Raw genomic sequence first — 72089 nt, forward strand, 5'->3', positions numbered from 1 at the left:
GCTGAAGTGTGTATGTCATCTAAATAACATATTACCCCTTCAATGACTTGCAAAATCTGGTTCATCACCCCTTGGAATATGGCAGGGGCAGAAGACACTCCAAATGGTAGCCTATTAAACTGATATAGGCCTAGATGAGTATTTATAGTCAAGCATGACTTGGACTCCTCATCTAGTTCAAGTTGCAAGTGAACATTTGTGAGATTTAACTTTGAGAAGATCTGACCACCTGTCAGCATTGTGAACAAATATTCCACACTTGGCAATGTATTGGGTGGATTATCCTCTCGAAGCTGGTTTACGGTTACTTTATAATCACCACACTACCTTATCTTACCATCTGACTTAGGTACAGCAGCAATGGGTGTAGCCCAATTACTTAGATCAACCTTAGAGATAATGTTCTCAGTCACTAGTCTTTTAAGTTCTTGCTCAACTTTCTCCTTGAGTGCGTATGATATGGGACGTGGCTTGTAGTAAACCGGTCTAGCGTCCTTCTGTACCCTGACACTCGCCTTGAAGCCTTGGATCAGACTGCCTGTTTCACGGAACACCTTTGGATACTGCTTGATGACATCATCGTTCGATGCAAATCTCGTTTCAACACAAAAAATCTCATTCCAATTCAGCTTCAGTGATCCCAACCAATTCTACCTATTAAGGCAGGCTTGTCTCATGACACAACTCTAAAAGAAGCAAGCTCTGAAACTGATCCTTGTATTTCACCAGTACAGTGATATGTCCTACCACAGGGATTTGCTCTCCAGAGTAGTCTCGCAGCTCTATCTTCGACTTCTCCAATGGAAAATCACTCAACTTGTCAAGATATAGTGATTCCGGTACAACGCTCACGGATGCACCAGTGTCGATTTCCATGGGTACCCCGGTGCCTGCAATGTCTACTTGGATGATGATACTTTGCGAATCGTTGTTAGATACCCTTGTGCTCCTGATGACATGTATCTCCAGAACCTCCTCGTCCTGTTGCTTCTCTTCAATGCTATGTAGTGTCTGGCTATTTTACTTATAGCATTGAAAGTTTGTTTAATCTTCAGTCGGCACGCCTTCGCAAGATGCCAAGTTTCCTTGCAGTAGAAACATTCTGCCTTCACATATGGACAACTTTGAGCAATATGTTGTCCCAGACACTGCTAGCACAACTTCACTGATCTGTTACCTTGGCCAGTTGCTGAGGCTTTGGGCCCAACTGCCTTTTACTTCTAATTGCAGGCAATTCATCTCAGTTGTCTGATGACTGGAAATGGTGCAAAATTCTCAGGAGTATTGGTCGGCCATAACCATCAACATAGCTGTCTGACAATCTAAATCAAAAATCAACTTATGGGTTGTCAACAATTTTCTTCTGATTACTTCATTTTTTATTCCACAAACAAAGCGGTCACACAATGCTCGATTCTGAATGTTTCCAAAATGACAGTGAATGGATAGGCTTTTTAAAGTTACAATGTACTCACTGATACTCTCTTCAATGAATTGATGACGTATTCCAAAATGCTAACTTTCAGCAATTTCCAGGGGCTCGGGACTGTAGTGCTTTTGTTAGAATCTCCGTCAGTGGCGTGACCATCGGCTTGACAGGAACAAGCACATTTTTCAGAGTTTCATACTCGTCGGGGCCTGCTTCAGTCAAGAAAACAGACCATATCTTTCTAAAACCATCTGGTTATGGTGTTCATCATTGGGGACTTCAACAATACTATTTGCAGTGAAAAACATTTCCAGCTGTTCCACATATGCTCCAAATGTCTCTCGGTCAAGATGGAACTCACCCAAGCACCATATTATTCCCATAGATGTGGCCATCTGGATTCTGGCAATGTCAACAGTGTGCTTGAATTTTACATTGGATTTTTAGCTGTGCTGCAAAACAAAGAACCTCTCAAATTCTCTCTGTTGGTTGGCAGTAACATCCACCAACAAAAATTTCAATTACGAAATCCAGAAATCCTATCCTACATTACTAATGTGATATATTCTTTGCGACATCACTGACAAACATACCTTACAAGGTGGCTCCAATACATCATGTGACTTTATTGTTATACATCAGTAGTTGCATTATCACAGTAGTCCATTAGGTGGAGCAACAGTCCAGTAGAGCGAGCTCTATATTACAATTATCAGGCCTTAACTACACCAAGGGCTAGAACCCCACTTTTTGGCTTATTGCCCAAAAATGGGCGTTATTTCCGGCGTGGGCAGTAAAAAAGGGTTTTCAGATCGCCGGCTTCTCGCCCTTTCTCAAAACACCTAGTTTCCATTTTTGAAAATGGGCGTTACCGTGAGCGATATCAAATGAGCGGCAGCATTAAATTTTTCTGACTTTCTGCCGTAAAGTGTGGGCGTCCTTAGCAACGGCATGGCAACGCTCAATTCCCGCGATTCATGAGGTCATCATGACATGCGCAGAAGAGGAGACAGAGAGAGAGGGAGCTCAGAGGCACTGAACGTGTATGTGGCTGTGATGTGTGCTTGTCTGGCTGTTGTGGGAGGTACGATGGAGATTCAGCAGCAGCAAAAAGTCCACTAAGCACCAAGAACATAGTTGATATCGAGCTTTTGTCCAACAAATAACATATAAAATGGAAGGGATGGAGGAGACCCTGGAGCCAGGAACATTGGTGGCAGAGGGCTCCCAGTGGTCCCAGATCACCGCAATGCACCCCAAGGTGATGCACCCCCATTGCCAGCCACATATGAGAGCCAGCAGCAACATCTTGCTTATGGCTCAGAGCACGCTCCCACCTCGGGACCATCCTCTCCCGTATCCGTCCAAGCAGCGCTTTGGCCGCCAGCTACCGCCCCCCAACAATGAAGCATCGCCTGAGGAGCAGCTCGACCAGGCGGCTTGGAGTCAGGAGGGGAAGGGGAAGGGGAATGGGTAGAGGTGGGGAGGAGAAGGGCAGGGGGAAGAGTTGGTTTACACAGAAGTACTGATGATTTCAGACTAATGTTCGATTTAAATGTTTTTTATTTAACAAAACCTTGCAGCACATTGGCTCAGATAGCTGCACCATTACACGCTGGTGATTCCTTAACATCAAAGGGTATAATTACAATTAACTTCAATCAACTTAAACGTTAACTGTCACCAAGGTGATATGCACCATTGATGTATGGCCTGCACACCCAGCAGTGTGTCAGCCTTAGAAATAACACCAACGTTCTTTCAGGCAAAGCGAACATTGATGAGCTCCTGTCGTGCGGCTCTTGCAGCTATCATGCCACCATGGGCCCATTCATGCAGTCTACAGGGGGGCGGAGCATGGCTTCAGCGTCATCCTGATTGTCTGGGCCGATGTCAGGGTTCGCCTCCTCGCCCTCCTCTTCCTCGCTGGTGAGGTGGACTGTCAGACTCATCAGGCAATTCTTGTCCCCTACTGATGGTGCAGCATGGAGCTCACCACTACGAGTCGAGCTACCTGCTCAGGGTGGTATTGGAGCTCGCCTCCTGAATGGTCCAGGCATCTGAAGTGCTGCTTCAGCACTACAATGGTTTTCTCCATGATATTGCAATTTGTTCTGTGGCTCTCATTGTATCGCCCCTCGGCCTCGGTGTGGGTGTCATGCAGAGGGATCATCAGCCAGATGGTGAGGCTATATCCTTTGTCCCCAAGCATTGACCTTGTGGCTCATTGTTAAACAAGTCAGATACAGCGCTCTCACGTAGGATGTAAGCATCGTGGATGCTGCCTGGAAATTGAGCATTCACTGCCAGTATAATTTGCTGGTGGTTGACAACCAGTTGGACATTCAGGGAGTGGAATCCCTTGCGGTTCCTGAAAACCTCAGCATCCTGAAAAGGTGCCCACATCGCAATGTGCGTACTGTCTATTGCTCCCTGTACCTTGGGGATGTTTGCAATTCTGGAGAAACCTAGAGCCCTCTCACTCTGTGCCTCCCTGGTCATAGGGAATCTCATCAAGTCCCTCCTGCATGCGTACAGGGCTTCAGTAACTTGTCTAATGCAGCGATGTGTGGCATGCTGAGAAAGTCTGCAAATGTCGCCAGCTATGGCCTGAAAAAGCCCGAGGCATAGAACGACAGTGCCGCAGTGACTTTGATCTCGACAGACAGGGCAGTACTGATGGTGATGGCAGGCTGTAGGCCTGCACTTATCAGCTGGCATACCTCAGTGATAATCTCTTTATGGAAGCACAGTCTCTGAAGGCAGGTGGTTTCAGGCAAGTCGAGGTAAGATTGCTTCTCCTTGTACTTGCGGGGGGTGTAACGTCTGGTCCTCCTCATCTGTCTGTCACTTCGTACATTGGGTACATAATGCAGTGCAGCATTCCTTCGGCGATGTCGAGTCTGCTGCATGTATTTGGCCACCGAGAGGGTGAGAAAGGATAGGCCCTATTGCAGCAGCTCCCTATTTGCCACCGATTGCACACAAACAAGGAACGTCCCGATGAGCACACCTCTTCAATTCCAATTGGTCACAGTGTGATTAAGATGTTTTCAGAGATGTGCACGTCAACTCCAACAACCTGCAGAGTACATCCGAACCCCGCCGAGGTTGAAACACAGCAGCCTTTTAAAGGAGGCGCCATGTGATCTACAACCTGGCGCCCATAATGCTGTGATTCGTCCCGGTTAGTTCCACTTCTTGTGGGCGGTTTTTTGAGCGAGCGATATTGTGAGCGACATGTATGCGAAATGGTAAAATTGATGATGGCCGATCTCCATGGCCGCTAGTTTGGGTAAAATGCTCTTTACGACAAGAAACAGTTATCAGGCGCTAATATTGAATCTCAGCGTTATTTCTGTGCGGAAAGTAACGCTAGGCGATATTATGGGCGTTGAATTTGTCCATCCTGCTGATTCCACCCAAAAAAGGGGCGGGCGGTAATATTTTTTTCTCGCCGTTAAGCCCATTGTGAAAATAACGCTCGGCGATAAGTCTCCTAAAAAAGCCCTTCACTTTCCATTTTGTGCTGAAATGGGCGATATCTGGGTGTTATACATCATTTCAGCAGTAAAATGGACATTAAATGAGCATTAAGCAGACAAAAAAAGTGGAGGTTCTAGCCCCAAGTCTCTGTGCCTGCAGCAGAACAAATATTGGACAGCTCTGTTGAAGTCTTTCTCATCCTCATCACCTATCAGCTTCACTCTTTAAGTTTACTGCACTGTACAGCCTTCAAGACTTTGTTGTTGTTTTTGTATCTTCACATTCTTCCCTTGGAGAATTCTGTGAAGAAGTGGAAGTATTCGCAGTTTGACAGATCCATGTGAACATTTTTTCTATGCTCATCTTTATACCAGCTGCTAAAGTGGTTGCTTCCAAGGGTTTTATGGACTTTCCACAAGCCATGTAATGAAGGGAGGCCATGCACACCCACCGGACATCAGTATCCTGCTGGCTGTCAACCATTACTGCCGCTCTCCACTCACCGACACTGTCGAGAGAGAGTTTCAAACCTTGCATCTTCTGACTCAGAAACAGAACTGCTGCCACTAAGCCGAAGGTTTCTTCTACCAGCTCTTGGTGAATGTAACAATTAAAAAAGCTCATGTCCTGGCAAACAGTTATATTCTCTTACCAACAATTCTGGGAAATACTCTGACTGAGATTACAGCAAACCAGCTCTCTTTTCCACCATGCTGAACAAATGTCAAAAGAATGGAATGTTCCAGATATACATGAACTAATTATGTGGTTTAGCTTGTGCTCTCCATGTATGGAAAAAAGTGGTTGTAATCCCAGCGTCCATTTAAAGAAAGAAGGAAAATAGCCATTTGCTGAGCATAAGAACATAAGAAATAGGAGCATGATTAGACCACCTGGCCCCTCGAGCCTGCTCCACCGTTTAATAAGATCATGGCTGATCTGATCATGGACTTAGCTCCAATTCCCTGCCCGCTTCCCATAACGCTTTATTCCCCTATTGTTCAAAAATCTGTCTATCTCCGTCTTAAATATATTTAATGACCCAGCCTCCACAGCTCTCTGGGGCAGAGAATTCCACAGATTTACAACCCTCTACGAGAAGAAATTTCTCCTCATCTCAGTTTTAAATGAGCGGCCCCTTATTCTGAGAATATGCCCCCTAGTTCTCATTTTCCCTATGAGTGGACATATCCTCTCTGCATCCACCTTGTCGAGATCCCTCATTATCTTATATGTTTCAACAAGATCACCTCTCATTCTTCTGAACTCCAATGAGTACTGGCCCAACCTACTCAACCTATCTTCATAAGTCATGAATCTCCGGAATCAACCCAGTGAACCTTCTCTGAAATGCCTCCAATGCAAATATATCCTTCCTTAAATATGAAGACCAAAACTGTACGCAGTACTCTAGGTGTAGTCTCCCCAATACCCGGTACAGTTCTAGCAGGACTTCTCTGCTTTTATACTCTATCCCCCTTACAAGAAAGGCCAACATTCCATTTGCCTTCCGGATTATTTGTTGTACCTGCATACTAACTTTTTGTGTTTCATGCACAAGGACCCCCAGGTCCCTCTGTACTGCAGCACTTGGCAATTTTTCTCCATTTAAATAGTCATTTGCTTTTCTATTTTTTCTGTCAAAGTGGATAATTTCACATTTTCCCATATTTTACTCCATCTGCCATTTTTTTGCCCACTCACTTAGCCTGTCTATATCCCTTTGCAGATTTCTTGTGTCCTCCTCACAATTTGTTTTCCCATCTATCTTTTTGTATCATCAGCAAATTTGGCTACATTACACTCGGTCCCGTCATTCTAGTCATTAAAATAGATTGTAAATAGTTGAGGCCCCCGCACTGATCCCTGTGGCACCCCATTAGTTACTGATTGCCAACCGGAAAATGACCCATTTAATCCGACTCTCTGTTTTCTGTTGGTTAGCCAATCCTCTATCCATGCTACATTGTCCACAACTCCGTGAACTTTTATCTTGTGCAGTAACCTTTTATGTGGCACCTTATCGAATGCCTTCTGAAAATCCAAATACACCACATCCACTGGTCCCCCCTTATCTACCCTGCTCGTTACATCCTCAAAGAACTCCAGCACATTTGCCAAACATGATTTCCTTTTCATAAAACCATGCTGACTCTGCTTGACTGAATTATGCTTTTCCAAATATCCTGCTACTGCTTCCTTAATAATGGACTCCAGCATTTTACCAATGACAGATGTTAGACTAACTGGTCTAAAGTTCCCTGCTTTCTGTCTGCCTCCTTTTTTAAATAGGAGCATTACATTTGCAGTTTTCCAATCCGCTGGGACTTCCCCAGAATGCAGGGAATTTTAGTAGATTACAACCAATGCAAGCACTATCTCTGCAGCCACTTCTTTTATGACCCTAGGATGTAAGCCTCAGGTCCAGGGGACTTGTTTGCCTTTAGTCCCATTATTTTACCGAGTACTATATCTTTAGTGATAGTGATTGTATTAAGTTCCTCCTTCCCTATAGCCCCTTGATTATCCGCTATTGGGATGTTTTTAGTATCTTCTACCATGAAGACCGATACAAACTATTTGTTCAAAGTCTCTGCCATTTCCCTGTTCCCCATTATTAATTCCTCAGCCTCATCCTCTAAGGGACCAACATTTACTTTAGCCATTCTAATCCTTTTTGTGTACCTGTAGAAGCTCTTACTTTCTGTTTTTATATTTCATGTAATTTACTTTCATAATCTATCTTCCTCCTCTTTATTATTTGAATGCCTCATCTCTTCATGTAAATGCTCATAATCATCCTGTTGGTGATATTACAATCTAGTTACCACTTTAAGCTGCGTGGTTATTTTGCTTGTAAACTTACATTTGGCATAATTGCTATAAATTCTAATTTGGTGCACTGAATTAAACAGTCAAAATTAGATTACTGCACTAAAACAAACTGTTAATTAACAGACAGACCTGAATGAAATAAGTAGCATTATTCTTTGAGTGCAGTGCTAAATGTGACACTTTTGCAACATGATGTAATACTACTACTCTGTTAGAGTAACGATTAATTACAAATCACCCGTGTTATGTATGAAATTGCTGTAAGAATACTCAGGACATTCTGGATATGGTGGAAATATATGTAATATGGATAATTTAAAACTGACCTATAGCAATTAGGCTGTGTCATCGCACCAATGCTCTTCTTAATCTTCCTCGCTGCAATGCTTCACCTCACCTATAACAAGCTCCCGTTGGAGTGGAGCAAATCTACAGGACAAATGGGAAAAATTGTTCAACCTCTGTCGTCTCCAGTCCAGACCCAAGGTTGTTCCATCCTCTGTCATTGTATTACAGTATGCAGACGATGCTTGTTTTGTGCACCCTCGGAGGCCGAATTCCAAAACATTGTTGACACCTTCACCGAAGCGTATGAGAATCCCGTGAACTTTTATCTTGTGCAGTAACCTTTTATGTGGCACCTTATCGAATGCCTTCTGAAAATCCATATCCACTGGTTCCCCCTTATCCACCCTGCTCGTTACATCCTCAAAGATCGCCAGCAAATTTGTCAAATATGATTTCCTTTTTATAAAACCATGCTGACTCTGCTTGACTGAATAATGCTTTTCCAAATATCCTGCTACTGCTTCCTTAATAATGGACTCCAACATTTTCCCAATGACAGATGTTAGGCTAACTGGTCTATAGTTTCCTGATTTCTGTCCTTACGTTAAAAATCCGTAAGACAAAGGTTCTCTGCCAACCTGTCCCCAGCACACAGCATTGTCCTAGATTATCAAGATCCATGACGAGACCTTGGACAATGTGGACCACTTCCCATACCTCGGGAGCCTACTGAAGGCAAGCGCAGACATCGATGACAAAGTCCAACACCACCTTCAGTGTGCCAGCGTAGCCTTCGGTCGCCTGAGGAAAAGAGTGTTCGAAGACCAGGATCTCAAACCCAGCTCCAAGCTCATGGTCTATAGAGCAGTAGTGATATCCGCCCTCCTATATGCTTCAGAGACATGGACTATATACAGTAGGCACCTCAAAGCACTGGAGAAATACCACCAATGCTGCCTCCGCAAAATCCTGCAAATCCATTGGCAGGATAGGCACACCAATATCAGTGTTCTCTCCCAGGCCAACATCCCCAGCATCGAGGCATTGACCACGCTCAATCAGGTCTGATGGACCGACCACATTGTCTGCATGCCCGATACTAGACTCCCGAAACAAGTACTCTATTCTGAGCTCTGTCACAGCCAGCGAGTCCCAGGAGGGCAGAGAAAATGCTTCAAGGAAAGCGTCCTTGAAAAAAGGTAACAGCCCCACTGACTCATGGGAATCCCTGGCCCAAAACCGCTCAAAGTGGAGAAGCATCCAAGAAGGCGGGGAACACGTCGAGTCTCTTCGTTGGCAGCATACGGAAGCCAAGTACAGACAGTGGAAGGAGCGTATGACAAACCAAGCACCCCACCCACTGGAGTTCAGTAGCACTGTAGTGTATGCAATAACTCAATAGACTGAATACTGTAAACTCCGAACAGGTACAAACCTGGCTCTACTTTATTAGGGCCCAAAGTGCTTACATTACAAGATGGCTGGCCTTTTATACCTGGGCCGCACACATGTGCGCACAGCCCAATGACCTCTAACAGTGGCGTCACCTGGTGGCTAGTAAACATACATGACAATATCCCCCTTTAAGATATTAGTAACGGACTTTTTACAAATTGAGATGGTCCGGGGCTTTCCACTCTCGAGTTGAACGTCTCAGTTCAACTCCAGCCTTGGGCAAGCGTTCTGAGTCTGTTATGACTGGGGGCTGGGTAGCCAATCTGATGGGAGTGGCAATGACCATGTCAGGGATTGAAAGTCCAGATTTATTGACCATGTCAGTGATTGAAAGTCCAGATTCATTGATGACAGTGGAGTCCTCTGAAGACTGAGGGTTGGTTGGTTGGTCACTGATTGTGTCTTCCTCAGACTGTTCCGGTTCATCCGTGTGCCATAGCTTTATCTGATCGACATGTTTTCTGAATGTCTGCTCATTCTTGAGCTTGACAATAAACACTCTGTTATCCTCCTTGGCCATAACAGTACCGGTGATCCACTTAGGACCTTGACCATAATTCAGGACATACACAGGATCATTGATAGAAATATTGCGTGACACAGTAGCGCGATCATGATACCCTTGCTGACTTTGATGTCTATATACAACACGCTTATTCAAGTCAGGGTGGACAAGAGAGAGTCTGGTCTTGAGACCTCTCTTCATCAATAGTTCAGCAGGGGAGACCCCAGTAAGCGTATGGGGTCTTGTCCTGTAACTAAGCAATATGCGTGACAAGCGAGTTTGCAGTGAACCTTGAGTTACACGTTTCATACTCTGCTTGATGGTTTCGATCGCACACTCTGTTTGTCCATTGGATGTGGGTTTGAATGGTGCTGACCTCACATGTTTGATATCATTGAGTTTCATGAAGTCTTGAAACTCCATACTGATGAAGCAAGATCCATTGTCGCTTACAACGATGTCAGGCAGACCATGCGTAGCAAACATGACATGAAGGCTCTCAATGGTAGCTGTAGATGTGCTGGATGACATGATTGTACACTCTATCCACTTGGAATAAATATCCACCACAACTAAGAAATCTTTCCCAGGTAGGGACCTGCAAAGTTGATGCGGATCCTGGATCATGGTTTAGCTGGCCACGACCACAGACTCAGTGGCGATTCCGCTGGTGCTTTACTTAGCTGCATGCAAGTGTTGCACTGATGCACACATGATTCCAGATCAGAGTTAATTCCAGGCCACCATACATGAGACCTGGCAATGGCTTTCTTCGTGACAATACCGGGATGCGTGCTATGTAGATCATGCACAAATTTCTCTTTGCCTTTCTTGGGCACAACAACACTGTCAGAGAAAAATTTGGCATTAGGGGCACCAGCGGGACAAGGGTTAAAGTGCTGGTTGTGGCACTGATTCATAAGGAGGCAAAAGGTCTTTCTTCTTGGCCTTGTACATTCCAGTACCAAGGCTCCAGAAGGTACTGTTATGGGTTGGGATACCAGATAGTAGTCCAACAAGAAATGTCAATATGAGAGAACCTAAACAGACTGCTGATAAGGCCTTGTGAAGAGTCCCGAGATAGACTTCAAGGCACCAAAGGAAATGTATAACAAATTCCAACCTAATGATACCATTCTGGGTACGGTCTAAGATGGTCACGAGATCATGGCCTGTCAATCCGAGCTCATGGACTGTCAATCCGAAGTAGTACCTATAAGGTAGTCCAATTAGAGAAGTAGCACTGATAAGGAAGTCCAATTAGAAATCTAGGGATGTCTTGCACGGGAATGGAGGGATTTTTGAAATGTATAACAGTTGTATGATTGTGCTGTTTGTGGAGCATCTCCACTCACAGGCGGCTGTGATGAGAGGTGTTCCCGGATGTTCGTAATAAAAAATCGTTATACTTTGCCATCCGTCTCTGTCTGCTAACTTCGAGAATTGCTACATGGGCTGGGGCGAGCATCAAACCTCCATCAGTGGGCCCACTCATGGGAAAAGAAGCCTTCCCGTTCTCCCCTCTACATTTGGCGCTGCGAGCAGGGTACGGACTTCCTGAACGGAACAATGACCCAGCTGTTGGGGTGAGTATGTTTTAATTTACCACCTTCAAGTTAGAGCTGTGGCATTGTAAACCGCAAGGGAAGGATATCCGTACAAAAGAACCATCTGTAGTGAGTCCCGGAGGGACGGAGACGGAGGACAAGGACGATCTAGGGGTGGAAGGGGGTCAAAGGTATATCCTAAGACGCGCGCGTGTAGGTAGCGCGGCAGTGCGAGGGTGCAACGCAAGGGAAGATATTGGGGAAGGTCTATTGACCTGTACGAGCGCACGGTGCAGGGACGAGAGAGTGAGGACATGGAGACGACATCCCGGCAGTGATGTGATATATTGACCCAAAGCATGGCAGTACGAGTGTACGGCACCAAGGGAAGACATATAGATATAAATAACGTCCTGCATACCTAACATGAATTAAAGGGAGTACCCAAGACCATCATAGCCCTGAAGAAGATGGGTAACTCGGCAAGTAAAAGGACAAATGGAGCTGGTGAGGGAACGGGGACCCAGGCCATTAAACAAGGGAAGAAGGGAGAGTGTAACCGAGGACCCGAGGGGTCTCTATTAGAATTACTAAGTAACAAATACGCAACCTTAATGAAAGGAATGAAGCGGAGAGGGTGGCAGCCCACGGATGCCCCTGATAGGCAGAAAAAATGGTGGGATAGTCAGACCAAAAACAAGGTTAGAATGGCTCAGGCAATTATCCTCACCTGCTACTGGGAACTAGTAAAGGAAATAGATACCCATGTTGAGTTGATTCAGAGATTAAACACAAAAATAGCAACCTTAGAAAGGGCTGTAAAGGAGAACGGTAAGCCCCTACAGTGTGCACCAGCAATATCCAACCCAAGGGTCGCCCCGATAACCGCTCCAATGTATCCCTCCCTGGAGAAAATACCAGTAGGAGAGCCTCCAGATGATGGAACACAGAGAGAGCCCCCGGCATATAATGAATACATACAGGCAGCTCACGTACGCACGACTACCACCCCTGCATATGGGCAGCAACCCGCTCACGTCACTATACAAGAAGTTCCCCTTACCCCGCATGAGAGACAGATACTGCTAAAGGATCTACCCACACCCAAACCCAATAGCAGAAATACAGAGTTCTGGCAAAAGGTTGAGGAAATGTTCGATGCACATAACTTAACCTTAGGTGACATACACAGTTTAGTAAAGGCCAAAACCAGTAGTGTAAATTGGCAGAGGGCTACCCAAGGCGTGCAACATGGTGACTGGATGACGATAGGGAACCGGACCAAGCCACAGCGGTTACTACACCTAAAACACGGGATGGATGGATGTTGGGGACATATAAGAACTAACTGGAGCAGAATATTAAAGATAACCCAGAAGCCAAACGAAATTGTAGTAGAGTATGGGGAGCGGAAATGGTTCCAGTACAAGGACCACTCCGGTGCTAATGACCCCGAGAAAGTAGACGAGGTATCCATAACCAACCTAGACCTCCCCCTTACCCAGACCACGGTCAATATCCAAGGGATAGGGGGGGATTTTAAAAAGCAACATTAGTGAAGTAGTACCTCTAGAGATACAGGGCCTAATGATACCCACCCAATTCTGGTGCTGCCCTAACCCAGAAGGCACCATACAAGGGATAGACACTTTGAGGAAAGTAGGAGCACTTATAGACCCCCAGTGTAATCGGATTATATGGGGAGAAAAACATCAGACCGAACAGAAGTTCGATTGTCCAGGGCATCCGCAGCAGCGAGTGGCAAGGATAGTCCCAATACAGCCCGAATGGGAAACGAAGGGAGTGTGGGGCAGTGTCTGCCGACTATACCCGACACTGTGGGCACGGCACAAACAGGACTGTGGGCTGGCCCGGATGAACACGGTCAATATTCCTGGACCAGAGCATAAGGCCTATAAACAATACCCTTTTAAACCCGAGGCTGATGCAGCAGTCCACCAAATAGTCCAAGAGTTAGAAGCGCAAGGGGTGGTGAAGCCAGTAACAGCCACCACTAATTCACCGGTGTGGCCTGTGAAGAAACCCGACGGGACTTATAGGTTCACCGTTGATTATACCGCCCTGAACAAAGTCATCCCAAGGGAATACCCGATTGTGGCGAGCCCTTCTACTGTGTTCAACGGCCTGAGCCCAGAACATAAAATCTTCACGGTACTTGACATAGCAAACGGGTTCTGGGCCATACCTTTAGAGGAGGAGTCACAGAAGAAGTTTGCCTTCACTATAAAGGGGAGACAATATATGTGGACCAGGGTGCCCCAGGGGTTTCACAATAGCCCGGGAATATTTCATCGGGCATTGTCAGGGATCCTGGAACCCCTGGATGTCGGGGAAGGAAGCACTGTACTACAGTACGTGGACAATATTCTTATCGCTTCAGGTACTGAGCAACAACACATGTTGGCCCTAACTACAGGATTAGGGGCATTACAGCGCTCGGGGTTGAAGGCTAACCCTAGGAAAGCCCAGGTCGGAAGAAGGGAGGTTACATATTTGGGATATGTAGTATCCCAAGGTAATAGACAGATGCCCGCTGATAGGAAGGAGGCTATTAGAACTATGCCTAGACCAGGGACAGTGAGAGGGGTCCGACAGATATTGGGGCTATTTAATTATTGCCGGAACTTTATCACAGAATATGCAGAAATGGCCCAGCCGATACAGGATCTAGTGAAAGGAGGTAAACCATCCCAGGAGCCTGTAGACTGGGGCCGCCCCCAGGAGGCGGCATTCACACAGCTTAAACACGCCCTTATGAGCGCACCCGCCTTGGGGTTGCCGGATCAGAATAGGCCCTTCCACCTGTATATGTACAATAGTGAGACCCAGTACAATGCAGTGGTAACCCAGGAACACGGGGATAGACAGAGACCTGTCGCATACTACTCCACGAAACAAGGAGCGGTAGCCGCAGGGCTATCTCGATGTGTCGCAGCCCTTGATTGTGCGGCATGGGCCATGAGGGCTAGCGAGCCTATCGTAATGACCGGGCAAATTATCCTGCATACACCGCATACCCTTGTGGAGTTGCTTAACACCAGGAGGCTAAGGACGATATCCGACGCACGACGCGCCAAATGGGAAGCAATGCTTTTGCCCCCAAATAGCACCTTGACTATAATAAAGGATAGCGGGAATAATCCCGCAGGCTGGATAGTCACCGAAGTCAAAGAGCACCAGTGTGACCCCACAGGAAGCGAGGGAGAAGGGAGCCAGATTAGGGAAACCCCACTCGAAAGGGCAGATATGGATCTTTATGTAGATGGATCCCGTCGATATGTAAACGGAACTCCCCGGACAGGGTGGGCAGTCGTGGACAGCAACGGGCAAGACAGGGGAAAGGGTGCCCTAGAGGGAAATCTATCGGCTCAGGTAGGAGAATTAGTAGCCCTCACCAAAGCACTGAGACTAGCAGCAGGAAAAAGGGTCAACATATACACAGATAGCCAGTACGCCTTCGGAGTGGTGCACGATTACATGACTGCTTGGAAGAGGCGGGGATACGTGACTTCGGGAGGGGGACCCATTAGGCATGAAGAGATAGTCAAGGAATTGGTCGAAGCTTCCCTCCTCCCTCAGGAATGTGCAGTAATAAAAATTAAAGCGCACTCAAAAATCACAGACAGGCACCAGCAGGGAAATGCCTGGGCAGGCGAAGCTGCCAGACAGGCAGCTGAAGTAGATATGGCCAGTAACACCCCGATTAGCTCATGTACCAAACAGAAGAAATAAACATACTCAAGGTACAGGGAGAATCCACCCCGCAAGAAATAGAAGGGTGGGAACAGAATGGAGCAAGAAAGGGGGCGGATGGAGTGTGGAGGAGAGATGACAACGTGGTGGCCCCGGAATGTCTCCGATAGAATCTATTGGGTCTCTACCATGGGTACACCCACACCGGTAGGACTGGCATGATAAACTCCATGTCACGATGTTGGTAGTGGGAAGGAATGGGGAGAGACATAGAAAACTATTGTAGGAGGTGTATAACATGTGCAAAACACAATCCGGGAAACAAGATAAAGGTCCGACTGGGACACCAACCTCGCCCAAAGGGACCCTGGGAAGCCCTACAAATAGATTTTACCGGGCCACTGCCCAGCCAGAGGGGAAAAATGTACTGCCTGGTAGTAATAGATCAATTTACAAAGTGGGTAGAAGCCTTTGCTACCAGGAATTGCACCGCCGATACAGTGGCTAAAATCCTGGCTGGGGAAATAATACCCAGGTGGGGGATGCCACTGCAGTTGGACTCAGATCAAGGTATCCATTTTACAGGGAATTTCATGAAACAAGCCTGTGCCCTGCTAGGGATTAAACAAAAATTCCACATCCCGTACCATCCGGAATCTTCCGGATTAGTAGAGCGGATGAATAGGACCCTAAAAACCGCATTAGCCAAGGCAATCGAGGAGACCGGGAAGGGGTGGGTGGAGTTACTTCCACGAATCCTAATGAAATTAAGAGCTATCCCGAGTCGAACTACCGGACTGACCCCCTTTGAGCTAATGACAGGAAGAGCCATGAGCTTGCCAGAAGTATTAGTATCTGGAAGTGAGGACGTTGGACCTTCCAAGGACAAGATACGGAGGTTCGTCATGGAGTTATGTAAACAGCTGCATGGATTACAAGCGCAAGTTAGGGACCAACAAACCATTAAAGATTTAGAAAGGGATACGAAGGAACAAAGGGTTCAGGTACCCACCATAGGGAGCCAGGTCATGGTGTGATTGAATCCCGAGAGGCCCGGATTCTCACCAAAATGGACCGGACCCCACCAAGTGATCATGATCAGCGACACATGCGCTTGCATAGATATGGGGGGTATTGGTAGATGGAAGCACTGGACCCAGTTGAAACGATTTGGATCTTAACCGACCGGTGAACACCGGAAACGTTGTGTTTTACAGGATCCTATTCCTCCTTGGAGCCGGGACATCCTCCGATGAAGGAAGCTACAGACCCCAAGGCCTATACTATAGAACATCTGAAACCATTAACTGTGATTCGAGAGCCTTAGTGGTGGTAGCCGGTACAACAGTAGATTTAAATTGTAACATTGGACTAACGGGCATAACTCAACTCAATACGGATTTTAATCGACACTGGGGGTGGACCAATAACCAGGGCATAACAGTAGTGGTTAAACAAGACCGCAGTGTGCTTCATGCTAGAGAAGAAACGGGGAAGTTGCATTTATAGGGAGGGGGCACAAATAAGGTGCACACCTGTCTTTGCCCAATTCTCAGGAAGACCTCAACTAAGGGATACCAAGTGGAGAATATGCCCGGCCTCCCCGTGTGTGGGTACAGATCAGTGGTGTTGGGACATTTGGGTCCAGAATAGATCCAACACCGTTGCTCCAACAACCACTCTGGGAACAACAACTCTTTATAGTACCACCACACATCCCCCTCCCACATGCCCGTCCATAAAGACGGGAGTCACAGGGGGACTAGTAATAAAGGAATCTAAGAAAAGGATACATTTTGGGGTGCGGCAACGGCTACTTACGATGGTCCTAAACCTCACGGATTTCATCCTTCCTAGCTTCTGTGGGAATGAGACTATAAGTCTGTACCAGAAGCTGACTCAGCGAATACTTGAAGGCCCGGAATCCACAACCATGAGATTCAATATCAGAAAGGGGATAAAACGAGGTTGAACAAAAAGGAACTTACTGGAAATGCTGGGCACAGGTTACGCTGCGGGCCTTGCAACAGTGAATACCATAGACCTGAATGCAATAGATGACAGGGTCAATACCTTGACGCAAATCTTAAGGGGTTTATTGGGGAGGGACATAAATAACCAAGCCCTGCAAGCGCGGTTGGGAGATGGCACGGAAGGGGAACTGTTACAGGTGGCCCATACATTACAGAAACATGCCAAGACAATAAATTTGATCCACGCAATGGGGAACGATATAAGTAAACGATTACAAGCTGAGATAGTTTGCTCCGGGTATGGGGCCTGGATATTAAGTGAAGTACAACATAACTTGGAGCAACTCCAGAATGGGGCATACCAGATTGGATCCCGAACAGCATACTTAACAATTGGACTCTTGATAAAAAAATGAATAACACATGCGAGGTACGAAGGAATAGTCACGCATGGGTGCCAAAATTCAGATGTATTACTGGGCGGGTGAATATGATCGGATTTGTGTTGTCCATACCACAGTATGATGTAACAAAGGGAGACCCCTTATACCAGATCGATAATATCGCTGAAGTGAGAAACCAAACTCGGTTACATTACCATCAGCCTGCCAGATGGGTGATTAAAGTTAACAATGGTACCAAAGGCATTGGCATAACCGACTGCTATAAAAATAACCAAGTGGTTTTATGTCGAGGTATGCCACGAATGACAAATGATGATTGCGGATTCCACCAGATAAATGGATGTATGCTGAGTATCACTCCTCTTGAACACGATCTTCAGACCAACCCCGCAAGGAAACGGAGAGTGGTGGGTGAGCACAGGGGCAGCCAACCTAACGATTAAGACCAGGGGAGGAGTCACCCCCTGTGTCCTTAATTAGTCTGAATTTCTGTTTCAGACCCAAGAGAGAAATGGACATAAACGGATATCACATACATCCCGAGATAACGGAAGTCATCCATGGAACAGTCACGGATACCCTCCAAGGCGGGTACAAGGAGATGGTATGGGAACTGCAAGGCAAACAGATACCGGAATTAAATGAGGAACAATTACGTTTGGTGCAAGGAATCCAGAATCAAAGACAACAGTATATCCGGCTGATGGAAGAAATAGACAACTTACAGAGAGACACTAACGCAATGCTGGCTGATCAGCTCTGGTACTCAAAGCTGTGGGACATTGGACTTAATATTCAAATTCACCCATGGATAAGAATAATATCTCATGTACCTGTAGTAATACAGGACCTGGTTCTGATGATCATGATGGGATTAACATGTGCACGAATTAACCAGGCCAAATGACACGGTAGAGCACGCGCTATGATTAAGACTATAAGGGATGAAAATTTAAGCAGTCCTACAGGAAAGACTTACCTTATATAACTCTGGAGATCCCGAAGCTTGGGAGATGGCCACCCAGGTGAACGGACCTATCTGGAACTTGCCTATAGGGAGATAGTTATCGGGAAATATGGCCAGCTTGGTGTATAGCCAAGGGCCAAAAGGGGGGAAATGTAAGAGAAAAATTTGGCATTAGGGGCACCAGCGGGACAAGGGTTAAAGTGCTGTTCCTGCACTGACCCATAAGGAGGTAAAAGGTCTTTCTTCCTGGCCTTGTACATTCCAGTACCAAGGCTCCAGAAGGTACTGTTATGGGTTGGGATACCAGAAAGTATTCCAACCAAGAAATGTCAATAGGAGAGAACCTAAACAGACCGCTGATAAGGCTGTGTGAAGAGGCCTGAGATAGACTTCATGGCACCAAAGGAAACGTATAACAAATTCCAACCTAATGATACCATTCTGGGTACAGTCTAAGATGGTCACGAGATCATGGCCTGTCAATCCGAAGTAGTACCGATAAGGCAGTCCAATTAAAGAAGTTTCACTGATAAGGTAGTCCAATTAGAAATCTAGGGAGGTCTTGCCCGGGAACGGAGGGATTTTTGAAATGTATAAGAGTTGTATGATTGTGCTGTTCGGGGAGCATCTCCACTCCCAGGTGGCTGTGATGAGAGGTGTTCCCGGACGTTCGTAATAAAAGATCGTTATACTTTGCCATCCGTCTCTGTCTGCTAACTTCGAGAATTGCTACATGGGCTGGGGCGAGCGTCGACCCTCTATATCAGTGGGAAAAGAAGCTTTCCCGTTCTCCCCTCTACAAACACGATTACCCGACAGTATACAATCTGATTGAATGGATAGTTCGTCTTTGCGACGGATGTAAGATTTGGTCTCCTCACACATTTGCTTGGGTATGGCAGACCAATCACCACTAAGGATACAACGTTTCCAAACCGATAATATCGGGTCCTGGCTGATCCAGGTCTTAACTTGTTGGGCCGTGATAGGGGGTCCTTCACGTTCAAAAGCATTAATGACTAACAGTAGGTCTGTCGGTTGTGGCGTTTCCACCTCCGGTGTGGGCAACGGCAGATGGCTCAATGAATCAGTACAATTCTCTGTGCCAGGTCTATGGCGAATGACATAATCATAGGCAGATAATGTCAGCGCCCACCTCTGGATGCGGGACGATGCATTGATATTATACCTTTGTTTTCCAAAAACAATGAAATGAGTGGCTTGTGATCTGTTTCCAGTTCAAACCGAAGACAAACAGGTAACAGGTACTGATGCATCTTTTTAACCCCATACACACAGGCTAGTGCTTTTTTCTCTTCCATGCTGTAGGCTCTTTCCACCTTTGACAAACTTTTTGAAGCATATGCAACAGGTTGTAATTTGCCCGATATATTAGCTTGTTGGAGCATGCAACCAAATCCATATGACGAAGCATCACAGGCCAATACTAGACGCTTACATGGATCATAATGTACCAGCAGCTTGTAGAGCAAAGCAGATAAGCAGCTTTCTCAAAAGCTCTATCTTGAGACACACCCCAAACCCAGTTGTCGTCTTTTCTTAGCAGCATGTGCAATGGCTCTAATAAGGTGCTCAATCTAGATAAGAAATCCCCAGGAATTCGACTTCTGGTGCCATGAAAACACACTTTGAGCATTTCAGTCTGAGTCCCACTTTGTCCAGACGATGTAGAACCTCTTCCAGGTTGTTCAGATGTTCGGCGGAGTCATGAGCTGTGATCAGTATGTCATCTTGGAACACGACGGTTCTGGGGACGGACTTCAGTAGTCTCTCCAATATCCCCTGAAATATGGTTGCAGCCGAGCGAATTCCAAAAGGGCACCTGTTGTAGGTAAACAGTCCTTTATGAGTGTTGATGCACGTAAGTTTTTTCGACATGTCGACCAGTTCCTGTGTCATGTAGGCCGACGTCAGATCCAGTTTTGTGAATGACTTCCCCCCCGGCTAGCTATGATGGATGCGTCTTGCATCCAAGTACACGTGGATCTGCACCTTGGCTCCCGTGCAATTGCTGATGCCTGCTTCAAACAGCGAGGGGAACTTGCTCAGCACTTGAGCACATGGAATATCCAACGACGACGACAACGCTTTGATCTCGTTCCAGTTCCATTTGATTTTTTCCAACCAGTTCCTGCCGAACAGCATTGGACCATTGCCTGGAACAATCCATAAAGGTAAATCGTGATCCGCACCATCATACAACACCTTGATTACTGCACTGTCAATCACCGTTATGAGTTCTTTACTGTACGTACGCAACTTGGCATTGACTGGACTCAGCTCAGGCCTCACAGCCTTAGTATCCCACAGCCTGTCGAATGTCCTCTGGCTTATTATTGATTGACTCGCACCCGTGTCCAATTCTATCGATACCGGCACACAATTAAGTTTTACATTACTCATTGTCAGTTGGCTCTTTGTTAGGAACGAATACAGTCCATACACTTCCTCCTCTGGTATCTCAGATTGCATATCCGGATCTGCGCTAGACTGGTCATTATCCTCCACGTGGTGTGTCGCAGCATTCTTGCTCAGTTGTGGACACACACGCTGGCAAAGCCCCACTCTCGAACAGCCTTTACAAATATATTGTTTAAACCAACACTGATGAGGCCGATGATTTCCCCCACAAAGCCAACATGGTGATATCGGATTCATTCCCGTTGGTGGACTTTGAGCAGCCATAGTTTTGCGTACGTAGTTGGGTAGGACCTGCCATATGCAGCTCTGCCAAACGACGATACTATCCTGTTTACAGTACTTGCCGAGTTCTGATTTTTCAATGATATCTGCTTTAAGCTTTTGTCCGTCGCCATGTATGATTGGGCAATTGTGATGGCCTTGCTCAAATCCAGCGTCTCCACTGCCAGTAGCTTATGCAGGATCACCTCGTGGTTGATTCGGATTACAAAGAAGTCCCGCGGCATGTCTGCCAACGCAGTTTTAAACTTACACGGTCCAGCTCGACGTTTTAGGTCGGCAACGAATTCTGATACATCCTGGCCCTCAAAATGAATGTGCGTATAGAATCGATATCTTGAGATGATGATGCCTTCTCTGGTTTAAGATGGTCACATACCAGAGCACACAATGTTTCATAGTCCTTGTTCATTGGACTTAAGGGCAAGAGGAGATTCTTTATGAGTAAATAGATTTTCAGATCGCAAACCGTGAGGAGGACCACCTGGCGCCGAACTACGTCTGCCTCTTTCTCCATTTTATTGGCCACGAAGTACTGGTTCAAGTGGGCTACAAAATCTGCCCAATCCTCTCCCTTCACGAATCGCTGCAGAATTCCAATTGTGCTAATTTTTGCATGTGAAGGTTCTTTTTACCTCGTCACCAAATGTTGTCTATGCAATAACTCAATATACTTAATACTGTTAACTCCAAACAGGTACAAACCTGACTCTACTATATTAGGGCCCAAAGTGCTTACATTACAATATGGCTGGCTTTTTCTACCTGGGCCGCACACACTTGCTCACAGCCCGATGTCCTCCGACAGTGGTGCCACCTGGTGGCTAATAAGCCCAAGCATACATACATGACAAGCACAGAGTGGGAAACTTGAGAGTTTGGTAAGTGTAAGAGTTTGGTGAAATAGGGGCAGGGGGTGTTTCTTTGCCTTATTTTTCCTAACTTCTTTCACAGAGCGGCATTGTCCTGAGCGGGAGCAGACCGAGGTCTGAGACTGGGAATAAAAGTCGCATCAGACCTGCAACTTCAAAGAATCGAATACGCCAGTGTGATCTCCTGGACTAGTTTTGATCACCTGGTTGGGTCGGAGAGGAATTTTCCCAGATTTTTTTCCCCAATTGGCCTGGGTTTTTATCTGTTTTTTGCCTCTCCCAGGAAATCACACGGCTCCGGGTGGAGAGAACCCTGCTATTTGACATCACAGGTAAGGCAGGGAAGTGATTGGTAGTGACTGTGGGCTAGGTTTTTCTTTTAAGTTCACATATCGCATATAACTAAATTCTAAAAACAAATCTTTATTTATTTAACTAATTTAATAAACTATATACGGTAAATACTTTGATTAACAGGCTCGTCAGGATGGCCTATTCCTGCACCTATTTTCTATGTTTCCATGTAACACAAAATGAATTAATTATATAAAATAATGGGAGAACAGGAGATGTGTTGCTGCTGCAATATGTGGGAGCTTCTGGACATTTTGGACAAGGGCGACTACACCTGCGGTAAGTGTCTGCGGCTCGACAAACTTCGGCTCCGAGTTGAAAGGATATTGGCTCAGAAAATCAAGATGCAGATTTAGTCTGAGTGGAGCTAAGGAGCAGCAAGGGGCAGAAAACATTGGTGGGAGTTGTCTACAGGCCTCCAAACAGTAGTGGTAATGTAGGGGACGGCATCAAACAGGAAATTAGAGATGCATGTAACAAGGGTACTACATAATCGAAGGTGACTTTAATCTACATATGAACTGGCCAAACCAAATTAGTAATAATACTGTGGAGGATGAACTCCTGGAGTGTGCACAAGATGTTTTTTTAGACCAATATGTTGAGGAGCCTACTTGGGAATAGGTTATCCTAGATTGGGTATTGTGCAATGAAAAGGGTTAAATTAATAGTCTTGTTGTGTTGGGTTCCTTTAGGGAAGAGTAACCATAACATGATTGAATTCTTTATTAAGATGGAAAGTGAAGTAGTCCAATCCAAAACTAGGGTACTAAATCTAAACAAAGGAAACTATGAAGGTATGAGGAATAAATTGGCTTTGATAGATTGGGAAGATTCATTAAAAGGCATGACAGTGGATAGTCAATGGCTAATATTTAAGGAATGAATGCATGAATTGCAACGGTTATACATTCCTTTCTGGTGCAAAAACACAAAAAGAAAAGTGGCCCAACCATGCCTAACAAAAGAAATTAAGGATAGTATTAGATCCAAAGAGGAGTTATACAAAGTTGCCAGAAAAAGTAGCAAGCCTGAGGATTGGGAGCAGTTTAGAATTCAGCAAAAAAGGACCAAGAGATTGATTAAAAGGGGAAAAACAGAGTATGAGAGTAAACTTGCAAGGAACATAAGAAATGACAGCAAAAGTTTTTACAAGTATGTAAAAAGAAAAAGATTAGTGAAGACAAATGTAGGTCCTTAACAGTCAGAAATGAGAGAATTTATAATGGGGAACAAGGAAATGGCAGAACAATTAAATAAATATTTTGGTTCTGTCTTCACGGAAAACAACACAAATAACGTTTCAGAAATGCTGGGAAACCAAGGGTCTAGTGAGCAAGAGGAATGAAAGGAAATGATTATTAGTAAGAAAATAGTGCTGGAGAAACTAATGAGACTGAGGACTGATAAATCGGCAGGGCCTGATGATCTGCATCCCAGAGTACTAAAATAGGTAGCCATGGAAATAGTGGATGCATTGGTTATCATCTTCCAAAATTTTATAGGTTATGGAACAGTTCCTGCAGATTGGAGGGTGACAAGGGTAACCCCACTATTTAAAAAAAGATAGAGAGAGAAAACAGAGAACTACAAACCGGTTAGCCTAACATCAGTAGTAGTGAAAATGCTAGAGTCTATTATAAATTATCTGATAAGGGGACACTTAGAAAATATCAACAGGATTAGACAAAGTCAACATGAATTTATGAAAGGAAAATCATGTTTGACAAACCTACTGGAGTTTTTGAGGATGTAACTGATAGAATAGGTAAGGGAGAACCAGTGGATGTAGTGTACTTGGATTTTCAGAAGGCCTTTGATATAGTCCCACATAAGAGGTTACTGTGCAAAATTAAAGCACGTAGGATTGGCAGTAATATATTGGCATGGATTGAAAATTGGTTAACTGACAGGAAACAGAGAGTAGGAATAAACAGGTCTTTTTAGGGGTGGTGGGCAGTGACTAGTGGGGTACCACAGGGATCTGTGCTTGGGCCCCATCTATTCACAATATATATATAAATGATTTGGATGAGGGAACCAAATGTAATATTTCCAAGTTTGCTGACAACACAAAACTAGGTGGGATTGTGAGTTGTGAGGAGGATGCAAAGACGCTGCAAGACGATTTAGATAGATTGAGTGAGTGGGCAAACACATGGCAGATGCAGTATAACATGTTTAAATGTGAAATTATCCACTTTGGTCGGAAAAACATAAAGACAAAGATTATTTAAATGGAGATAGCTTGGGAAATTTTGATGCATGACGGTACCTGGGTGTCCTTGTACACCTGTCATTGAAAGCAAACATGCAGGTGCAGCAAGCAGTTAGGAAGGCAAATGATATGTTGGCCTTCATTGCAAGAGGATTTGAGTACAGGAGCAAGGATGTCTTACTACACTTGGTGAGACCACACCTGGAGTATTATGTGCATTTTGGTTTCCTTACCTAAGAAAGGATATACTTGCCATAGAGGGAGTGCAGTGAAGGTTCACCAGACTGATTCCTGGGATGGCAGGACTGTCATGTGAGGAGAGATTGGGTCCAGTAGGCCTGTATTCACTAGAGTTTAGAAGAATGAGAGGGGATCTCATTGAAACGTATAAAAATTCTGACGGGGCTGGACAGACTGGATGCAGGGAGGATATTTCCCCTGGCTGGGAAGTCTAGAACAAGGGGTCACAGTCTCAGGATATGAGGTAGGAAATTTAGGACTGAGATGAGGTGGGAGAGCTTTAGTTTCCTGAGGCATTGGGACCGCTTCTGGGGAAGATGGGACCTGTACAAGCCAGACGGGTTGCACCTCAACAGAGCCGGGATCAATATCCTCGCGGTGGAGTTTGCCAGTGCTGCTGGGAAGGGGGGATGGGAACCTGAAAATAGATTCAGTAGGGAGGGGAGAAAAGCAGCTATTAGAAAGCAAAAATAAAGAAAGTGTGATTGAAAGAGCGAGAAAACAAACAAGAAAAAAGGGTAAAAAAACAAATTTAAAGGCACTTTGTCGAAATGCACATAGCATTTGTAACAAAATAGATGAGTTGACGGCACAAATAGATACAAACGGGTATGATCTGATAGGCATTACAGAGATGTGGTTGCAGGGTGACCAGGACTGGGAATTAAATATTCAGGGGTTTTTGACAATCCGGAAGGACAGACAGAAAGGAAACGGAGGTGCGGTAGCTCTATTGATAAAGGATGGAATCACTACAATAGTGAGAAATTATATTGGCTCAAATGATAAGGATGTTGAAACAGTTTGGGTGGAGATAAGGAAAAATAAGGGGAAAAAGTCACTGGTGGCCGTAGTCTATAGGCCGCCTAAGAGTAGCAACTCTGTTGGATGGAGCATAAACCAAGAAATAGTGAAGGTTTGTAAAAAGGAAACAGCAATAATCATGGGTGATTTTAACCTCCATATTGATTGGACAAATCAAACTGGTCAGTGTAGCCCTCATAGAGTTCAAAAGGGATGGGTTCCACGAGCATTATGGAACGGAATCAACTAGGGGGCAGGCTATCTTGGATCTGGACCTGTGTAATGAGAAAACAATCTCCTAGTAAAGGATCCGCTTGGAATGAGTTGAATTTTAAATTCAGATGGCGGGTCAGAAAGTTGGATCTCAAACCAGCGTACTAAGCTTAAATAAGGGCGACTATAAAGGTATGAGGGCAGAGTTGGATAAAGTGGACTGGGAAAATAGATTAAAGTGTAGGACGGTTGATGAACAGTGGCATACATTTAGGGAGATATTTCACCACTCTCAAGAAAAATATATTCTAGTGAGGAGGAAAGGGCGTAAAAGAAACATAGCTATCATGGCTAACGAAAGAAATAAAAGACAGTATCCAATTAAAAACAAGGGCATACAAAGTGGCCAAAACTAGTGGGAGGACAGAAACATAGAAACATAGAAAATAGGTGCAGGAGCAGGCCATTCGGCCCTTTGAGCCTTCACCACCATTCAATATGATCATGGTTGATCATGCAACTTTAGTACCCCACTCCTGCCTTCTCTCCATACTCCCTGATCCCTTTAGCTGTAAGGGCCACATCTAACTCCCTTTTGAATATATCCAACGAATTGGACTCAACAGCTTTCTGTGGTAGAGAATACCATAGGTTCACAATTCTCTGGATGAGAAAGTTTCTCCTCATCTCGGTCCTGTATGGCTTACCCCTTATCCTTAGACTGTGACCCCTGGTTCTGGACGACCCCAACATCGGGAACATTCTTCTTGCATCTAACCTTTCCATCCCGTCATAATTTTATATGCTTCTATGAGATCCACTCTGATTCTTCTAAATTACCATGAATATAAGCCTAGTCGATCCAGTCTTTCTTCATATGTCAGTCCTGACAAGCCGGGAATCAGTTTGGTGAACCTTTGCTGCACTCCCTCAATAGCAAGAATGTCCTTCCTCAGATTAGGAGACCAAAACTGCATACAATATTCAAGGTGTGGTCTCACCAAAGCCCTGTACAACTGCAGCAAGACCTCCTTACTCCAATACTCAAATCCTCTCGCTATGAAGGCCAACATGCCATTTGCTTTTTCAATTGCCTACTTTCAATGACAGCCAGGTCTCGTTGCACCTCCCCTTTTATTAATCTGTGACCATTCAGATAATAATCTGCCTTCCTGTTTTTGCCACCAAAGTGGATAACCTCACACTTATCCCATATTATACTGCATCTGCCAGGTATTTGCCCACGCACCTAACCTGTCCAACTCACCCTACAGCCTCACAGCTCACACTGCCATCCAGCTTAGTGTCATCTGCAAAAATGGAGATATTACATTCAATTCCTTTGTCTAAATCATTAATATATATTGTAAATAGCTGGGGTCCCAGCACTGAACCTTGCGGTACCCCACTAGTCACTGCCTGCCACTGACTGCGGTTTATTCTCACTCTTTGCTTCCTGTCGGCCAACCAGTTCTCTATCCACGTCAATACATTACCCCCAATCCCATGTGCCTTAATTTTGCACACTAATCTCTTGTGTGGGACCTTGTCAAAAGCCTTTTGAAAGTCCAAATACACCACATCCGCTGGTTCTCCCTTGTCCACTCTGCTCGTCACATCCTCAAAAAATTCCAGAAGATTCGTCAAGCATGATTTCCCCTTCATAAATCCATGCTGACTTGGACCGATCCTGTCACTGCTTTCCAAATGTGCTGCTATTACATCTTTAATAATTGATTCCAGCATTTTCCCCACTACCGATGTCAGGCTAACCAGTCTATAATTCCCTATTTTATCTCTCCATCCTTTTTTTAAAGTGGGGTTACATTCGCTACCCTCCAGTCCATAGGAACTGATCCAGAGTCGATAGACTGTTGGAAAATGATCATTAATGCATCCACTATTTCTAGGGCCACTTCCTTAAGTACTCTGGGATGCAGACTATCAGGCTCTGGGGATTTATCGGCCTTCAATTTCCCTAACACCATTTCCTGATTAATAACGACAGATGATTGGGAAGCTTTTAAAAGCCAGCAAAGAACGACTAAAAAAACGATTAAGAAAGGGAATTAGACTATGAAAGTAAACTAGCACAAAATATAAAAACAGATAGCAAGTGTTTCTAGAGGTATATAAAAAGGAAAAGAGTGGCTAAAGTAAATGTTGGTCCCTTAGAGGACAAGACGGGGAATTAGTAATGGGGAACATGGAGATGGCAGAAACTCTGAACAAATATTTTTTGTCAGTCTTTATGGTAGAGGATACGAACAACATCCCAACAGTGTATAGTCAACGGGCTATAGGGGGGAAGGAACTTAACACAATCACAATTACTAAGGAGGTGGTACTCAGTATGATAATGGGATTAAAGGCGGATAAATCCCCTGGACCTGATGGCTTGCATCCCAGGGTCTTAAGAGAAGTAGCGGCAGGGATAGTGGATACATTATCAAAATTCCCTGGATTCTGGGGAGGTCCCAGCAGATTGGAAAACTGCAAATGTAATGCCCCTATTTAAAAAAGGGAGGCAGACAAAATGCAGGAAAATATAGACTAGTTAGCCTAACAACTGTGGTTGGGAAAATGTTGGAGTCCATTATTAAAGAAGCATTCGCAGGTCATTTGGAAAAGCATAATTCAGTCAGACAGAGTCAACATTGATTTATGAAGGGGAAGTCATGTTTGACAAATTTTCTGGAATTCTCAGAGGATGTAACGAACAGGGTGGATAAAGGGGAATCAGTGAATGTGAATCAGGTTCTGTGCTGGGGCCCCAGCTGTTTACACTGTACATTAATGATTTAGACGAGGGGATTAAATGTAGTATCTCCAAATTTGCGGATGACACTAAGTTGGGTGGCAGTGTGAGCTGCGAGGAGGATGCTATGAGGCTGCAGAGTGACTTGGATAGGTTAGGTGAGTGGGCAAATGCGTGGCAGATGAAGTATAATGTGGATAAATGTGAGGTTATCCACTTTGGTGGTATAAACAGAGAGACAGACTATTATCTGAATGGTGACAGATTAGGAAAAGGGGAGGTGCAAAGAGACCTGGGTGTCATGGTACATCAGTCATTGAAGGTTGGCATGCAGGTACAGCAGGCGGTTAAGAAAGCAAATGGCATGTTGGCCTTCATAGCAAGGGGATTTGAGTACAGGGGCAGGGAGGTGTTGCTACAGTTGTACAGGGCCTTGGTGAGGCCACACCTGGAGTATTGTGTACAGTTTTGGTCTCCTAACTTGAGGAAGGACATTCTTGCTATTGAGGGAGTGCAGCGAAGGTTCACCAGACTGATTCCTGGGATGGTGGGACTGACCTATAAAAAAAGACTGGATCAACTGGGCTTGTATTCACTGGAGTTCAGAAGAATGAGAGGGGACCTCATAGAAACGTTTAAAATTCTAACGGGGTTAGACAGGTTAGATGCAGGAAGAATGTTCCCAATGTTGAGGAAGTCCAGAACCAGGGGACACAGTCTAAGGATAAGGGGTAAGCCATTTAGGACCGAGATGAGGAGGAATTTCTTCACCCAGAGAGTGGTGAACCTGTGGAATTCTCTACCACAGAAAGTTGTTGAGGCCAATTCACGAAATATATTCAAAAAGGAGTTAGATGAAGTCCTTACTACTAGGGGGATCAAGGGGTATGGCGAGAAAGCAGGAATGGGGTAATGAAGTTGCATGTTCAGCCATGAACTCATTGAATGGCGGTGCAGGCTAGAAGGGCCGAATGGCCTACTCCTGCACCTATTTTCTATGTTTCTATGTTTCTATGTGGTATATTTGGTCTTCCAGAAGGCATTTGAAAAGGTGCCACATAAAAGGTTACTGCACAAGATAAAAGTTCACGGGGTTGGGGGTAATATATTAGCATGGATAGAGGATTGGCTAACTAGCAGAAAACAGAGAGTCATGATAAATGGTTCATTCTCGAGTTGGCAATCAGTAACTAGTGGGGTGCTGCAGGGATCAGTGCTGCGACCCCAACTATTTCCAATCTATATTAACAACTTGGAAGAAGGGACTGAGTGTAACGTAGCTAAGTTTGCTGATGGTACTAAGATGGGAGGAAAAGCAATGTGTGAAGAGGACTCAAAAATCTGCAAAAGGACATAGACAGGCTAAGTGAGTGGGCAAAACTTTGGCAGATGGAGTAAAAGGTGGAAAGTGTGAGGTCATGTACTTTGGCAGAAAAAAATCAAAGAGCAAGTTATTATTTAAATGGAGAAAAATTGCAAAGTGTTGCAGTACAGCGGCACCTGGGGTACTTGTGCATGAAACACAAAAGGATAGTATGCAGGTACCGCAAGTGATCAGGAAGGCCAATGGAATCTTGGCTTTTATTGCAAAGGGGATGGAGTATAAAAGCAGGGAAGTCTTGCTACAGTTATACAGGGTATTGGTGAGGCCACACCTGGAATACTGCGTGTAGTTTTGGTTTCTATATTTACGAAAGGATATACTTACTTTGGAGGCAGTTCAGAGAAGGTTCACTCGATTGATTCTGGAGATGAGGGGTTTGACTTATGAGGAAAGGTTGAGTAGGTTGGGCCTCTACTCATTAGAATTCAGAAGAATGAGAGATGATCTTATCGAAATGTATAAGATCATGAGGGGGCTTGACAAGGTGGATGCAGAGAGGATGTTTCCACTGATAGGGGAGACTAGAACTAGGGGGCAAAATCTTAGAATAAGGGGCCGTCCATTTAAAACTGAGATGTTGAGAAATTTCTTCTCTCAGAGGGTTATAAATCTATGTAATTTGCTGCCTCATAGAGCTGTGGAAGCTGGGACATTGAATACATTTAAGACAGAGATCGACAGTTTCTCAACCGATAAGAGATTAAGGGGTTATGGGGAGCTGGCAGGAAAGTGGACCTGAGTCCATGATCGGATCAGCCATGATCGTATTAAATGGCCGAGTAGGCTTGAGGGGCCATATGGCCTATTCCTGCTCATATTTCTTATGTTGTTATGTTGTAATGAGGAGAAATTTCTTCTCTTAGAGAGTGGTGAGCCTGTGGAATTCTCTACCACAAAAGGCTATGGAGGCCAAGTCACTGAATATATTTAAGAAGGAGATAGATATATTTCTAGACACAAAAGGCATCAAGAGGTATGGGGAGAAAGTGGGAATATGATGTTGTGATAGAAGATCAGCCATGATCATATTGAATGGTGGTGCAGGCTCGAAGACCCGAATGGCCTACTACTGCTCCTATTTTCTATGCTTCTATGTTTCTATGGGCTAGAGTTTCCATCAGTTTTGCCTCGCTACCGCCCACTTACCGTCCATTTAAATGCTGAGTTGAAGTATAACGCCCATTTATCAGCCATTTTCCCAAAAAATGGAAACTAACGTCCATTTATCGCCCATATATTGCCAGCGTTAGTTTAGTATCAAGTTAACGCCGAAAATTAGTTAGACCGCCCACTCATATTGTTAAGACGTCAACAATAGTGCACCGCCCAGAATACAGTTTTAAAAGGAAACTAAAGCCCAGAAACTGCTCAGAATATCGCTGAGTGTTACTTTTGACATCTCGCCCATATATCACTGAAAAGATCTCACGCCCAAAAAAAACACTGAAAAAAAGCTTCACTTACCTGACCTTAACCCAGCGGTATGGAATCCATTTTGTAATTCAAAAGACTTTTCATATAAAAAAAGGCTGCTTCAAGTTCTGGGGAGTTTTGATTTAATCTGTGAGTTATTTTAAGGTGAATATAAAATCTGCAGAAACATCTTATCAGATTGTGGACAAATTGAATTTCTTTCATGAGTTTTAGGAGGAAAATGTATTATTTCTGAAGAATACATATATTAGTAATTGTAATGGGGCCTGTAATTTCTCAGCCAGTATTGATGACTACTCACATGCTGCAGACTAGAGATGGGAGAAGGTATATTGAAGAGCATTATGTGCCCAATCAAAGAGGTGGCAGACTGAAGAGGAGGAGTAGAACTTACACCCAATGCACTTACAGGGAGAAGCAGTCTTACCTGAACTTGTCCAAGAACACATGCCTTAGGTGACTGCACTTCCGAAAGGAGGTCATCAGTGAGATATGCCAGCTCATATAGGGAGATCTGCAGCCGAACAGTACCATCAGGACCGCAATGCCCATTGAAGTCAAGGTTACTACAGCACTTTCCTTCTATGCATCGGGCTCCTTTCAGGCCTCAGCTGGCAACATTTGGGCTATCTCTCAGCATGCCACACATTGCTGCAGTCGACAGGTGACTTTACGCTCGGAGGATGGACTTTATAAGCTTCCCTATGACCAGGGAGGCACAGAGTGAGAGGGTTCGAGGTTTCTCGAGAAAGCAAACTTTGCCAAGGTGCAGGGATCATTACACTGCACACACATCGCCATGCGAGCACCTTGTCAGGATGCAGAGTTGTTTCGGAAGCAAAAGGGATTCCACTCCCTGAATGTGCAACTCGTTGTCGACCACAAGCAAATAATCATGGCAGTAAATGCAAAATTTCCAGGCAGCATCCATGATGCGCACATCTTGCGTGAGAGCGCTGTATCTGACCTGTTGAAGAATCAGCCACAAGTACACAGTTGGATGCTGGGTGATAAAGGATATGGCCTTGCCATCTGGCTGTTAACCCCCCTGCGTAAGTCCCAGACAGAAGCCAAGAAGCGATACAATGATACAATGAAAGCCACATAGCCACAAGCAATATCGTCGAAAAGACAATTGGAGTGCTTAAGCAGTGCTCCATTGCCTGTGTAGTGTATATAGGCACCTTTAGTAATGACTCCACAAGGCAGGGTATGATACTTAAACTGTGTAGACCTGTAGTCCTTTATTTACAGCTCCTGAGTGAGGACAACAAGCTGTGAGTTCCTTTTTATACTGGGTTACCTGCCGTGTGCAGGTAACCCTTAGGTCTCTAGCATCAGCACCCTCTCGTGTACAGGTAAAGTGTGTACACTATAAGGGTACATTCAGTGTGGAATAACAGTGTTACAGACATCTCACAGTAAACAAGTGTGCATTCACAACAATACTCACCCCCAAGCATTTTTCATATCCTTCTTGTCATGACCAGGGGAGGTGATCAGTGGTGGGCTATGGGAGGTTGTGGTGAGGGTTGTGTGGTTGCCAGGTGTGACCCCTGTGCTTGAGGCTGGCCTCGTACGTTTCCCCTCCCTCACACACAGACCAAGTAGCTGTCACTGTTGTGGGGTGGTGGGCAGGGCCACAAGACTGGGTGGGCTCCTTGTCCACCAATGGGGATGAGGGTCAGGTCATCCCAGGGTTTGCCAGGGAAGCTGGAGGGTATTGGCCTCATGCTCCTGGTGTTGGCCCTGGTGGCCAGGGGTTGTAGGGATGGTCTGGTGCAGGTTGCCATTGGTGGTGGCTGGGCTACCCATTGACCACTGTCCCTGTAGTGGGTCTGCTCCCACTGGGTAAGTATGTGTCCTGCAAGGGGCATCACATTCATTCCGAAGGTCCAGGCTACATGGTCAGGTAGCCTACTGGACCTGGGGGTCTCCCACAGGGGGATTCCATTGGCATCAGCATGGTCCCTTAGGACCCAATGTCCTTTGGCAGTGTCCTACCGGTCGGAATACATGACACCTTGGCTCTGATCACACATAGTCAAGCCTGCATTACACATTCTAGCATTTGCATCACTTTTGGGTGTCCTGGTTTCAACAGACATGGTTACATTAGATATTTCACAATCTCTATCATTATTGTTAAGCACAATAAACTTGTTCTTAACCTTACTGACACCTGCATTCATATCATTAGTCACATTAGTTAAACCAGCATCACAATTCATGATTACATTGCATACATTTTCATACTTGCATCCTTTAATTGCACCTTTAGCTTTAAAGTCTGTGTACTCAAATAGTTGAAACTTCCCCTTTAAATTTTTTTGGTTACCGGTCTCCTTTAAGGGAGCCTTCAAAGCCGATTGGCCACTCGGTGTCACGTGATGCTCCGCCATGCTCACTCTTGGTATGGCCGCGGCCATTTTGATTACAAGTTTTCCTCCTCGTGGTGCTGGTGCTGCAGCCATTTTCTGGCTTTCCTGCAGGTGGGCTGTGGTAGTCTTTTCTTCCACAGGGCCACTTCGCCTGATGTGGACCTGCTTCATCCAATTCCTGCCCAGCAGCATGTGGTTGTCGCCAACTACATTCCACAGGGGGAGTTTGTTGAACACGCCGCCCTGGGGGACCTGGACGTCTACGCTGCCAACGATTTGGATTTTATCTTTGGTATAGGTGAGGAGCTGCACCTGGACAGGAGACAGTTTTGGTCGATTGGCAGGATTTATCCACATTTTTTCAAAGGTCGTTCGGCTCAACACAGACTGGTTCACCCCTGTGTCGCTCTCCATAGAAACTGGGACCCCGTCAACGTCTACTTTCATCGTCCATGGAGAACTTTCGGTGGAGCAGGTATGAGTTCCATACTCTTCTTCCAGAGGTTGAGCAACTTCACCTTCATCTGTGTCGGAGCCCTGGTGATCAGCCAACTCATCAGAGACGCAGTGAGTAAAGCTTTTTCAGCACATCCTTTGAAGGTGCCTTTTCTCTTTGCATGCATAGTCTATGTAGCGGCACTGGTGGGCCCTTTGGTTTCCTCCGCAGCGCCAGCACGAGGCTAGCCGGTTTGCCCCATGTGGCGGACTCAGGGTTGTGAGACTCGGGGCAGCATTTCTGCCCTTAGAAATATCCATGCGGTGCATTGCTCTCGTTGGTTTAGAGTCCCTTAGTGCTTCATTTAGGTGGTCGCCAAAGTCGCACGGTGCAGCCAGTCTCCTCAAGTGTTCCAATCTTTCTACAAAAGCGTCCCAATCTTTCCCTTTGGTAAATTGCTGAAAGATGCTGAGATTCGACATGCTGAGCGTGTGGTTCGTGACCTCGTATCCCATCCTCGTCGCCAGTTGTAGTTTATGTAGGCACCTTTAGTAATGACTCCACGAGGCAGGGTATGAAACTAAAACTGTGTAGACCTGTAGTCCTTTATTTGCAGCTCCTGAGTGAGGTAACCCTTAGGTCTCCAGCAGCAGCACCCTCTGGTGTACAGGTAAGGTGTGTACAGTATAAGGGTACATTCAGTGTGGCATAACAGTATTACAGACATCACACAATAAACAGGCATGCATACACAACAGCCTGGACCACTCAGGAGGCGAATTACAATACCACCCTGAACAGGTCGCTCAATTCATTGTGGTGTGCTGCATGCTACATAACTTGGCTATCAAGAGGGGACAAGAATTACCAGATGGGATTGCCGGTCCACCTCAGGAGAGAGGAGAAGCGGAAGAGGAAGAAGATGAGGTGGACGATGACCTCGTGGCAGACAATCAAGGCTGACGACGGAAGTATGCCCCCGCCCCCCTTCAGACCACAGGAAAGGGCCCGCGGTGGCTACGTAGCTACAAGACTGTTGCATCAGCAGCTCATAAATGAACGCTTTGCTTGAAATAACATTGGTGGTAGTTACGCAGCTGCAAGACTGTTGTGTCTGTAGCTCATAAATGAACGGTTTGCATTACATTGGTGACAGTTAGTTACATTTGACTTACATCATGTTTAATGTTCGCATTTGATGGTATGGACTCGCCAGTGTTTGTACAGCTAACTGAAAACAATGCACAACAATGTCAAGTTAACTAAAAATGTTTTAATGTTAATAAATATTTTTTTATTCAGAAAAAAATTCAGAAATTCAGAAAACACAATAGTAGCCCCTTCCCCACCCCAAATTTTGAACAGTTTAATATTTTAACATCACAGTAAATAACAAATACAACAAGAATTTTAATAAAAACATGCACCCCCTCCCCCAAACCATCCTAACAGTGAAAAATTAAAAAACAACAACGAACAATTTAAACAATTAATCTAATAACCCACCCATCCTACAGGCAACAAATCTTATTTAAATTAAATGTACAACAAATTAAAAAAAACACTCCCTCCCTCCCTCCCTCCATCCCTTCCTCCCTCCATACCTGCAGCCATGCCCCTCCTTTCCTTCTTTCCCCCCCCTCCCCCCTGGGTCTGTACCCCACCTCTTCCCCTTTCCCCTACCAACTCCAAGCCGCTTTGCCACAGTGCACCTCAAGTGCTGCTTCGGTGGTGGGGGGCGGGGGGGCAGTGGGGTGGGGTTGACGACAGATCCGTTGTTTGGGCTGATGATAGAGGAAACGTCCTCCGAGCCAGAAGTAAGAGCTTCCTCCTGGCTCGCATGTGTCTCTGGCAAGTTGGGTGTGGCACCTTGGGGTGCAGTGCTGGATTCCGGAACCACTGATAGCCCTCTGGCACCAGTGTTCCTGGCTATTATCTCCAGGGCCACTGCTATCCGTGTCATCTTCTCATTGATGTTTGCGGACAAAGTGGCAACCTGTCCAGATAAACCTCCCATTGCGTGGAGGAGCTCCCGGCCAATTTTGACACTCTTCCTGGACAAGTTCACCATGTCCACGCTCAAATCTGCCGATCGTGGAGCAGTCCGACTGCGCTGAACCAACTTTGCAGGCTCAGTGCCGGCATGGATTCACCCTGGGTGCCCTGCGGCAAAGTGCTTGGCCCCGCTACCTCCTTGGTCGAGGAGAACATGGCCATAGGAACACTGGAAGTTATTGCTGCAGGCTCCTCCTCCACCTCTTCACTGTCCTCAGTGGAGAGGAGGACCTGCAGCAGGACGGGCGAGATACGGGGCTCCTCACTCCCAGAAATAAGTACCACTGCCAGATCCATAGGTTGCTGCAGTTCCTGTAGGGCCTGCGCTCTTGGCTGAGCTAGAAAACATAAATTAGGTCATTAGAAGAGACGGCGGTGCTGGAGTCACATGGGAATCCAAACACTACACAGGCATATGCACGAGAGCAACACTACTGCTATAAAATTCATGATAGTACAAAATCTGCATTACAATGATTTTCATGATCCCATCATTAATTCCATAACATTACATAACATTACATAACATTACATAACATTGCATCAATAAAATACACCACATCATCAATCATCAATCATATATTATACGGATATGAGTGACATTAATTTACTTTACATCACCCAATGGTTTATACTTTACTCACGTGGCAGGAGGACAGGTTCCAACGCAGCACGGGTGGCCGATCGATTGTGGATGCCCACAAGTGCCAGCGCCCGGTCCTTCAAATCTGTGAGAGCGCATAGGTCCCCTGGGCCGCCACCCATGTGCAGCTGGTCGGCCCTATTCTTCGAAAGTTTCTTCTGTAAAAGGTGACAACAGCATGTTATGGCATAAGATCATTGCAAGATACTGTTACAGATATTGATACAACAGATAAAAAATTACTGACAGATATCACGTTATTATTTATTATTATTATTATCATTATTATTATTATCGCTATGGCTAATGCCCAAATTATAAAGTGGAAACTAACGGGTTTAAAAATGGGCGCTTTTCCGGCGATCACAAAAAAATATATAAGCGTTAACATTGGAAATATCGCTCACTTTTGGGCGATCTGGATACTAATGCAACGTCTAGCCCTACGTCCCTTCAACCACCACCTACCCCAGCTGTGACAGAGAATTTAGATCCCGCATTGGTCTCATCAGTCACTCATATTAGTGTGGAAGCAATCATCCTCTACTCCGGGGGACTGCCTAATGTAAGGTTCTAAGCATCCAAAGACGATAGGGTGCACACAGGAGTACTTATCGAGATCCTGGAAGTTCTGCAGGATGCAGGATTCAAAGTAAATCCCAAAAAAGCACAAATCGGACAAGTACCTGGGACACAAACTATCCCAAGGAATTAGGACCATGTCCAATGACAGGAAGGAGGCCATTAGGATCATGCCCCAACCAAAAACAGTCCGAGGGGTGCGTAAGGTACTGGGGCTCTTTAACTATTGCAGGAATTTTGTATCTAACTTCGCGGCAATCGCAGAACCCATACAGCGGCTAGTGAAAGGGGGAAAACCATCCTTAGAAACTATAGAGTGGGACCCCGAACAAGAAGTGGCATACAGTAATCTAAAGGAAGCCCTAATGTCAGCTCCAGGGCTGGGACTCCCGAACATGGATCTCCCGTTCCATATATATTGTGAGAACCAGGGAGGCTTCTATGGAGCCATGGTGACACAAATGCATGGGGATAGGATGAGACCCGTAGCTTACTACTCGACACAGCAATCACCAATGGCTGCCGGTCTGTCCAGATACGTGGCCGCACAGGATTGTGCCACTTGGGTAGTCAAAATTAGCGAGCCTATCATAATGACAGGAGAAATAATACTGTACACAAAACACACTGGTGGAAATGCTAAATACAGCGAAGCTCCAGGCCATCTCCAACGTCCGTCAGGCAAAATGGACATTGAATTCTGAGGAGTATCTCAGCCAGGAGAGGACAAGCAAAAGTTGTGCCCACCCTCCAAATGCACATATGGGACCAGTGGTGAGTGGTGCTGGTTCCCCGAAGAATACCCACCACCACTGCCCTACCAACTACCACAGCCCTTGTTACTACTGCCCCTCCATCGGAACCCCCGGAGTGCCCAAATATGACCAGGGGAGCTCCAGGAGGGCTAGTAATAAAACAAACAAAAGACAGAATCCACTTCGGGGTGTGACAGCGGGTGATTTTTAAACCTGACGGATATAACTATCCCCAGTTTCTGTGAGCCCAGAATAGTTGCATTATATAAGAATATGACATTATAAGCCTTGGAGGGGCCAGAGACTAACATCATGAAACTTACGGTGACCCGAAAGACGAGAAGAAAAAGGGGCATATTAGAAATGGCAGGCATGGGCTATGCGGCCGGGGTCGGGACAGTTAGCACGGTAGACTTTCAGGCCATAAATGATCAAGTCAGTACTTTAACCCGTATCTTAAAGGGACTGTCAGAAAGAGGGGATGATAACAAACAGCTGCAGGCCCAATTAGTGAAGGGGACCAAAAGAGAAATACTGCAAGTAGCCCACACTTTAAAAGACCATGCAAAGACCATTAACCTGCTGAACGACCGAACCACTAAGGCAAGTGCGGCCCGTGAGTGTGCTGGGTATGGAGCATGAATGCTGGCCTCAGTGGAACATAATTTGGAACAGTTACAGAACGGGGAGGTCCTGGACTGGATGACCAACAATGTTTGTAAAACTTGGAAGCTGGATAGAAATCCTATTCAAGCCTGTCAGGTTCGGAGGAATAGCCACGCATGGGTCCCTGAGAATAAATGCGTCACTGGCCACCAGAATATAATAGAGTTCGTGGTAAGCATTCCGCAGTATAAACTTACTGAAGGACAAAGTCTATACAAAGTTACAAACATAGGGGAAGTAAGAAACCAAACATGAGTGAGGTATCACAAGCTGCGTCATTATGTTATTAAAAGTGGGAATAAGACCAAGGGTATATCTAGAACAGATTGTTATAAGAATAACCAAGTTGTGTTATGTCGAGAGTTGTTTCAGGAGGGAAAAGATGACTGTGGATACATCCAAAAAAGAAGGATGCGTCCTAAGCATCATCCCATGGGCATTGGACTATGCGACTATAGCGGCATCACAAGGAGACGGACGGTGGTGCGTCAGCACAACAGTCGCTAACCTGACGGTGGGAGGGGTGATAACATGCCCCATCGAACACCCTGACTTCTGTATGAAGCCTAAACACATACAATATCGAAGAATATACAATATACCCGGAGAATATACAACATACCCGGAGCTGAAGGAAGAGACCATCGACAGCACGATGGCGGATACGATAAAAGCGGGGTATAAAGATTTTGGAGAACCACAAGGACAATCAATCCCTATGTTGAGGGAAAAGCAGATGGCACTGGAAAGGAGTGTGTTTGACCAACGAAGGAAATACGTTGTCTTAAAGGAATAAATTGACAAACTACAAAAGGACACTGATAAAGAACTGACTGACCCGCCGTGGTATTCTCGACTCTACCATTCGGACTGAATCTAAACATACACCCTTGGATCAGAATTCTATCCCATGTGTTAGTCCTAGTGCAGCTGATAGTGGTGTTGATACTCCGGGGAGAATGTGCAGGCAGATACAAGAGACACAGAGAAAAGACGTTGGCCAAGGCCCTTAACCAAGAATGCAGAAAGCCTTTGCTAGATCCAAAAAGGGGTAATCAAACACAAAGAGGACACAAGTACCTGATATGAGTTGTGAGTGTCCCACTCCTATCGCCTGATCAACAAAACCGGGTCAGGAGACACACGAATCAAGACAGGGAAAGGAAAATTGTTGTTCATGGTGGGTATTTGGGGTTACCACCTGGTCAAATGGGGCATTGTAGGAGCGAAAATCTTAATCAGGGGAAAAGTAATTTGGTAAAATTAAAACATAAAGCTAGAAAGGATGAGAGATAGGTTTAATGTGTTCATGGTAGAATAGCTGAATCCCACATTCCAGCAATTAGGCTGAAACACAGAACAACGGGTCTCACAAGGGCTAGGACGAAGATCAGAGAAATTCTCTGAGGAGATAACACTTCTATGAGCACCCACAAGATTTATGTAGACTGCTCACAGAAATAATAAGCTTGAGGCCGCCATGTTCCAGTCACACGAGATAACAGAAACAAGGCCCCTTTGAAATCAGTATAGCCAGATGGATCTGCCATGGACACAGTCTGAGAGCTAGCCTGGGAACACGTTCACAGAAATGTAACACATAACCTATCGGGGGCTTTTCCCTAGCAACAGTGGCTATAATTGGATGTACCAATGAAATCATTAGAAATTACTGTAACCAACGCAATTAATGTAACTGTAGTAACCAATGATATTGCTGTAACTGTATGAACCAATGTATTCGTAGCAGGTGGGCGTGGACTGGTGGCAAATAACCAATGGAACACTTCCCCGCGAATTTCACCATTTTGACTGTATTTCGACTGTATAAAATGTAACTGCGCAGCCTGTCCCACGAGACCGGGGATTAGAGCATTCAGTAGGGGTGCTGATGCAACCGGTTCTCCCTTAATTAATCAGGTTTTAATAAACAATTCTTTTCTTTATATACGGACCTTTGTGTAGAGTGTTATATTTTTAATACTCCACAACGGGCGGGAAGCGGAGCGGACCTGGATCGGCATGAAATCACGGGCCACAGAACAGCGGGAAGGCAGCGGAGAGGCTTGGGGGAGAGGGAGCGAACTGGCTGGCACAAAATTGAGGGCCACAGAGCGGCGGGAAGGCACCGGAGAGGCTCGGGGTGAAGGGAGAAAGCTGGCCGGCATGAAATCGGGGACCATAGAGCAGCGGGAAGGCACCAGAGAGGCTCGGGGTGAAGGGAGAAAGCTGGCCGGCATGAAATCGGGGACCATAGAGCAGCGGGAAGGCACCAGAGAGGCTCGGGGTGAAGGGAGAAAGCTGGCCAGCATGAAATCAGGAACACAGAGCAGCGGGAAGGCACCAGAGAGGCTTGGGGTGAAGGGAGAAAGCTGGCCAGCATGAAATCGGGGACACAGAGCAGCGGGAAGGCACCAGAGAGGCTCGGGGTGAAGGGAGAAAGCTGGCCAGCATGAAATCGGGGACACAGAGCAGCGGGAAGGCACCAGAGAGGCTCGGGGTGAAGGGAGAAAGCTGGCCAGCATGAAATCGGGAGCCGCACAGCAGCGGGAAGGCACTGGAGATGCTCAGCGGAGGAGGGTACTCACCACAGCTGACCAGGAAGGCACCTCACTCGGAGCTCTACTCTGCATGTGTGGCCATTTCATGTCAAGAACTTCAGTTTTTTCCCCCACGCATGCGCAGAAGGCCCAGCTCCGTTTTCCAGCACAGACCGCAGGCTCCAACCCCCTGAAGCGACTGGCTACACTGCGCGGCTGCAGATTAGAGGCCAAACATCGGGGGAAACTTCGGAGATTTTTTTCTGGAGCATCTATTTACCTAATTAATCGGCGCAACTCAAGCAATACATCAGAAAATGGGCTCGGGGAAAATTAAGCCCAAAGATAGGTGGGAAAGCAAGTCATGAGGAGAACGCAAAGAATCTGCAAAGGGATATAGACAGGCTAAGTGAGTGGGCAAATATTTTGCAGATGGGAGTATGATGTGGGAAACTGTGAGGTTATCTACTTTAATAGGAAAAATAAAAAAGCAAATTATTATTTAAATGGGGAGAGATTACAAAATGCTGATGTGCAGAAGGATCTGGGGGTCCTGGGGGTGCATGAAACACAAAACGTTAGCATGCAGGTACAGCAAGTAATTAGGAAGGCAAATGGAATGTTGGCCTTTATTGCAAGGGGAATGGATTATAAAAGTTATAAAAGTAAGAAAGTCCTGCTACAATTGTACAGGGCGTTGGTGAGTCCACACCTGGAGTACTGCGTACAGTATTGGTCTCCTTATTTAAGGAAGGATATACTTGCAAAGGAGGCAGTTCAGAGTAGGTTCACTAGGTTGATTCCTGAGATGAAGGGGTTGTCTTATGAAGAAAGGTTATGCAGGTTAGGCCTTCATTCAGTGAAGTTTAGAAGAATGAGAGGTGATCTTATTCAAACCTATAAGATTCTGAGCAGGCTTGACAGGGTATGTGCAAAGAGGATGTTTCCCCTCATGAGGGAATCTAGAACTAGGGGGTATAGTTTCAGGGTCGCCCAATTAAAATGGAAATGAGGAGGAATTTCTTCTCTCAGAGGGTCGTGAATCTTTGGAATTTTCTACCCCCAGAGAGCTGTGAAGGCTGGGTCATTGAATATATTTAAGGTGGAGTTAGACAGATTTTTGAATGATAAGGGAGTCAAAGGTTATGGGGAGCCAGCAGGGAAGTGGAGTTGAGGCCAAGATCAGATCAACCATGATCTTATTGAATGGCGCAGCAGGCTCAAGGAGCCAAATGGCCTACTCCTGATCCTATTTCTTATGTTCTTATGTTCTTATGATCTGTACCTCAACTCCATTTACCCACCTTTCATCCTTACCTGATATCCTTACCTAACAAAATTATATCTATCTCAGTTTTGAAAATTTCTGTTGACCTACCATCCACAGCCTTTTAGAGGAGTGAGTTTCAGATTTACACTATCTTTTGTGGAGGAGAGGCATTGGTGGAAGATGGTGTGGTAAGTCATGTCAACGACTGAAGAGAGGTAAAGAAGGATAAGGAGGGATATTGTACCACAGTCAATGAAACATGGCTGGTAGATAAAACCTCCCCATTTATACACAGATAATCAATTGATGAGCATTAATATTCCATTCCTGTCTATGCATAAATTCACCAAACTCCTGGGAAATGAAGTTACCTGAAATTCATTTGATTGAATTTCTCTTTCTGATGAAAACAGAAGCCAGCAACTTTGGTGATATTCCCTTATATTCACTAGTACAACAAAAACTGCTTTGGGCTGTTATTATACTAATCCACCAAGTGTAGTTGCACAGCAACAATTAGCTGGAAGAAATTAAAACGTTTTCGCTGTATCAATGGTAACTTTTTCCACCTGCCTTCCGACTAAGAAACAGATTGAAATGATGCCGCATGAGTAACTACAGCTCACATAAATCAGCCGAAGTGAGAATTCATTCTCGACCATCAGCGTGATTCACACAGTCTTTGCTTTGTCCTTGCAATAAACTGGTGACTTTTATAAGCATGGTCCCAGCAGCACTAAAGTATTTGTTACATTGTGACTCACGAGCAAGATGAACTGAAATCGGAGAATCTGTGGAATATAACAGGTCAGGGTTGAATTGCATTGAAATATATTAAAGTCACAACCTCGAAAATCATTTGATTACCTTTGGGGTGAAGGAGAGATTTCACACAATTCTATCTTCTTGGACATTTTTTGAACATTATGCACCTACATTAGGCGATTAAATAAATTGAAAAAAGTCCATATTAAAATAAAATATATAAGAGGTAGAAATTCGGTCACGCCTCTGTTGCGGCGTTAATCCAGGCGGAGCGGTAAATTTTGCGCCGGGAAATGGTTTGCGTCTCCAACCGCAACATTCACCAGCTGAGCCCTAAGTGTGGAGCGGAGCGCTAAAGGAGGCTTTCCAGACTTTTTTAGAGCGCTAGGCCGGCTGAGCAACTGAAAATTCCAAGCTAAACAGCCGGCCTCAGAGCACCCTAAGAGAGGCTTCCATAGGAAAAAAATCTGAAACCTACCAAAAACATTCCCAATACTTTACTGATGCCACATCATTATGAATCTCAAAAATAAAAAAATACAAAACAATCACACTTAGTAGACATTCCTTCCCTCACTGCGGCCGGTTTTTCCAGGCGATCACACTAGGGTGCGCTACAGGACGCTATGGATCTGGCGCGAAACAAATGTCGAGATGGTGTCACAACCAGGGGCATTGCATACCGGCTTGCCTCTCCTGGGCGGTACTGGTCCACGCCCCGGCAAACCCAGCACCGAATGTCCCGGCGGGGCTCTGAAAGCTGGCCACCCGCCCAGAAATGCTTTCCGCTGCTGATACCACCCCTCTGGGGCAAAAACAGAGGCGGCAACAAACCTAAAATCCAGCCCATACTGTCTTGAGAAATATTGGGCTGAATGGGAACGTACTCTCTCCTCATTCACTGTTTTCTTATTTTCAATTGTTTTCATAAGGCTTTTTTTGACAATCTTCTTCATCTCTTTGATTTTTGTAATATTAATGTGGAATATTCTTAACTTTGTGATTTTGATGTTAAGGAGCTACAGGTAAACATGCTTTTTATAAAAAGCTTTGCTATTTTTTAGTAGAAACTAGATCAAGCTGTCAAAGGTCAAAATTGATTGTTTCAGTTTGTGAAGCGAATTAATTTGTATAATTATACCTCATTTTCTATTGTATGATTTGTGTCTATTTACAGTAATATCCAGTATTAGAGTATAAAAATATCACATTAACATTAATGCAGTTGGAATTTCATCAAATGAACAACTTTAAAGCCATTTCTTCACTCGTTTTTAATTATTTTTTGCTTAGACTTTCACATTTCTTTGTGGTAATTGATCTGATGTTTTTTTCCTTCCAGTCCCAGTACCAATGAGTTTCAAGTGGGAATGTTCCTGTGTGTGGGCTTTTTCGAAGCGGAAGAGGAAGGCCAGTGGATGGAATTCCAGACAGGTTAGGCTGCAACAGAGCTGGTCTGTACCCATCTACTAGTACTCTCGAAACTCCATCTATGAACAGAGGTGTACATACCTCACATTGGCAGAGGATTAATGCATGCACAGAGCCCAGCTCTCAAGGCAGATTGTGACAGGAGGCACAATGGCACAGATGCAATGGGATAGATTTTCAGGCCTCCTGTCTGGTAGAAACATCATCACTTGACCAAACAGCAAGTCAGGAATTGTACACACATCACATCAGTAATGTCAGGATTCACATTGTAGACCGTTGACAATGTTCTGAGCAAAATAGATGTACTACGTGCAATGTTCGTAAAATATCATTCGTAGCACATACTGCAAAATTAAATTTTAGCATCAACTACCTCATAGTTCAGTCAGACTTTAAAAGCATTTGTGCTTCACAATACTATGGTGGTGACGTGCACCTTTAAGATACATTTCAGTTGTCAACATTTTGCAGCGCAGTCTATTCACAAATACCTTAAACATATATTACTGCTAAAAAAGCTCAGCAGTAATTTGTTATCATGGAACATACATTGCATTATATTTGGAACTGCCATTGAAGCCCATAAAAGTGGTGCCTGTGAACTGTATAAATAATTATCAGTTTCCATTTGCCTTAACTGTGTCTTGTTACTCTTTTGCTTGTTTCCTTGAGGTTCTGTGATGTTCAAAGTAAAAATGAATTTTCTTTGATCTTCTCTAAATGTACCTGGGGTTTTTGGTCTGTACTGTTGAAGCTTCATTTTCTCCCAGTTTTTGACACTAAAAATAAAACACCTGAAAAAAACAAGGAGCTGATTTTCAATTCCAGCATCCATCGGGTGGGCAGTCGCATGGGTTGGCATGGGTCCGAGTCATTTTGATGGCCAGGCCTCAATTACATTAATTCAATGAGATGTCAGCATAAAACGTGAAAGGAAGAGTGGAAATCTAGTAGTCTGGAAGAGTTATAAAAAGTCACAGAGATACACAGAAAGCAATACATTATGGAATTGATAACAAAGCAGAGAGTTAAAGTTTTTAATAAATATATTAAGAGAACATAGAACATAAGAATTAAGAGCAGGAGTAGGGCATACAGCCCTTTGAGCCTGCTCCACCATTCAATAAGATCATGGCTGATCTTCAACCTGAATTCCACTTTCCCGTCCAATTTCCATATCCCTTGATTCCCCTAGAGTGCAACATTCTATCTATCTCAGCCTTGAATATACTCAACGATTCAGCATCCCTTTGGGGTAGAGAATTGCAAAGATTCATAATCCTCTGAGTGAACAAATTCCTCCTCATCTCACGGCCCCTTATATTGAGATTATACCTCCTAGTTCTAGACTCTCCAGCCAGGGAAACAACCTCTCAGCATCTACTCTGCCATGATCCCTCAGAATCTTATATGTTTCAATGAGATCACTTCTCATTCTTCTAAATTCCAGGAAGTATAGGCCTAATCTACTCAATCTCTTCTCATAAGACAACCCTCTTATCCCAGGGATCAATCTAGTAAATCTTTTTTGCACCACCTCTAAGGCAAGTTTATCATTCCTTAGATAAGGAAACCAAAACTGTGCACAATACTCCAGGTATGGTCTCACCAATGTCCTGTACAATTGTAGCAAGACTTCCTTACTCTTGTACTCCAACCAGCAGAACAGGGGAACCTAAAATATGTCAAGGAGAGGAACTTAGTGGGTTTAATAGAAATTACAAAATGTTAATGGAGAGAATAATGAGACTTAAGATAAACAAACATCCAGGATCTGATGGTCTCCAACCTAGGGTATTAAAATAAATAGATGAAGAAATTGCAGCTGCTTAGTCATAATTCTCCAAAGCTCCCAAGATTCAGGAGTTGTGCCTTCAGATTAGAATATCTTAATTATTTAAAAAGGGAGGGAGAGAGAACCCAGGCTATGAAAGACATGACAGTTTAACATCAAAGTGTGGGTAAGTTACTGGAATCTATCATCAGAAACAAAGTGACTGAGCACTTGGACATGTATCAGTTAATCAAAGAGAGTCAGCAAGGATTTATGAAGTGCTGTTCATGTCTGATGTAAGAATATATTAAAATGGTTTAAATTGGTCAAAGTATCCCAACATGCTTTGTTCAGCATTTTTAACTCTCTAGCAAATATATGAAAGACAGTTTGGAAACTAGACAGTGAATGATAAACACCTAGGTCAAGTAAAGGCCCATCTTCATAAGAGACTAGTTGACAAGATACCATTACCATGGTAAAAGATAAAGATTGGCCTACGCACTAAGTACAATAAGTAAAGCTGGTAGAACAGAGTTCAAGGCTGAAAAGATGAGAAGTGGAAAAACAGCTCAAAAAATGTGCACCTATGTATTACGTTGTAGGCACAGCCTAAGGTACCTAATAGTATAAGAATAGAACCTGCTCCCAACTAAGGGAAGAGCATTTTCAGGGTGATTAGGCTGTGCACGTGGCCTGGCCAAGCTCTCTTGGAGTTTGGAGTTTTTAGGGTCAATCGGAAGCCCTCAGCCACACAGGCAGACTAGAGAGCCAAAGGTGAGCATTCCGGGCCAGGGAAACAGAATGTATTATTTGCATGCATCTTGTCATTTAATATAATACTGTAGAACAGTTTCTTGGATTTGTTGCATGGTGAAGATCATGTCCGTTGTGCCCCTTAGTGGGAAGAATCCACATTGCAACTCTGGGAGGAGCTCTTCAGCCACCAGAAGGAGACGATTGAGGAGGATAATTGCAATAATTTTCCCTGTGGCTGACAACAGGGAAACCCATCTGTAATTACTGCAATCAGACTTGTCACCTTTCTTGAAGATGGTCATGATTACAGCGTCTTTGAGATCCATGGCATAGTCTCCTCCAAGAGTACTTCTCCGCCATGCTTTAGTACTTTGGCAGGGATTCCATCTGCTCATGAGGCCTTGCTGTTTTCCAGTTGTCGAATTAGCAATCTTGTTGTGCGAGGCCCCATGGGGAAGAGTGATCAAAATATGGATTCTTTATGAAGATGGAGAGTGACAAAATTAATTCAGAGACTAGGGTCCTGGACTTAAGGAAAGGTAACTTTGATGGTATGAGATGTGAATTGGCTAGGATAGACTGGCAAATGATACTTAAAGAGTTGATGGTGGATAGGCAATGGCAAACATTTAAAGATCACATGGATGAACTTCAACAATTGTACATCCCTGTCTGGAGTAAAAATAAAACGGGGAAGGTAGCTCAACCGTGGCTAACAAGGAAAATTAAGGATAGTGTTACATCCAAGGAAGAGGCATATAAATTGAAAAAGCAGCAATTCTGAGGATTGGGAGAAATTTAGAATTCAGCAGAGGAGGACAAAGGGTTTAATTAGGAGGGGGGAAATAGAATATGAGAGGAAGCTTGGCGGGAAAATAAAAACTGACTGCAAAAGCTTCCATAGATATGAGAAGAGAAAAAGATTAGTGAAGTCAAACGTAGGTCCCTTGCAGTCAGATTCAGGTGAATTTATAATGGGGAACAAAGAAATGGCAGACCAGTTGAACAAATACTTTGGTTCTGTCTTCACGAAGGAAGACACAAATAACCTTCTGGAAATAGTAGGGGACCGAGGGTCTAGTGAGAAGCAGGAACTGAAGGAAATCCTTATTAGGTGGGAAATTGTGTTAGGGAAATTGATGGGATTGAAGGCTAATAAATCCCCGGGTGCCTGATAGTCTGCTTCCCAGAGTACTTAAGGAAGTGTCCTTAGAAATAATGGATGCATTGGTGATCATTTTCCAACAGTCTATTGACTCGAGATCAGTTCCTATGGACTGGAGTGTAGCAAATGTAACACCACTTTTTAAAAACGGAGGGAGAGAGAAAATGGGTAACGATAGACCGGTTAGCCTGACATCAGTAGTGGGGAAAATGTTGGAATCAATTATTAAAGATGAAATAGCAACTCATCTGGAAAGCAGTGAGAGGATCGGTCCAAGTCAGCATGGATTTATGAAAGGGAAATCATGCTTGACAAATCTTTGGAATTTTTTGAGGATGTAACTAGTAGAGTGAACAAGGGAAAACTAGTGGATGTGGTTATTTGGACTTTGACAAGGTCTCACACAAGAGATTGTTGTGTAAAATTAAAGCACATGGTATTGGGGGAAATGTACTGACGTGGATAGAGAACTGGTTGGCAGACAGGAAGCAGAGAGTCGGGATAAATGGATCCTTTTCAGAATGGCAGGCAGTTACTAGTGGGGTGCTGCAGGGCTCAGTGCTGGGACCTCAGCTATTTACAATATACATTAATGATTTAGACAAAGGAATTGAGTGTAATATCTCCAAGTTTGCAGATGACACTAAGCTGGGTGGCGGTGTGAGCTGTGAGGAGGACGCTAAGAGGCTGCAGGGTGACTTGGACAGGTTAGGTGAGTGGGAAACTGCATGGCAGATGCAGTATAATGTGGATAAATGTGAGGTTATCCACTTTGGGGGCAAAAACACAAAGGCAGAATATTATCTGAATGGCGGCAGATTAGGAAAAGGGGAGGTGCAACAAGACCTGTACAGGGTGCAGGACATTCTAAAAAGGGAGGGTGAACTACCAGTTGTTGTGGTGCAGAAAGGTATCAACGACATAGGTAAAAAACGGGATGAGGTCCTATGAGACGAATTTAGGGAGCTAGGAGTTAAATTAAAAAGTAGGACCTCAAAAGTAATAATCTCAGGATTGCTACCAGTGCCATGTGCTAGTCAGAGTAGGAATCGCAGGATAGCTCAGATGAATACATGGCTTGAGCAGTGGTCAGCAGGGAGGGATTCAAATTCCTGGGACATTGGAACCGGTTCTGGGGGAGGTGGGACCAGCACAAACCGGACGGTCTGCATCTGGGCAGGACCAAAAGCAATGTCCTGGGGGGAGTGTTTGCTCGTGCTGTTGGGGAGGAGATAAACTAATATGGCAGAGGGATGGGAACCAATGCGGGGAGACAGAGGGAAACAAAATGGAGATCGAAGCAAAAGACAGAAAGGAGAAGAGTAAAAGTGGAGGGCAGAGAAACCCAAGGCAAAAAACAAAAAGGGCCACTTTACAGCAAAATTCTAAAGATTCAAAGTGTGTTAAAAAGCCTGAAGGCTCGGTGCCTCAATGTGAGGAGTATTCGGAATAAGGTGGACAAATTAACTGCGCAGATAGCAGTTAACGGATATGACGTGGTTGGCATCACGGAGACATGGCTCCAGGGTGATCAAGGCTGGGAACTCAACATCCAAGGGTATTCAACATTTAGGAAAGAAAGACAGAAAGGAAAAGGAGGCGGGGTGGCGTTGCTGGTTGAAGAGGAAATTAATGCAATTGTAAGGAAAGACATGAGCTTGGATGATGTGGAATCGGTATGGGTGGAGCTACGGAATACCAAAGGGCAGAAAACGCTAGTGGGAGTTGTGTACAGACCTCCAAACAGTAGTAGTGATGTTGGGGAGGGCATCAAACAGGAAATTAGGTGTGCATGCAATAAAGGTGCAGCAGTTATCATGGGTGACTTTAGTATGCATATAGATTGGGCTAACCAAACTGGAAGCAATACGGTGGAGGAGGATTTCCTGGAGTGCATAAGGGATGGTTTTCTCGACCAATATGTCAAGGAACCAACTAGGGGGAGGCCATCTTAGACAGGGTGTTGTGTAATGAGAGAGGATTAGTTAGCAATCGCGTTGTGCGAGGCCCCTTGGGGAAGAGTGACCATAATATGGTGGAATTCTACATTAGGATGGAGAATGAAACAGTTAATTCAAAGACCATGGTCCAGAACTTAAAGAAGGGTAACTTTGAAGGTATGAGGCGTGAATTGGCTAGGATAGATTGGCGAATGATACTTAAGGGGTTGACAGTGGATGGGCAATGGCAGACATTTAAAGACCGCATGGATGAACTACAACAATTGTACATCCCTGTCTGGCGTAAAAATAAAAAAGGGAAGGTGGCTCAACCGTGGCTATCAAGGGAAATCAGGGATAGTATTAAAGCCAAGGAAGTGGCATACAAATTGGCCAGAAATAGCAGCGAACCCAGGGACTGAGAGAAATTTAGCACTCAGCAGAGGAGGAGAAAGGGTTTGATTAGGGCAGGGAAAGTACAGTACGAGAGGAAGCTTGCAGGGAACATTAAAACGAACTGCAAAAGCTTCGATAGATATGTGAAGAGAAAAAGGTTAGTAAAGACAAATGTAGGTCCCCTGCAGTCAGAATCAGGGGAAGTCATAATGGGGAACAAAGAAATGGCAGACCAATTGAACAAGTACTTTGGTTCGGTATTCACTAAGGAGGACACAAACAATCTTCCGGATATAAAAGGGGTCAGAGGGTCTAGTAAGAAGGAGGAACTGAGGGAAATCCTTATTAGTCGGGAAATTGTGTTGGGGAAATTGATGGGATTGGAGACCGATAAATCCCCAGGGCCTGATGGACTGCATCCCAGAGTACTTAAGGAGGTGGCCTTGGAAATAGTGGATGAATTGACAGTCATTTTCCAACATTCCATAGACTCTGGATCAGTTCCTATGGAGTGGAGGGTAGCCAATGTAACCCCACTTTTTACAAAAGGAGGGAGAGAGAAAATAGGGAATTATAGATCGGTCAGCCTGACATCGGTAGTGGGTAAAATGATGGAATCAATTATTAAGGATGTCATAGCAGCGCATTTGGAAAGAGGTGACATGATAGGTCCAAATCAGCATGGATTTGTGAAAGGGAAATCATGCTTGACAAATCTTCTGGAATTTTTTGAGGATGTTTCCAGTAGAGTGGACAAGGGAGACCCAGTTGATGTGGTGTATTTGGACTTTCAGATGGCTTTCGACAAGGTCCCACACAAGAGATTAATGTGCAAAGTTAAAGCACATGGGATTGGGGGTTGTGTGCTGACGTGGATTGAGAACTGGTTGGCAGACAGGAAGCAAAGAATAGGAGTAAATGGGTACTTTTCAGAATGGCAGGCAGTGACTAGTGGGGTACCACAAGGTTCTGTGCTGGGGACCCAGCTGTTTACATTGTACATTAGTGATTTAGATGAGGGGATTAAATGTAGTGTCTCCAAATTTGCGGATAACACTAAGTTGGGTGGCAGTGTGAGCTGCAAGGAGGATGCAATGAGGTTTCAGAGTGACTTGGATAGGTTAGGTGAGTGGGCAAATGCATGGCAGATGAAGTATAATGTGGATAAATGTGAGGTTATCCACTTTGGTGGTAAAAACAGAGAGACAGACTATTATCTGAATGGTGACAGATTAGGAAAAGGGGAGGTACAATGAGACCTGGGTGTCATGGTACATCAATCATTGAAAGTTGGCATGCAGATACAGCAGGCGGTGAAGAAGGCAAATGGTATGTTAGCCTTCATAGCGAGGGGATTTGAGTATCGGAGCAGGGAGGTGTTACTACAGTTGTACAGGGCCTTGGTGAGGCCACACCTGGAGTATTGTGTACAGTTTTGGTTTCCTAACTTGAGGAAGGACATTCTTGCTATTGAGGGAGTGCAGCGAAGGTTCACCAGATTGATTCCCGGGATGGCAGGACTGACATATCAAGAAAGACTGGATCAACTGGGCTTGTATTCACTGGAGTTCAGAAGAATGAGAGGGGATCTCATAGAAACGTTTAAAATTCTGGCGGGTTTAGACAGGTTAGATGCCGGAAGAATGTTCCCAATGTTGGGGAAGTCCAGAACCAGGGGTCACAATCTAAGGATAAGGGGTAAGCCATTTAGGACCGAGATGAGGAGAAACTTCTTCACCCAGAGAGTGGTGAACCTGTGGAATTCTCTACCACAGAAAGTTGTTGAGGCCAATTCACTAAATTTATTCAAAAAGGAGTTAGATGTAGTCCTTACTACTAGGGGGATCAAGGGGTATGGCGAGAAAGCAGGAATGGGGTACTGAAGTTGCATGTTCAGCCATGAACTCATTGAATGGCAGTGCAGGCTCGAAGGGCCAAATGGCCTACTCCTGCACCTATTTTCTATGTTTCTATGTTTCTAAGGACACCCTCAAAGGCTCCTTAAAAACATGTAACATCCCCATCGACCCAAGACCGCTCAAAGTGGAGGAGAAGCATCCGAGAAGGCGTCGGATACTTCAAGTCTCTTCGCCGGGAGCACGACGGAAGTCAAGCACAAACAGCGGAAGGATCACACGACAAACCAAGCACCCCACCCACCCATCCTTTCAACCACCTTCTGCCCACCTGTGACAGAGACTGTAGATCCCGCATTGGTCTCATCAGTCACCTTAGAACTCATTATTGTGTGGAAGCAACCCCTCCTCGACTCCGGGTTACTGCCGAAGAAGAAGAAGTAGAACAGTTATATAAAGCCTAATATTGTTTTAGTCAATGTCACAGTACCAAAACAGCTCTCATAAAAGTCACAAATGACATCCTTTGTGAGTGTGACAAAGGTAAATTATCCCTCCTCGTCCTTCTGGACCTGTATGCAGCCTTTGACACAGTTGACCACTCCATCTTCCTCCAAAGCCTCTCCACCATCGCCCAGCTGGGTGGGACTGCACTCGCCTGGTTCTATTCTTATCGATCTAATCATAGCCAGAAAATCTCCGGCAATGGCTTCTTTTCCCACTCCCACATCGTTATCTCTGGTGTCCCCCAAGGATCTGTCCTTGGCCCACACCTATTTATCATCTATATGCTGCCCCTTGTAGATATTATCCGAAAACACGGAGTCAGTTTCCACATGTACGCTGACGATACCCAGCTCTACCTCGCCACCACTTCTCTCGACCCCTGCTTGATATTTAAAATGTCAGATTGCTTGTCCGACATCCAGTACTGGATGAGCAGAAAGTTTCTGCAATTAAAATATTTGGAAGGCCAAAGCCATTATCTTTGGTTCCCCCCCCACAAACTGTGTTCGCTAACCACTGACTCCATCCCTCTCCCTAGCATCACTCTGAGGGTGAACACGACTGTTCACAACCTAGGTGTCATATTTGACCCTGAAATTAGTTTCCAGTCACATATCCGCGGCATAACTAAAACCGCCTTTTTCCACATTGCCCGCCTCCACCCCTGCCTCAGCTCTTCTGCTGCTGAAATCCTCATTCATGCTTTTGTTATCTCAAGACTTGAGTACTCCAACTCACTTCTAGCTGGCCTCCCACATTCTACACTATGTAAAGTTGAGATCATTCAAAACTCAGCAGCCCGTGTCCTAACTCGCACCAAGTCACGATCACCCATCACCCCTGTGCTTTCTGACCTACATTGGCTCCCCGTCAAACAACTCCTCAATTTCAAAATTCTCATCCTTGTTTACAAATCACTCCATTGCCTTAACCCTCCCAACTCTGTAATCTTTTTCAGTCTCACAACCCCACAAGATGTCTGCGCTCCTCAAATTTTGGCCTCTTGAACATCCCTCATTATAACTGCTCAACTATCAGTGGCTGTGCCTTCAGCTGTTTGGGCCCTAAGCTCTGGAACTCCCTCCCTAAACCTCTCCGCCTCTCTATCTCTCTTTCCCCCTTTAAGACGCTCATTGAAATCTATCTCTTTAAACAAGCTTTTGGTCATCTGCCTTAATTTCTTCTTCTGTGGCTTGGTGTCAAAATTATCTATTTTGTCTTGTAACACAGTTGTGAAGCATCTTTTAACACATTAATGGTGCTATATAAATAAAAGTTATTATTATTAATGTAAATAAAGCTTGTTGTTTAAAAACTCCTCAGACTAGAATCTAAGCAGAGCTATTATCGCCAGACTAACAACCCTTTGTTGCAACAGTTACCACTAACCTAGTGGAAGGAGTTCCCTAGCATGATGGATAGGGGAGTGTTTATAGATACTGTCCATATGGGCTTCCAAAATTCATTTGATAAGGTTCTGCTCAAGAGATTATTAGCAAAAATGAGATCACATGGAATTGGAGGTAATCTTGTGATATTGGTTGGTAATTAGTTGGGAGGTCGGAGACGTGAGTAGGTGTAAAGGATTTGATCTCTGCTTGGCGGGATGTGACAAGTGTTGTTCCCCGGATCTGTACTGGGTCCTTTGGTAGTGTCTGGGGCTAGTGTCAGCTGTGGCTCAGTGAGTAACACACTCGCCTCTGAGTCAAAAGGTTGTGGGTTTAAGTCTCTCTCCAGAGACTTGAACATGAAAAATTTATGCTGACACTCCAGTGCAGTGCTGAGAGAGTGCTGCACTATCAGAGGTGCTGTCTTTTGAATGAGATGTTAAACCGAGGCCCTGTCTGCTCTCTCAGGTGGACGTAATAAATTCCATGACACTATTTCGAAGAAGAGCAGGGGAGTTATCTCCAGTGTCCTGGCCAATATTTATCCCTCAATCAACTTAACAAAAACAGATTTTCTGGTCATTATCACATTGCTGTTTGTGGGAGCTTTCTTGTGTGCAAATTGGCTGCCATGTTTCATACATTACAACAGTGACTATATTTCAAAAAGTACTTCATTGGCTGTAAAGCGCTTTGGGACGTCTAGTGGTCGTGACAGGCGTTATATAAATCCAAGTCTTTATTTTCTTTTTTAGATTGCACCATATATATTAATTAATTGGATGAAAGAATTAGAGAGTTCTATATCCAAGTTTGCAGATAACATTAAGTTAGGAGATTTAGTAAGTTGTGTGGATGGTTGGAGGCAGTTCCAAAGGGACATAGACAGATTAAGTCAGTGGGGAAAACTATGGCAGATGGAGTTCAATGTGGGGAACTGTGAGGTCATCCACTTTGGATCTGAGAAAGACAAATCAGAATATTTTCTTACTGGTCAGAGACTAGGATATGTGGAGGAGCAAAGGGATTTAGGGTCCATGGACACAAATCACTAAAAGCTAGTGGACAGGTACAAAAAGTAACCAAAAAGACCAATATTGACCTTTATTACGAAAGTAATAAAGATTACGAAAGTAAACTTGCGCAAAACATAAAAACAGATCGTAAAAGCTTTTACCGATATATAAAACGGAAAAGAGTGACTAAAGTAAATGTTGGTCCCTTAGAAGATGAGAAGGGGGATTTAATAATGGGAAATGTGGAAATGGCTGAGACCTTAAACAATTATTTTGCTTCGGTCTTCACAGTGGAAGACACAAAAATCCTGCCAAAAATTGCCGGTCACGGGAATGTGGGAAGGGAGGACCTTGAGATAATCACTATCACTAGGGGGGTAGTGCTGAACAGACTAATGGGACTCAAGGTAGACAAGTCCCCTGGTCCAGATGAAATGCATCCCAGGGTATTAAAAGAGATGGCGGAAGTTATAGCAGATGCATTCGTTATAATCTACCAAAATTCTCTGGACTCTGGGGAGGTACCAGCAGATTGGAAAGCAGCTAATGTAACGCCTCTGTTTAAAAAAGGGGGCAGACAAAAGGCAGGTAACTATAGGCCGGTTAGTTTAACATCTGTAGTGGGGAAAATGCTTGAAACTATCGTTAAGGAAGAAATAGCGGGACATCTAGATAGGGATAGTGCAATCAAGCAGACGCAACATGGATTCATGAAGGGGAAATCATGTTTAACTAATTTACTGGAATTCTTTGAGGATATAACAAGCATGGTGGATAGAGGTGTACCGATGGATGTGGTGTATTTAGATTTCCAAAAGGCATTTGATAAGGTGCCACACAAAAGGTTACTGCAGAAGATAAAGGTACGCGGAGTCAGAGGAAATGTATTAGCATGGATCGAGAATTGGCTGGCTAACAGAAAGCAGAGAGTTGGGATAAATGGATCCTTTTCGGGTTGGAAATCGGTGGTTAGTGGTGTGCCACAGGGATCAGTGCTGGGACCACAACTGTTTACAATATACATAGATGACCTGGAAGAGGGGACAGAGTGTAGTCAAACATAATTTGCAGATGACACAAAGATTAGTGGGAAAGCGGGTTATGTGGAGGAGACAGAGAGGCTGCAAAGAGATTTAGATAGGTTAAGCGAATGGGCTAAGGTTTGGCAGATGGAATACAATGTCGGAAAATGTGAGGTCATCCACCTTGGGAAAAAAAAACAGTAAAAGGGAATATTATTTGAATGGGGAGAAATTACAACATGCTGCGGTGCAGAGGGACCTGGGGGTCCTTGTGCATGAATCCCAAAAAGTTAGTTTGCAGGTGCAGCAGGTAATCAGGAAGGTGAATGGAATGTTGGCCTTCATTGCGAGAGGGATGGAGTACAAAAGCAGGGAGGTCCTGCTGCAACTGTACAGGGTATTAGTGAGGCCGCACCTGGAGTACTGCGTGCAGTTTTGGTCACCTTACTTAAGGAAGGATATACTTGCTTTGGAGGGGGTACAGAGACGATTCACTAGACTGATTCCGGAGATGAGAGGGCTACCTTATGATGATACATTGAGCAGACTAGGTTTTTACTCGTTGGAGTTCAGAAGGATGAGGGGGATCATATAGAAACATTTAAAATAATGAAAGGGATAGAAAAGATAGAGGCAGAGAGGTTGTTTCCACTGGTCAGGGAGACTAGAACTAGAGGGCACAGCCTCAAATACGGGGGAGCCAATTTAAAACCGAGTTGAGAAGGAATTTCTTCTCCCAGAGGATTGTGAATCTGTGGAATTCTGTGCCCAAGGAAGCAGTTGAGGCTAGCTCATTGAATGTATTCAAATCACAGATAGATAGATTTTTAACCAATAAGGGAATTAAGGGTTACGGGGAGCGGGCGGGTAAGTGGAGCTGAGTCCACGGCCAGATCAGCCATGATCTTGTTGAATGGCGGAGCAGGCTCGAGGGGCTACATGGCCTACTCCTGTTCCTAATTCTTATGTTCTTATATTATCCCAAGGGTGCTGGAATACAAATGGTAAAAAGTACAGAGCCTTTGTCAAACTCCTTCTGGAGTACTGTGTTCAGTTTTTAGCATGGAACACTCAAGAAAGAAAGGGGAAGTGCAGGTTCACCAGAATTATACCAGGGATTAAAGGATTAAATTATCGGGACAGATTATATAAACCTGGTTTGTATTCCCTTGAATTTCAATGGTTGAGAGGTCTAATTGAATGGCAGAACAGGTTTGAGGGCTGATTGGCTTACTCCTGCTCCTATGTTCTCATGTTTCTATACTCCTTATTGCAACAGATAGGACGTCATAAATCTGTGACCAAGATACCCATTGTTGTTGAGCCTGCAGCAGCACCTTAAAAGGGAGGGATAGAATTGTTGGGGTTAAAGGAAGTACCAGTTTTTCGCGACAAGCAAATTTTTGCAGCGCCTATAACAGAAAGGAAATTAAATATGGGAGCCTACAGGCTCAAAACACATGAGCGACTGCAATAAAAATGAGTGCCAACCTGCTGCCAGATTTCTCCAACTGCAGCGAAGAATCTCTTTCATTGATGCTCAAAATGGCAACCTCTCAATTACGTTCCTAACCCATAGATCCCTCTACTGGCCAATCCCTGGACAGGGAGAGGTGGAAGAGAGTCAGAGGTAAAACCTTTAGCTTCCTGCCCATCAAGGAAGCAAAAAACAAGGTCTAGTGGGAGTAGGGGGAGTTGTATAAGTTATGCTACAAGTTGTGTATCTGTAAAGCATGCACTCCCATATTCCGCCACCAGGTAGTACATCCCCTGAAGTCCCAAGGAATCCCAGCATCGCTTGGGAGCACTGTATAGAAGCCGGCCCCTAAGGCCTGTTCTTTACTCTGGAGTGTCTTGATAAAGACTGAGGTCACTGTTACTTTAACCTCCCTGTGTGCAGTCCCATCTGTGTTAGCAACACAATAACTAGCGATGAGTGTACGAATCCAACGCAAAGATGCAGCAAACTGTGGGCATCCTGGAGAAGTTCTCAGAGGGTGAGAATTGGGAAGCCTATGTCGAATGGCGAGACCAGTACTTTGTAGCCAATGAGCTGGACGGAGAAGGAAGCACTGCAAAAAGGAGAGCAGTCCTCCTCACAGTCTGCGAGGCATCGACCTACAGCCTCATGAAGAATCTTCTGGCTCCAGTGAAACCCACAGATAAGTCATATGAGGAGCTGTGTACACTGGTTTGGGAGCATCTTAGCCCGAGGAAGAGCATGCTGATGGCGAGGTATCGGTTCCACACGTGCCAGCGACCTGAAGGTCAGGAAGTGACGAGCTACGTCGCCGAGCTAAGGCGACTTGCAGGACAATGTGAGTTTGATGGCTACCTGGAGCAAATGCTCAGAGACATTTTTTTACTGGGCATTAGCCATGAGACCATCCTACAAAAACTTTTGACTGTAGAGACACCGACCCTCAGTAAGGCCATTGCGATAGCACAGGTGTTTATGTCCACCAGTGATAACACCAAACAAATCTCTCAGCAATGTTCATAAATTAACTGGAACTGTGTTTGCGAGCAGAAATGTACAGGGCAGAAACCACGTCTCTGCAACAGCCAGCAGGCCTCAGATGACCCAGATGACTCAGAGTCCGCAACAAAGGATGAATGCAAGGCAATTCACACCTTCTTGGCGTTGTGGAGGCGTCCATTCAGCCTATTCATGCCGCTTCAAAGGGTATGTTTTCAAGAGCTGTGGAACAATGGGGCATCTCCAACGAGCTTCCTCTGCAAAACCTGCTAACCACCACGTGGCAGAGGAAGATCAGTCCATGGTGGATCAAAGCAATTTCGAGCCTCAGAGAGAGGAGGCAGATGCTGAAGTACATGGGGTGCACACATTTTCAATGAAATGTCCACCTATAATGCTAAACATAAAATTGAATGGCTTACCCGTAGCCATGGAACTGGACATTGGTGCTAGCTAATCCATCATGAATAAAAAGATGTTTGAGAAACTGTGGTGCAACAAGGCACACAGACCAGCTCTGAGCCCCATCCACACGAAACTGAGAATGTACACCAAAGAGCTCATCACTGTCCTGGGCAGCGCCATGGTCAAGGTCACTTACGAGGGCACGGTGCACGAACTGTCACTCTGGATTGTCCCGGGCGATAGCCCCACATTGCTTGGAAGGAGCTGGCAAAATTCGCTGGAACTGGGATGACATCCAAGCGCTATCACATGTCGATGAGGCCTCATGTACCCAGGTTCTTAACAAATTTCCTTCCCTTTTGAGCCAGGCATTGGAAACTTTTCTGGGGCAAAGGTGCGAATCCACTTGGTCCCAGAGGCACGATCCATTCACCACAAGCCGCGAGCGGTACCTCACAGGATGAGGGAGAGAGTGGAAATCGAAGTGGACAAGCTGCAACGCCTATCCAGTGGAATTCAGCGAGTGGGCCAGCCCAATTGTTCCAGTACTCAAAAGTGATGGCACGGTCAGGATTTGCGGCGATTATGAAGTAACTATGAATCGTTTCTCGCTGCAGGACCAATACCCGCTACCGAAGGCAGACGACCTATTTGTGACGCTGGCAGGAGGCAAGACGTTCACCAAGCTCGAACTGACTTCGGCCTACATGACGCAAGAGCTGGAGGAGTCTTCAAAGCGCCTCACCTGCATCAACACGCACAAGGGAATGTTCATCTACAACAGATGCTCGTTTGAAATTCGGTCAGCTGCAGCGATCTTCCAGAGAAACATGGAGAGCCAACTCAAGTCTGGACCACGCATGGTGGTTTTTCAGGACGACTTATTGGTCACGGGTAGGGACACTGTCGAGCACCTACAAAACCTGGAGGAGGTCCTCCAGCGACTGGATCATGCAGGGCTGCGGTTGAAGAGGTCGAAATGCGTCTTCATGGCAACAGAAGTGGAGTTTTTGGGGAGAAAGATCGCGGCGGACGGCATTCGGCCCACAGACGCTAAGACAGAGGCTATCAGGAATGCGCCCAGGCCACAGAATGTCACGGAGCTGCGGTCGTTCCTGGGACTCCTCAACTATTTTGGTAACTTCCTACTAGGGTTAAGCACCCTCTTAGAGCCCCTACGTGTGTTATTGCATAAACGTGAGAACTAGGTCTGGGGAAAAACCAAGTAATTGCTTTTGAGAAAGCCAGAAACATTTTATGCTCCAACAAGTTGTTTGTATTGTATAACCCATGTAAAAGACTTGTGCTAGCATGTGACGCATCGTCGTATGGAGTCAGGTGTGTATTACAACAAGCTAATGTTGCGGGGAAGTTGCAACCTGTTGCCTATGCCTCCAGGAGCTTGTCTAAGGCCGAGAGAGCCTATAGCATGATTGAGAAAGAGGCATTAGCGTGTGTGTTCGGGGTAAAGAAAATGCATCAGTACCAGTTTGGCCTCAAATTTGAGCTGGAAACCGATCACAAGCCCCTCATATCCCTGTTCGCTGAAAACTAGGGGATAAATACGAATGCCTCAGCCCGCATACAAAGGTGGGCACTCGAGCTATCAGTGTATAACTATACCATCCACCACAGGCCAGGCAGCGAGAACTGTGCGGATGCTCTCAGTCGGGTACCATTGCCCACCACGGGGGTGGAAATGGCGCAGCCTGCAAACTTGTTGATGGTGGCGCAGCCCGCAGACTTGTTGATAGTCAAAAAGTGTTTGAAAATGGCAATCACCTGTCACACCCCGCCAGATTAGGACTTGGACCAGCCAAGATCCTCTGCTATCCCGAGTAAAAAACTGTGTACTGCATGGGAGCTGGGCCAGCATCCCCATTGAAATGCAAGAGCTAATCAAGCTGTTCCAGTGGCGAAAGAACGAGCTGTCCATTCAGGCAGACTGCTTGTTGTGGGGTAACCGCGTAGTGCTACCCAAAAAGGACAGGGAGACGTCCATCTCGGATCTCCACAGCACACACCCGGGTATAGTAATGATGAAAGTGATAGCCAGATCCCACGTGTGGTAGCCCGGTATCAACTCTGACTGCGAGTCCTGTGTACGGCAATGCAGCGTGTGTGCTCAGTTGAGCAACGTGCCCAGAGAGGCACCACTAAGTTTGTGGTCCTGGCCCTCCAGACCATGGTCGAGGATCCATGTCGACTATGCGGGCCCGTTTCTCGGTAAGATGTTCCTGGTGGTGGTGGATGCTTTTTCAAAATGGATTGAATGTGAAATAATGTCAGGAAGCACCGCCACCACCACCATTGAAAGCCTGAGGGCCATGTTTGCCACCCATGGTCTGCCTGACATACTGGTCAGTGACAATGGGCCATGTTTCACCAGTGCCGAATTTAAAGAATTCATGACCCGCAATGGGATCAAACATGTCACCTCGGCCCCGTTTAAACCAGCCTCCAATGGGCAGGCAGAGCGGGCAGTACAAACAATCAAACAGAGCCTTAAACGAGTCACAGAAGGCTCACTCCAAACCTACCTGTCCCGAGTACTGCTCAGCTACCGCACGAGACCCCACTCGCTCACAGGGGTGCCCCCGGCTGAGCTAATCATGAAAAAGACACTTAAAACCAGACTCTCACTGGTTCACCCCAACCTGCATGATCAGGTAGAGAGCAGGCGGCAGCAACAAAATGTAAATGATGGTCGCGCCACTGTGTCACGGGAAATTGATCTTAATGACCCTGTGTATGTGTTAAACTATGGACATGGTCCCAAGTGAACCGCGGGCACGGTGATAGCTCAAGAAGGGAGTAGGGTGTTTGTAGTCAAACTAGACAATGGACAAATTTGTAGAAAGCACCTGGACCAAACGAGGCTGCGGTTCACAGACTGCCCTGAACAACCCACAGCAGACATCACCTTTTTCGAGCCCACAACACACACCTAAAGGATCAACGACACCACCCCGGACCTGGAAATTAAACCCATCACGCCCAACAGCTCAGCAAGGCCAGGCTCACCCAGCAGCCCTGCAGGGCCAACAACACGCCAGCCCAGCGAGGGCACAGCCCACACACCAGAACAGACATTTGTACCGAGGCGGTCCACCAGGGAAAGAAAAGTTCCTGACCGCCTCACCTTGTAAATAGTTTTCACTTTGACTTTCGGCGGGGGGACTGATGTTGTGTATCTGTAAAGGATGCACTCCCATGTTCTACCACCAGGGAGTGCATCCTCTGAAGTCCCAAGGGATCCCAGCATCCCTTGGTAGCACTGTATGTAATCCAGCCCCTAAGGCCTGTTCCTCACTCTGGAGTGTCTTAATAAAGACTGAGGTCACTGTTACTTTAACCTCCCTGTGTGCAGTCTCATCTGTGTTAGAAACACAATACAATCCATTTAGAGTAAGCGTCCACATGTTTCCTAGAAAGGGGTCAGAAAAATCTATGTGGACCCTGGACCACTGTTTGGAGGGCCATAACCACAGATTCAGTGGGGCCTCTCTTGGTGAATTGCTCAACTGTGGCAAGTGTTACTTTGGTGTACGCATGACTCCAATTCCAAATCAATGCCAGGCCACCAAATGTGCAACCTGGCGATAGCCTTCATCATGACTTGGTGTGGGTGGGTACTGTGCAGGTCGCGTTTAAATGTTTCCCTGCCTTTTTTTGGCAAAACTACATGATTCCCCCATAGGAGACAGTCCGAATGGATGGACATTTCATCCTTGCGTCGGCGGAATGGCTTGATTTCGTCTTGCATTTCCCCAGGAACAGCCGACCAGCTCCCATTAAGGATGCAGCTTTTTACTAGTGATAGCACAGGGTCCTGGCTAGTCCAGGTCCTGATCTGGCGAGCCGTGACGGGTGACCCCTCGCTCTCAAAAGCATCCATTACAAGGAGCAAGTCTGCGGGTTGTGCCATTTCGACGCCGGTGGTGGGCAATGGTAGCTGACTGAGGGCATAAGCACAGTTCTCAGTGCCTGGTCTGTGGTGGAATACATAGTCATACGCAGATAATGTTAGTGCCCATCTTTGGATGCGGGACGAAGCATTGGTGTTAATAACTTTGCTTTCTGAGAAAAGCAGAATGAGCGGCTTGTGGTCAGTTTCGAGCTCGAACCGTAGACCAAATAGGTATTGGTACATTTTCTTAACCACGTATACACATGCTAATGCTTCTTTCTCAACCATATTGTTGGCTCTTTCAGCCTCAGATAAGTTTCTGGATGCATATGCAACCGGTTGCAGTTTGCCTGACACATTGGCTTGCTGTAACACACAACCAACCGAAGATGCATCACAAGCTAGTACTAAACGTTTACCTGGGTCATACAATACAAGTAACTTGTTAGAATATAGCAGGTTTCTGGCCTTGTTAAAGGCTGTCTCTTGAGATTTACCCCAAACCCAGTCATCACCCTTGCGTACCAACAAATGCAAAGGTTCCAGCAAAGTGCTCAATCCCGGTAGAAAGTTACCAAAATAGTTGAGGAGTCCCCGGAATGAACGCAGCTCCATCACATTCTGTGGTCTGGATGCATTCTTTTTGGCCTCCGTCTTGGAGACCGTGGGTCTGATGCCATCTGCCGCAAGATTACACCCCAGAAATTCATCCTCTGGCGCCAAGAAAACACACTAGGAGCATTTCAGCCTGAGTCTCACTCTGTCCAGTCGCTTGATAACCTCTTCCAGATTGTGCAAGTGTTCGGTGGTGTTGCGACCAGTGATCAAGATGGCATCATGAAACATCACAGCGCGTGGAACCAATTTCAGCAGACCCTCCATGTTCCTCTGGAAGATGGCCGCAGCCGAGCGAATCCAAAAGGGGCATCTGTGGTATATGAACAGTCCTGTGTGCATGTTGATGCGCGTCAATTTTTTCGAAGATTCAGTCAGCTCCTGTGTCATGTTCGATCCAGCTTGGTGAACGACTTCCCCCCTGCTAGCGTTGTGAACAGGTCATCAGCTTTGGGTAGTGGGTACTGGTCCTACAACGAGACTCAGTTGATCGTTACCTTGTAGTCTCCACAGATTCTGACCGTCCCATCACTTTTCAACACCGGAACAATTGGACTGGCCCACTCGTTGAACTCGACTGGCGATATGATCCCCTCTCGTTGAAGTCTGTCCAGCTCAATCTCGACTTTCTCTCGCATCATGTATGGAACCGCTCGGTCCTTGTGATGAACGAGTCGTGCATCAGGGATTAGAAACATAGAAACATAGAAACATAGAAAATAGGTGCAGGAGTAGGCCATTCGACCCTTCGAGCCTGCACCACCATTCGATAAGATCATGGCTGATCATTCCCTCAGTACCCCTTTCCTGCTTTCTCTCCATACCCCTTGATCCCTTTAGCCGTAAGGGCCATATCTAACTCCCTCTTCAATATATCCAAAGAACGGGCATCAACAACTCTCTGCGGCAGGGAATTCCACAGGTTAACAAATCTCTGAGTGAAGATGTTTCTCCTTATCTCAGTCCTAAATAGCCTACCCCTTATCCTAAGACTGTGTCCCCTGGTTCTGGACTTCCACAACATCGGGAACAATCTACCCGCAACTAACATGTCCCGCCCAGTCAGAATTTTGTATGTTTCTATGAGATCCCCTCTCATCCTTCTAAACTCCAGTGTATAAAGGCACAGTCGATTCAGTATCTCCTCATATGTCAGTCCTGCCCATCCCAGGAATCAGTCTGGTCCCAGGAACCTTCGCTGCACTCCCTCAATAGCAAGAATGTTCTTCCTCAGATTAGGAGACCAAAACTCAACACAATATTCCAGGTGAGGCCTCACCAAGGCCCTGTACAACTGCAGTAAGACCTCCCTGCTCCTATATTCAAATCCCATAGTTATGAAGGCCAAAATACCACTTGCCTTCTTTACCGCCTGCTGTACATGTATGCCAACTTTCAATGACTGATGAATCATGACACCCAGGTCTCGTTGCACTTCCCCTTTTCCTAATCTACCACCATTCAGATAATATTCTGTCTTCGTGTTTTTTCCCACAAAGTGGATAACCTCACATTTATTCACATTATACTGCATCTGCCATGCATTTGCCCACTCACCTGCCTGTCCAAGTCACCTTGTAGCCTCTTAGCGTCCCCCTCACAGCTCACACCGACACCCAGTTTAGTGTCATCTGCAAACTTGAAGATATTACACTCAATTCCTTCATCCAAATCATTGATGTATATTGTAAAGAGCTGGGGTCCCAGCACTGAGCCCTGCGGCACTCCACTAGTCATTGCCTGCCATTCTGAAAACGACCCATTTATCACGACTCTCTGCTTACTGTCTGCCAACCAATTCTCTATCCACGTCAGTATATTACCACCAATACCATGTGCTTTGATTTTGCACACCAATCTCTTGTGTGAGACCTTGTCAAAAGCCTTTTGAAAGAACAAATACACCACATCCACTGCTTCTCCCTTGTCCACTCTACTAGTTACATCATCAAAAAATTCCAGAAGATTTGTCAAGCATGATTTCCCCTTCATAAATCCATGCTGACTTGGACCGATCCTGTCACTGCTTTCCAAATGCGTTGCTATTTCATCCTTAATAATTGATTCCAACATTTTCCCCACCACTGATGTCAGGCTAACCGGTGTATAATTACCGGCTTTCTCTCTACCTCCCTTTTTAAAAAGTGGTGTTACATTAGCTACCCTACAGTCCCTAGGAACTGATCCCAAGTTGATAGACTGTTGGAAAATGATCACCAATGCATCCACTATTTCTAGGGCCACTTCCTTAAGCACTCTGGGATGCAGACTATCCGGCCCCGGGGATTTATCGGCCTTCAATCCCATCAATTTCCCGAACACAATTTCCCGCCTAATAAGGATATCCTTCAGTTCCTCCTTCTCACTAGACCCTCGGTCCCCTAGTATTTCTGGAAGGTTATTTGTGTCTTCCTTCATGAAGACAGAACGAAAGTATTTGTCCAATTGGTCTGCCATTTCTTTGTTCCCCATTATAAATTCACCTGAATCCGACTGCAAGGGACCTATGTTTGTCTTCACTAATCTTTTTCTTTTCACATATCTATAGAAGTCAGTTTTCATGTTCGTGGCAAGCTTCTTCATGTAATCTATTTTCCTCCTCTTAATTAAAGCCTTTGTCCTCCTCTGCTAAATTTTAAATTTCTCCCAGTCCTCAGGTTTGCTGCTTTTTCTGGCCAATTTATGTGCCTCTTCCTTGGATTTGACGCTATCCTTAATTTCCCTTGTTAGCCACGGTTAAGCCACCTTCCCCATTTTATTTTTACTCCAGACAGGGATGTACAATTGCTGAAGTTCATCCATGTGATCTTTAAATGTTTGCCATTGCCTATCCACTATCAACCCTTTAAGTATCATTTGTCAGTCTATTCTAGCCAATTCATGCCTCAAACCATCAAAATAACCTTTCCTTAAGTTCAGGACCGTAGTTTATGAATTAACTGTGTCACTCTCCATCCTGATAAAGAATTCTACCATGTTATGGTCACTCTTCCTCAAGGAGTCTCGCACAACAAGGTTGCTAATTAGTCCTTTCTCATTACACATCACCCAGTGTAGGATGTCCAGCTCCCTGGTTGGTTCCTCGACATATTGGTCGAGAAAGCCATGCCTAATACACTCCAGGAAATCCTCCTCCACTGCATTGCTACCAGCTTGGTTAGCCCAATCAATATGTAGATTAAAGTCACCCATGATTACTGCTGTACTTTTATTGCATGCATCCCTAATTTCTTGTTTGATGCTGTCCCCAACCTTACTACTACTGTTTGGTGGTCTGTACACAACTCCCACTTGCGTTTTCTGCCCCTTGGTATACCGCAGCTCCACCCAGACTGATTCCGCATCATCCAAGCTAATGTCCTTTCTTATTATTGCATTAATTTCCTCTTTAACCAGCAATGCCACCCCGCCTCCTTTTCCTTTCTGTCTATCCTTCCTAAATGTTGAATACCCCTGGATGTTGAGTTCCCAGCCTTGGTTACCCTGGAGCCATGTCTCCGTGATGCCAATTACATCATATTCGTTAACTGCTATCTGCGCAGTTAATTTGTCCACCTTATTCCGAATACTCCTCGCATTGAGGCACAGAGCCTTCAGGCTTGTCTTTATAACACACTTTGCCCCTTTAGAATTTTGCTGTAATGTGGCCCTTTTTACTTTTTGCCTTAGGTTTCTCTGCCCTCCACTTTTACTTTTCTTCTTTCTATCTTTTGGTTCTGCCCCCATTCTACTTCCCTCTATCTCCCTGCATAGGTTCCCATCCCCCTGCCATATTAGTTTAACTCCTCCCCAACAGCACTAACAAACACTAGGACATTGGTGCCGGTCCTGCCCAGGTGCAGACCGTCCGGTTTGTACTGGTCCCACCTCCCCCAGAACCGGGTCCAATGTCCCAGGAATTTGAATCCCTCCCTTGTGCACCACTCCTCAAGCCACGTATTCATCTGAGCTATCCTGCGATTCCTACTCTGACTTGCACGTGGCACTGGCAGCAAACCTGAGATTATTACTTTTGAGGTCCTACTTTTTAATTTAGCTCCTAGCTCCCTAAATTCATCTTGTAGGACTTCATCCCTTTTTTCACCTCGACGGGTCTGCACTTTGGCATCTGTGAAGTTGCCGATGCCTGGCTCGGATAACAACAAGAAATTGTTTAGTAGTACTTGGGCGCACGAGCCATCATCCACCTAAGACAGTGCTTTGATGTCGTCCCAGTTCCATTGGATCTTTCCTAGCCAGCATCTGCCGAACAGCGTTGGACCATCGCCTGGTACAAAGCATAGTGGTAAATCATGCACAGCTCCATTGTACAATACTTTCACTGCCGCACTGCCAATGACTGGCATGAGCTCTTTGGTGTAAGTGCGCAGCTTGGTGTGGATCCAGCTTAGTTTTGCCCTTTGTCCCATGTTACCCCTCAGATTCTCAAAAGCCTTCTGGCTCATAATTGACTAACTCGCCCCCGTGTCCAATTCCATGGAAACTGGAATGCCATTTAATTTGACTTTTAACATTATCGGAGAGCCTTTGGTGGTGAAGGTGTGTACCCCATACACTTCCTCTTCAGCCTCGTGTTGAGTTTCCTCTCTTATTCGTTCAGTGTGATCCGCGCCGGATCAGTATCATCTTCTGCCGATACTGCCATGTGGTGAGTCGCAGAACATCTGCACATTCACTGGTGGTGCCCCATTGTTCCACAGCCCTTGCACACGTAGTGCTTGAATCGACATTGATGGGCTCGATGATTACCCCGCAGCACCAACATGATGCTAATGGATTCGCATTCATGCCCCACGGCGGACTCTGAGTCATCCTAGGTCTGGCCTTTGCAGGCGTGTAGGCCCTGCCATGTACAGTTCTGCCTGCTAAAGGTGTTATGTTATGCACAGTACTTGCCAGTGAGCTTCGATGCTGCAATGATATCTGTTTAGTGTTATCGTTCATGGACATGAAAGCCTAGTCTATCGTGATGACCTTGCTCAGATCTAGGAATTCGGCAGGCAGCAGTTTGCAAAGAATGACCTCGTGGTTGATTCCAAGCACAAAAAAGTCTCGCAACACTTCCCCCAAAAATCCAGCAAATATGCACGGTCCTGCAAGGTGTCTTAGGTTGGCGACATAGCTCGCCACATCTTGGCCCTCGGAACAATGGTGCCTATAAAAGCGATACTTGGCCATTAAGTTGCTCTCCTTCAGCTTGAGGTGTTCCCGAAGCAGTGTGCACATCTCTTCATATGTCTTCTCCATTGGTTTCATCGGTGCTAGCAGATTTTTGATGAGGCTATATATCGTGGACCCACAAACGGTGAGGAGAATCGCCCTGCGCTTGACCGTGATTTCTTCCTTTTCCAGCTCGTTGGCCATGAAGTACTGGTCAAGATGCTCAACGAGGGCTTCCCAATCATCACCCTTCACAAATCTCTCAAGAATACCAAAGGCAGCCATAACCGCCATCTGTTATTCGTCGCCAATTCTTATGTTCAGAATAACTCCACAAGACTGTATATTGTAAGCTCAAACTGTTGTGACCTTGGTCTCTTTAATGTAACTCCAGAGTGCTGAGGCAGCATTTTCGACTGCCTTTTATACATGCTTGTCCAGGGTGTGCAGGTAACCCTTGGGTCTCCCACAGGTGCGCCCCCTGGTGGCAAAGTCTTACACATTGGTAATGTTTACATACATAACAAAAACGTTACTGATCCCGACTCTGTGAGAGTTCCAGATACAGCAGGGGAAAGCTTTGCTGAATTTGTACATTTTTCTCCCAGGTTACTCACAGCAGTGTCCAGGAATTTAATTCTCAATTCCGGGAGACTCACGGATAAAATGAGAGGATTGGCAATCCTAGATACAACAACAACAACCTGTGCTTATTAAGCGCCTTTAACATAGTAAAACGTGCCAAGGTGCTTCACAGGAAGACAAAACAAATAAATTTGACATTGAGCCACATATGAAGAAATTACACAGATGACCAAAAGCTTGGTCAAAGAGGTAGGTTTTAAGGAGCGTCTTAAAGGAGGAAAGAGAGGTAGAGAGGCGGAGAGGTTTAGGGAGGAAGTTACAGAGCTTGGGGCCCAGACAGCTGAAGGCACGGTTGAGCGATTATAATCAAGGATGCTCAAGAGGGCAGAATTTGAGGAGCGCAGACATCTCGGGGAGTTGTGAGGCTGAAAGAGATTACAGAGATAGGGAGGGGCGAGGGATTTGTAAACACGGATGAGAATTTTGAAATTAAGGCGTTGCTTAACCGGGAGCACAAGGGGTGATGGGTGAACAGGACTTGCTGTGAGTTTGGACACGGACTGCCGTGTATCATTTTTAATTGATTATTTTGTTCTTACAAGGAGTGTTTTTGAATTGAGTTAAATAAAGCGACTAATGTTACTCCATTTGTTCGCTTAACAATTGTAAAATAAGTCAATATATTGATTTACTTTTTGCCTGGTTTAATTAAATCAGGGTTATAGTGGTTAGGTTACTGGACTAAGAACCAAAGGTCTGGATTAATACGCCAGAGAACTTTGAGTTCATAGCCCACCATGGCAGTTGGAGAATTTAAAATCTGGAAATAAAAAGCTGCTATCAGTGAAAATGACCAGGAAGCTGGATTATCGTAAAAATCCAACTGGTTAACTAATGCCCTTTAGCGAAGGAAACCAACCATCCTTACCTGGTCTAGCCTATGTGTGACGCACACCCACAGCGTTGACTCTTAACTGTCCTATGAAGTGGCCTAACAAGCCATTCAGTTGCATCAAACCTCGACAGCAGTTGATGAAGGAGGTCTTGCCAGTAACATTCACATCCTGAGAAATAATTTTTTTAAACTTAAATGTTAATCAGTCCACCTTACAGTAGATTGGAGAAGCACATAGAATCATAGAAGTTTTTAGCATGGAAGGAGGCCCTTTTGGCCCATAGTGTCCATGCCGGCCAACAGGAGGCTCTCCAGCCTAATCCCACTTTCTAGCTCTAGGTCCATAACCCTGCAGGTTACGGCACTTCAGGTGCACATCCAACTACTTTGTAAATGTGGTGAGGGTTCCTGCCTCTACCACCCTTTCAGGCAGTGAGTTCCAGACCCCCACAACTGTCTGCGTGAATAAATTTCCCCTCAAATCCCCTCTAAACCTTCTACCAATTACTTTAAATATATGCCCCCTGGTTGTTGACCCCTCTGCTAAGGGAAATAGGCCCTTTCTATCCACTATATCTAGGCCCCTCATAATTTTATACAACTCAATGAGGTCTTCACTCAGCCTCCTCTGTTCTAATGAAAACAAATCCAGCCTATCTAATCTGTCCACATAGCTTAGATTCTCCACTCCAGGCAACATCCTCGTAAATCTCCTCTGTTCCCTCTCCAGTGCAATCACTTGGAGGCATATGTGAAATTATCATATACAGTTAGTCTATCGAGGGATTTAATTGTTTTGACCCCTACAAATCACACTATTAATTTTAGACAATAAACGAAAATCGCGGCGTTAAAAAAGTTCGACATTTTGTGCATGCGCAGAGGGGTTTCAATTTTCCCGGGTGCATGCGCAGATGACCCAACCCACTTCCAACACAGCGGGAGAGATGGCGCAGCAAGAGGTCAGGCAGTGTGCATAGCGATTCTCTCCAGCGGCTGCTGAGGCCTTAGTGCAGGACATAGAGAGATGGTGGCCTGCACTGCATCTGGTGGGTGGAAGGAGGTCCATACCCAGCATCTTCAAGAGGA

The sequence above is a fragment of the Pristiophorus japonicus genome, chromosome 2 (genome assembly GCF_044704955.1).
Source record: "Pristiophorus japonicus isolate sPriJap1 chromosome 2, sPriJap1.hap1, whole genome shotgun sequence".
NCBI classification, from domain to species: Eukaryota; Metazoa; Chordata; class Chondrichthyes; family Pristiophoridae; genus Pristiophorus; species Pristiophorus japonicus.